The sequence below is a fragment of the Sinohyriopsis cumingii genome, chromosome 7 (assembly GCF_028554795.1).
Source record: "Sinohyriopsis cumingii isolate HCF-2022 chromosome 7, ASM2855479v2, whole genome shotgun sequence".
NCBI lineage: Eukaryota > Metazoa > Mollusca > Bivalvia > Unionida > Unionidae > Sinohyriopsis > Sinohyriopsis cumingii.
The window spans coordinates 11377305-11449393 of record NC_142967.1 but is presented as its reverse complement, the minus strand read 5'-3'; the positions used below and the strand labels follow the sequence as shown (position 1 = coordinate 11449393).

The 72089-nt window shown below is 37.7% G+C and overlaps 2 protein-coding genes across 3 annotated transcripts; both read right to left on the bottom strand.

Moving 5' to 3' along the window:
* Nucleotides 1-10666: 10666 nt before the first annotated feature.
* Nucleotides 10667-18602, bottom strand: LOC149794734 (uncharacterized). The gene is made up of 2 exons (XM_089963966.1): nt 16737-18602; nt 10667-12057 (listed from the first exon to the last, which is right to left on the bottom strand). Exons 1-2 carry the CDS (start codon nt 16819-16821, stop codon nt 10763-10765), a joined length of 1380 nt encoding a protein of 459 aa, XP_089820092.1. The 5' UTR covers nt 16822-18602; the 3' UTR covers nt 10667-10762.
* A 9933-nt stretch (nt 18603-28535) lies between these two features.
* LOC149794733 (serine/arginine-rich splicing factor 10-like) lies at nt 28536-56091 on the bottom strand. 2 transcript variants are annotated; one of them, XM_089964352.1, is made up of 8 exons: nt 55934-56091; nt 48399-48503; nt 43685-43788; nt 37961-38081; nt 35429-35470; nt 34781-34801; nt 33101-33169; nt 28536-29588 (listed from the first exon to the last, which is right to left on the bottom strand). In XM_089964352.1, the coding sequence occupies exons 1-8, from the start codon at nt 55996-55998 to the stop codon at nt 29495-29497; spliced, it is 621 nt and encodes a 206-aa protein (XP_089820478.1). In that variant the 5' UTR covers nt 55999-56091; the 3' UTR covers nt 28536-29494. The 2 variants fall into 2 exon arrangements, with proteins under 2 accessions (XP_089820478.1, XP_089820479.1); XM_089964353.1 differs by lacking the exon at nt 35429-35470.
* Nucleotides 56092-72089: the final 15998 nt, after the last annotated feature.

Below are 72089 nucleotides of genomic sequence, written 5' to 3'. Positions count from 1 at the left end.
AAAATATTCCATTCTCCAAAGAGAAAGTCACGGTGAAACTTTATTTTCGAAAATGATTCTCTAACGAGTTATTAGTCATGTATCCAGTGTATCGATGAGGCGCTCGACAGCGAGGAGATGGTTTTGGAGATATGTTAAATCAGTCTTTCGTTCGGTGGCCCCAGTTTTGAAACCGATGGTGACAAGAGGATTGCACGCCTTGAAAGATACCGCATTGACGCACGGCAAAGAATTTCTCCAAAATGTCTCATCATCGACAAACAAAACCCTAAAGAAGCTTTCTTGAGAGCAGGCAAAAATGTCTTGATTCGAGAAACTCCTATAAATGCCATAGACGGTGCCGAGTCGGTCATTCCTACTTCCCTGACACCAGAGCAAGGACAAGGCAGAAAGAGACGATGAAGACACCCATCCAGAGGATTTCACACACCCAGAGCTAGAAAGACTAAGAAAAGAAGAACTGTCCGAGACTTAGACGTTTTTTTATTATTAAAAAATCACAGAGAGAAAAAAGAAAAGAAAATGATGCACCGAGAGTCTTGCGCCTGTTCCAAGTTGGAACTGGATCTGTTTGCCATGCCGCCCACTATAATGACGAGGCGAGAATCCCAGTGGGTCGACTTTCATCTTATATCCTCTTTGACGGCCTCAGATCCCATCGAGTTTGAAATCAAAGTACATCCCAAAGATAACATCGATCTAAACAGCAGTTACTTTAGTCCGAGTTTCCTCTGACCCTTGGCTTGCCATTTTTGATATTTGGATTCACATGACTATGCAAATATCGACGGGCCCCGAGTGGCCGAGTGGTCTAAAGCGCTCTCCGTTACGGATCACTGCCATCTCACCTCTGTCTGCGCCGGTTCGAGTCTCGGATACAGCCAATGTGGGTATGTGAGAAAGTTTGCCAGTAGCTTCTCGTGGGTCGGTGGTTCTTTCCGGGGTTTTCCCGGGTTCTTCCTCCACCATTAATACTAGCCGCCATGTATAGCTTATCGTGTGCTGAAAAATGGCGTTAAACCCCACAACAACAACAACAACAACAAATCTGGCAACCCAAGCCAACATGTCAGTGACATCAAATGTCACATAGTCACGTGATATCAGCAATAAACAAATTTCCAAAGCTGTTGTACGTAGGATTCATACATATTATATAGAAGTCACTTAATGTTTGTAAATAAATATAATGTACACTTAATTCTTAACATATTTATTCTGAGATCAACGACCAGAAACCTGTCGGGATTGCAGCAGGGTAGCAAAAACCATTTTCAAGAAGTACCGAGTACGTGTTAGCGATGTTTTTGTTGGTGTCACGTGACTACCACATTGACATGTGCTCTCTGCGTAGTGAATATGGTTTTCTTCAATTTGCTGCAACATTTACAGATTTTCCGTCGTTGTTTTTACAATAAATATTTTGATAAGATTATGTTGGTTTTTTTTCTTCATTTTTCTATAAATAATTACGTGACTTTCATTTATATGTTCGATTTGTTTTCCTACAGCAACACTAAAAATTGTTTATTATTGATATCGCGTGACTGTATGACCTCTGATGTCAATGACGTGTGGGTTGTGAGAGTTGTGTAGTCACTGACTAGGAATGCAAATGGCCAGATCCATGTCAAATTTCAGCAACGATGTACTTTTGCTTTCGTCTGTCAAAGGCAGAACGAATGTTATGATCGCAATATATGAGAAAATAAATCATATTCCTATCGATTTCATGCAGGTATATCTCGATGAAAGATCGTTCAAATTTGCTGGTCCGGCTAGCAAGCGGCTATCCCATGCCGACACTAAATGGTGTCAGTGAATTCCAATTTTTCGATAGGGAATGGACTCTGACCCTACACCAGAGCATAAATATCCAAATATCAAAAATGGGGTGACAAGGGTCAGAGGATACTCGTACTACAGTTACTTGTACCTGAAAGTCAAAGTGAACAAAACGGATGGTAGCGATCTAGATGCTTATCAGGCAGTAGCTCCAGTCAACAAGTTCATGCATTCCTTATTCAGTGAGGTGGATTTGTATTTGAATAAGAAACTGGTCAGCAGCAGCATGGATACTTACCCTTATCAAGCGTACCTGGAAAATCTCTTGACCTACGGAAAAGAAGCTAACAACACCCATCTGGATGCTTGCATGATATGGAAACCTGACACAGCAGGCAAGTTCTATGAGGTGGCAGATGAAGATTGCACCAATAAGTGATTCAACCAACGTAAAAGGAAAATTGTTGTAAGCCGAAGTTTAGAACTGATGGACCGTTTGCATTTGGACATGTGGTTACCAGAGAAGTATTTGCTGAACGGCGTGGATGTTCGCCTGAGACTTAATCTCAGCAGTACCATTTTCAATTTCATGGCTGGTGCTGCCGCTTACAAAACCATTATCGTGGATGCCAGACTCTACGTGTGATGCGTGGAAGTGTTACCTTAAGTAGGAAACGACATCAGTCTCACTTTTAGCAGAACGATCACCAAGTATCCGATACGACGCGTGGAAGTGAAAACCTTCAACATTGCCACTGGGCTCCAATCAAAGATCGAAGATCATGTGTTCCAAGGACAATTACCCAAGCAATTAATCATTTGTAGCGTTAACAATGCAGCCTGCAACGGAACCCCCAATCAAAATCCTTTCGAGTTTCAGCACTACGACGTGTCCAAGATGCTAGTCAGTCGCTATGGTAAAACCTTGTGTACCATACTCTTCGAACCTGACTTTAGTGTCACGATGAATTATTTCAGGTCGTACTTTATCCCTGTTCGAAGCCACTGGACAGTTATGAACCAACACTAGTCACGGCATTACGTGCAAAATTTATGCAGGAGGCCAAGTGTTGTGGACTTTTGATTTTACTCCAAACCAAGGCAGCGATGAGGTACATTTCCACAGTATAAAATCCGGCGATATTCGTGTGGAACTTCAGTTCGCTAAAGATCTACCTGAGACGGTGAACGTCATTTTGTATGCCCAATGTGATAATACGATAGAAATCAACATTTTGAGAGAAATCATTATAGACTATTAGAAGAAATGGAAGAGTATAATCCCTCTTTGAATAGTGGAGAATCTTTGAAAATGGAATGGGAGGATACAGTGGAAGCAGAACGCCAAGATAAAGATAAAAAGGACACCGGTGATGAGGTCCAGATGGCCAGAACAAGAGCAACATTTAGTCTCCCGTTTTGTCAAAGACCTGTCGGATAAAATTACAAAATCGATCAAGAAAGCTTGCTATGGATGTCAAAACGATCATCCCAGTCAAATTCAACACGATAAATGTCTGATACTGAGAAAAGAAAAAAATAGACGAGTGTCTGGACGACGCGAAGGGGGGTCTCATCTCAGAAGAAGCAATGTTGCATCAGTGGTAAAAAGACTTGCGTGATCATTCCTCTCCCCCAATGACTTCTCTAGAGATTCATCACATCGAAACTCTCTTGGCTCAGAGTGGGGAGACGAAACGAAGAAACGGTTACTTGTCAGACATTTTTAAGCAAAAAGTTCGGATTGAATTGATGACTTATCGTTACCTGGGGAAAGAAAACAAGAAAAAACAACAACACAAAAATGGATACCTGGGAACTGTATTACCTATTGAATAACAACAGTTCGTATACCTCTTCTTGGAATTCTGTCGTGTGTGCTAAAGATGAACTCCCTCATCGCAAACCTCAAGACCATCAAGCTTATGTCATCAACACGGACGATAGTATTCTCCCAGGAACCCACTAGAGAAGCGTGCATTCAGGTCAGACCCTTGCAACATTGTTACCAATGCCCAGTACCGTGACGTAACCCACCTGTTCCATTCCTTTTCCCACTGAGGCTATATCGTCGCAGTGTGTGCTAAAAAAAAGGATGAGACTATATAGCCCCAGGGTGTGTGTGTCTGTATTGTATTTGCCCATTGAGACTATATCGTTCCCCTTCACTACTCATAACATATCAGCAGAGTATTTTGTATTGGAAATAACATATGACTAGAATATTTTTAACCTTCGAAACTGATAATTATGGAAGTACACGTGATGAAGACAATATTCTTAACGTCAACACTCTGAGTTACCAACATGCTCTGAGTTGACGTGATAATGTAGAATATCACAGGACTTCACCATGTTGTTATATTGTGGCAACAAAAAAATCCGGTGACGTAATTAGCTGCACACCCCAGGATTTTTTTAAAAATCCATTGTGCAGTATTAGCCTGGAACCTTTGATTTTGGCTTTGCCGACCCCACCTCAGCCATCTAAATAATAACTCTATCACCCACCCTTCTCCCTGAAATATTCCCCCGGACGCGCCTAGCGTCATCATGTTTACATAATCATATCAACACATTCCAATCAATAACTAGTTCTGTTGACGCAAAAGACATTGTCTTGATCACGTACTCCATTGAAATATCTCGTAATGTCGACATTAGCTGATTGCTCCCATAGATAGTTGTTGAAATAAATAACGAGATGGCTGGATTGTTCCTGGCTGATGGGGGACTCGACACAATGATACATTCAAAAGAGAGTCATGCTCTTATGAGTTGTATTCAAGTAACATTTACAGGTATTTAGCAGTTTCTCTGTTATTAATAAGATATGTACTGAATCTGAAATAAATGTATGCAGAGACAGCAGGTATCAGCAAGTATATTCTCCCCAACGCCAAGTCTTGATTTACTCTCCAACACATATTTCTTGATTACTATCCGACTCATACATTTGTATAACTATCCAACACAAACTTTTCGATTGATATCCAACACACACACACACACACACACACACACACTCTCTCTCTCTCTCTCTCTCTCTCTCTCTCTCTCTCTCTCTCTCTCTCATTCAGACTTGCTGGCATCTCCACATAGATTCATCTCCGGAGTTGCATCTATAATTCTAGTAATAGCCCAAGATGCCTTCATATATACCAGGAAGTCTGGATTAAACAGAATGCTGGAAATGATCGTTCTAGATATGGACAGGACAGATGTCAGCGGAGCATTCGCTTCCCATGTATTGTCCAGGACCGGATCGAAACGGATTGAAATGTTCCACCAATCAGAATGTGTTTAACATAATTAACTCAGAGCGTGTTGTCTCCCTTCCAATTAGTATATACATTACGGAACAGTTCGGGTACGATACCCATGGCTCATAGCATGAAGATGGTGATTAGGGGTGCTCCTGTTGGGACACGTCGTATGATCGAAGTAGTGGCACGACTACTAGTACTGTTGCAAGTGTTCTGCCAGCAGATGATGACCCCATTGTCCACAATTAGCAGTGCTTGATGATTTCAGAATGAAACAGAATGAGGATCTCTTTGTGCAACTTCACAAAGAAGAACAAGACTTTCTTCATTAACAACAATAAGAGGACAGAGAAAGCGACAAAATAAGAGAAACAGAGGAAAACCTTGAACAGTAAACAAAAGGAAGAGACTGAAAACAAAAGGGTTAGTCTGTTTCAGGACATTTTAATAGAGTTAAACATCTGAGAGAAATGTATTAGATACACTTCGTTCTTTTCCAACTGAGAGAAAGATGCCTTCACGGTCCAACACTTCTAAACTGATATAGCCTATATGACTACTGTTACGTATATTTGTGTAACTCTAGGTGCATGATATATTAGGTGTAATGTTTCTTTATGACTGCAAATTGTAATGATAATCTAAAGTCAAAATAGTAGATAGTTAATTTTTGTACACGGGTATAAAATTATATATTAAGATATTAAGAGTGTAGATTGCCTAGGATCTATAAATCGTTGTTGACGTAGGTGTTGATGAACCTTAATAATACACTCAGTTGACAACTTTGTGGTAATTTCTCATTGGCTAATGGGGGCAGGTGGGTGCTTAGAAGAATTAAGTTATTTCCCATTAGAGGGTTCTTGAAAATGCTATATGGATACATCAGGACTGTTGGCAGACTAGTACATTCTAGGACATAAAATTCATTCTGATCATTGAATTATTTTGGACTTGAATACAACTTATTAAGATTATTTTGATTTAATTCATAATACTGTACGTTCCTCACACATTTTCACTTTATAGCATTCATAATTAAATTATTTGTTAAGTTTTTTTTTTTTTAAGCGTTGGTTTTGCTTCATTCTGTTACTTAGTCGATGACCATAGAGCCGTAATACTACTTCGACGTTCATTATCGCTACTGAGACGCCAGCAGCTGCAGTAGTTACTACTACTACCACTACTATCACATCAGCAAAGGGAGCAAGTCTTGGTGTGCAATAAGATTAAGACAGTTACTGCTGAAATGTTAAGTCCATCATTTTGTTAATTGCAAAATAATCCAGCAGCCCTTTTCAGTACCGTCTAGGTCTCTTAGAAAAGAGATACTATTCATTGATTGCAAATCAATAAAACTAAAATCCCTCTTTGACAAAATGTATGAATTTATGTAATGTTGTCCATACGAAAAGAAAAAGACAACGAGACACTTGCTTTTTCTTTGGTATATAAGAATCGCAATGAAAATTCATAATAGAACACAATATCCCTTTTCTTCTCTCAATCTCTCTTTCAGTCATTGTCTTTTCTCTTTTGATTTTTTTTTCTAGCTTTGGTTTCTCTTCTACTTCATTTCTTTCAAATTGATTATCTTTACTGTCATGGTCACTTCTTCAGGTTTTTTTTTAGTTTTGAAGAACGCGCTTTCTCTTTGTTCTCCTTTCTTCTTGGGAGATTCTAAAGACATATGGCTTTGTTTTTGACATTGATAAAAGGTACATTTAATTGTGACTATTTTTTCCTGTCGTAGTGGTTTCTTTTATTTGACGTTGTGGACACTATATATATCTATATCTAAAGGGAGAAAGTGTGTACCGTATTCAAATCAAATTATAAACCAGTATGAAAAGAACACACCTTGCCAAAGAGAAACAAAGAGAAGCCAAAAGGAAACGATAGCTATAGGTCTCACCTCATAAATTAGTTAAGTATTAGCATACGTTTATTGTAGCGATGTTGAATATGACATGAGTGAGTCCGAGTCAAAACAATCTACCTCCACTACAATACCGAGACAGCCAAGATTAGCCTAGAGGGCAAGTCGTTTAGTAGCTCCCGATGATAATATTTACACTCTAGAGACCAAAAAAAAGTCTCCAAAAAATTGAACGAATGCTTATAAGTACCTGGTGAAATTTGAAGATTTCAAGTCTCAAGGCCCATCACTGGAAGCAGCGGGTTTCATTACAGATTTGTGGGAATCAGTATTACATGCATGTAAACGACAGTGCCAAGTTAAAGACTAACCGTCAGTCACTACAATCTGAATTCTGATATTGTCTGGATCGAGTTTAATGCACTGGCACAATTAACTTCTTAAAAAAGTATACAATTTAATACATTTAACAACTGAAAGATAAAGTTGACATCACCGACGGAAAACCAGAAATATGACCAAGGGTTTACAAGTCGGAAACAACATATTCATTGTGGAGAGAGATTTAGTTGTTTAGCTTTCAAACCATGCATTTCTGAAGAAAAGAAAGAATTATTTGCTCTACTTGCAAAAAAAGCAACATTTGTCAGTCTAGTGTGTTGCGACCAACATCGCATAAGATAGATATGGCTAAGCGCTATTTTCACACTACGACTCCATCAGAATGCACACATAACAACTAGAAGCATTCTGCGCTTGGTACTAAACTCACTCGTCACACACAATTGACTTAAAAGAAGAAATGTTAAAATGTTATCGATCTGATGTAGACATTTTACGACAAGTTGTGGAAATTTTCCAGAATTACTTTCTAATCACGGAGGTATCGATCTTCTGAAGGACGTTTATACCATTGCCAAAGCGCGTGGATTGGTGTATCAAAAAAAGTTCATGCCCGATAACAACTAGACATCGTACCATCTCAATCCTATCTTTCTGTAAGCCGTCGATACTCCGCCAAAGATTTGCGCTTCCCTGTTGTACTAGTGTCATAGTGAAAATAAATGGAGACAACATGCTAGAAACGGAGGAGAAGAGAAAATTGTCACCCTTTCCGTTAAGTGTTGGAATTTAGAAAAGCCACATTTTGTCATTACATTTAGCGATGTTTAATTCAATGATGTCATACTTTTTATCCTCAACGAAAGCTAAAAAATTCTTATTCAGAGTTTACCATCGAAGGTTTGTACGACCGAACATACCAACGACGTCAGAATTTAGAAAGTCAGTGAAAACAAATCATACAAATGCGGGAACACGATTGCATTCGACGTTTCTAAACAGATCCAGAATTTAGAAGCATCGTCGAAGAGTACAACGCGATGGTCAAAGAAGCTTTAAATCCACGCGATAGTTTGTTTGGAGGACAAACAAATGCGACACGACAAAACTAAAGCTTAAAAACACTCTCTTGTGTATGAGAGTATAGAATAGTGTGTTTGTGTGAGTATAGTGCCTATAAACATTCTCATCCTTGTATGCGAGTGTGTTTGTGTGAGTATAGTTTGTCTTATAAACATTCTCATCCTTGTATGCGAGTGTGTTTGTGTGAGTATAGTTTGTCTTATAAACATTCTCATCCTTGTATGCGAGTGTGTTTGTGTGAGTATAGTTTGTCTTATAAACATTCTTATCTTGTATGCGAGTGTGTTTGTGTGAGTATAGTTTGTCTTATAAACATTCTCATCCTTGTATGCGAGTGTGTTTGTGTGAGTATAGTTTGTCTTATAAACACTCCTACCGTTGCAAGCATGTGAAAGTTTTATTGTATGTATACTAGTACAGCGTTTGTGTAAACAGTACTACCCATTGTGTGTTGGATAGTATATCAAAAAAATGTATGTGTTGGGTAGTAATCAAAAGTGTTCATGTGTATGATAGTAATCAAAAGTATATGTTAGATAGTAATCAGAAAGTGGGTATTGGGTATTATATAACAAATACTAAATTGGGGGTCGAAATGGCTAATTACTCTATTTGAGAAATATCATTACAAAACAGATCCCTCACAATAATAATAAAAAAAATCCCGACTCCCTATAATCAAACAAACGGACACTCCATAATCAAATAGACTTCCCATAATAAAACAGTCCCCATAAGACTCCCCATAATCAAACTAACCGACTTTCCATAACGAAACAGACTCCCCATAATCTAACCAATTCCCCATAATCAAGCACACTGATTCCATATAATCAGACTCCCCATAATCAAAGGGGAAAGAATAACTGAAATTTAACAAATATGTAAACGGAGATGTGAGTACATATATCACATAGTTTGGGTTTGTTACAAAATGAATAATCTATTTACAAAACTTTAATACATAAAGTTGCATCATGCATCCGTCCTACAGTCTAGTCAATGAATAAATGAATGAATGGCGAACAATTAAACGAAAAATTTAACATATTTCCGAGTTTATTTGCTACGATTGGTCCATGTTGAAAGATTTCAGTTGATGTAAGTGTCAGCGTGCATTTGACACCATGAGTACGATCATAAAGTCTCAATGGAACACTTCAAATACACTGCGTAGCTGTAACTTTCCTCTGATTAAATCCTCGTTAGAAATTCTCTGAAACCCTCACAAGATTAACGGTATGAAATAAAACATCTATCGTTTTAACCAAGTGTCAAACCGAATAAATCATTAGTATAACGACAAAAAAATACTTTGCAAGAATCCAGTGTGAATAACCTCCAAGTCATTGGATAAATCGGTTATATGACTGACACTCTACAATGTATCAAAACTATAAGCTACATATTACACACTAGGAGGGATGGGGCTCAGCCCCCACCCACCCACCCCCCGCGTGTTTTATCGCTGATATTTCCGATATATTGTTCGCATCATCATTTAACCATTATGTATCATTTCTCAGAACATCTGATTCTAGTGCATGTATGCTGCTTCATGGGTATATGTCTTATAAAGTTTCAAAATCACGATGAATGTTTTTTAGATGTTTGTTTTAATATTTTGTTGGGAAGAAAAGGCAAGGAGTGAAAAGGTCATTCCTGTACTCAATTTTGTATGCCATTATTCCACTTACTAAATAACCCTGGTTTTACAAGGCGGGTATTGGGTGGGTGTGGCTGTTCGTCTGGGATATTCGGTAAATACTGTTGCAGATTAAGGGGAAAATTATACAACAAACAGGCTTTATTTTTCCTATTGTATTCAAAGACTTCACACGTTCTAGAAGGTATTGGTCTCAACCTACTCAATAAGTTTTCTTTGCCAAACGGCCTGTCTCGAAAAGACACTATCTCAAATACTGGTTGCTCCCAAAGCAAAGTCATTATCTCAGAGACTGGTTGATCCCGAAGTAAACGACATGGCTAGTCAGTTGTCAGTATTTAAGAGTCTGTTTCCTCCCAAAGCAAGCATGCTCTGATCTTCAACTTATTTGAAGTGTGCCATCTTGTAATCTCAGACGTATTCTAACAGCACTTTGTAATTCGTCATGTACGAACAACGATCATAAACGGTTATGTACACAAGTTTGACAGAGCATTCAAAAAAGAATTTGAATCTTTAAGTTTAAAACCAGCCATCGAGCTCCAGAAACTTTTCCCCACAAATCAAACCGTGCATGATTAATACATTTGCTAAAAGCATTCATCGTGTTCCGGAAACTTTTTCCACACAGCAAACCGTGCATGAGCAATATATTTTTATTGGAAAAGGAATGTGATAACCAGTGCAATATTTTATACAAGTGTCGGATGTCACATATGATAATTGCAACAAATACCATCAAAAGCAACGTAACATTGGACGTAATATTGTATACAAGTGTGGGATGTCAAAGGCGATAATGACACCAAATACAATCAAAATAATCGCAATTCCAATGGAACCTATTGCCTTTGCAGACTGCCTTCTATCATCGGCACTTACATGTTTACGTATGTAAGCAGAAGTTTCTTTCTTTTCAACGGTCATATCTTTAACCAAACTTAATAACATTATACTTTGATCTATGCCGGTTTGAGCCGTCGAATGTATACCACCAACGGAAGATAGACCTTTGCAATCGCAGAGACAACCACTCGTAGAGGTTCGAAGATCAAAGCTCGATATGGCATACATGAGGAATTGCGAAAGCGGTGTTGAGGCATTTGGCACTAGCGTTTTTGACGGAGCGTACGAAGTGGTCGAAGATTTCTCTGCAACGCTGGCTACTGAAGGAAAACTAGTAAAGGTTTTGGTGGACGTATGCACGGCGGTCTGCAAATATTCCACTGTACGGCTGGTAATTGCAGGAAAATTCGATATCGAACTTTGATGGGAAGTGTACAGAAATTCATTAGAAGATTTCGAAGACATGCTGAACACTTGAGTGAACCTAGATATTGAGGTGTCAGTTGAAGGAAACGATGTGTTTGTAGAAAATAATGTATTAAAACTCGACTTTAAGGTTTGGGTGTAAGCATGCGCAGTGGCAGATGATGTTATGTCCGTCACACTGGATATTGCAAGAAAACTTGGGACTGCGGCAAGGATGGAATAATATAAAACAGTAGATTCCTCCGTCGTACTGGATATTTCAAGAAAACTAGGGATTGATATTTGGGTGGGAGTATATGCAACGGTTGGTAAGGATTCCTCCGTCATGCTCACTTTTGCCATAAAACCTGCATCAGAGGTTTGGATGCAAGTATATGAAGCTGTAGATGAATATTCCACCGCCATGCTCAGTGCTTCAACAAAACTAAAGGCTGATGTTGGGGTGGAAGTGTATGAAGCGATATCTAACGATTCCATAGTCACGCTAGATACTGTAGGTAAATAGGAACCCGACATATGGCTGGAAGGATACGTAGCGGTCGGGAAAACTTCTTCTGATGTGCTAAAAATTACAGGAACTGTAGAGTCCGAAGTTTGGCTGTAATAATATGAGGTTGCAGGTAGAGATTCCTCCAGCACGCCGAATACTGCAGGAGAACTAGAATCTGAGGCTTGGCTGGAAATATACGAAGTTGTCACAAGAAATACCGTACCGGATACTGTAGATTGATGACTAAAGGTTTCATTCTGGCTGACATTTCCTGAGAGAAGAAAATACAAACGTATGATTACCAGTAACATAAAAAGGTCTTAACACAAAGTTAGAACATCAAATTCCATCTTCAACCTTACGGTTACAAATAAAGACTTAACGTTTGATCCATTCCTGTATAGTCCTATATTATATATAAATATTACAACTGTAAAATAAAATGTAGAAATCCGCGCTCAAAAGAATGAGCAAATCGTTGTACCTGTTAACATCCATGTCACTCATATATTTATTTTCTTTCTAACAAACAAGGGGTCAAAAAGCAGCATGTGACCCGAAAGAGTATCGTACTCTAGTTTTCACGTCCACACACCGAGTCCAAACGCTCCCCTTCCCTAAAATAACACCCACAAACCAACAACAAACAAAACAATGTCGCACATTCTGCGTGAGTTTGGACTGGGGTCGATCTGTCCCCGTTACTTCCAGTTAACTGAAGACAGCAGACGCTGTCACTAAATGCTTTTTAAACAAATAATTTGCCTTTAATCAAACACAGAACCAGACATTCACAAGACTAATTTCACACATGAATGGTTGATGTTTTCCTTTTTTTCTTGATTCACATTATTAACATTGTTATGGGGGCCCCTAGTGGCCGAGTGTTCTAAAGCGCTCACCGTTACGGATCGACCAATGTGTGTGTGTGTGTGTGTGTGTGATTAGGATTTTTAACGTAGCTTTAACAATTTTTCAGTCGTATCGCTACGATGTCTGCAGTGTGGCAGTCTATAGTGATGTCTAGCACTGGGGCATCATTCCGCAGACACGTAGCATGATGTCCCACCCAGTCACGTTATCGTAACACCAGGCCGACCAGTCCTAACACTAACCTCTTAATGCTGAGCGCCAAGCACCATTTTTGTAAGTCTTTGGTATGACTCGGCCGGGGATCGAACCCACGAACTCCCGCTTTCGAGGCGGACGCTCTAACCACATAGCCACCCTAGCGGTCTCTCGGCCAATGGGGGTACGTGAGAAAACTTGCCAGTAGCTTCTCGTGGGTTGGTGGTTCTTTCCCGGGTTCTTCCTCCACCATTTATACTGGCCGCCATGTAAAGCCTATCTTGTGCAAAAAATGGCGTTAAACCCTTCAACAACAACAACAATACATTGTTAGGATATATTAACACGTATATCATATGCTTTCGATTGCTATTTCATGCCGTACATTTCAAAACAGGCCCCCAAACGTCTGATACACGGAGTTATTCCTCTCACAAATTACTAAACATTTATAGGTGAGAATATCATTATATTAAGACGTCTGAGCAGAGGTCAATTTAAGAAACCAACCCATGCAACCACAATGTCCCGTGAATGCAGTTCAGTATGACAACATTTCCAACTAATTGGCTAAGTAATCGGTTTGAGACGTATCTTTCCAACATCGATAATCGATAAAATAAATCGGATATATAAACGGTAATATAAATACAACTAATAAATACCCTAGTTTTGGTACATGGTGATGATGATGATTATGATTATTGAATCACATTTTTTATCTTTGATTTTATACGATCTTGTACCATCATGGTGTAGGAAGGCGTTTATAATGCATACCATCCAAACCGACACCGTCGATATAAGTAAATAATAAAGATACATTTTGCTACAACAAAAAAGCGGTTCCACTAAATCCTTACGAAGCTAAATTACTGAGACAATGCATCTTAAAAATATTGGACTATAAATACGTTTCATACCGTCATTTTTTACATATTAGAAATATTCTTCTTCTTGGAAAAAGTAGAGATATTGCCTAAACTGTGATTTTGGCGTAATGTTCGCGAAGGTTATGCCTCATTTTCACGAAAGTTTTCATCCCGAGTACACACGCTAGCTAAATTTGTTGCACTTATCCAATAGATAACAACTTTTATTTCATATATTTTAGATTTTGATTATAAACTATTCCTTTGTTTGTAAATGACAAAGATCACCAATAAACAAAAAAAAAATCTCTTTTTAAATGAAAACGTACCTAAGCCGCACGCACATAGTTAGGTATGTATATATGTAGGTATGTAGCTTTCAAAGGAAACTCAATACAATAGTGGCTTTATGGTTTCACCGAACAGTACAACTCGAAAAATGTTAGCATGAAGAATAGCACAAAAACAGAAGGAAAATAAACCCTTCGTAATTAATGTAAAATGAAGTGCAACAAAACTAAATGTAACAGATAAATATGCTAACATTCTGTAATCGGAATATAAATAAAAGATAAATTTAACACGTTCAAAATCCTAAAATAATGGTCTTTTAAAAAAATATAAACCGCGTTTCACTCAGAAAGTTTAAGATAATATATCGTGTAGTACATCATCATATCAGTATGACTAGGTAGCCAACATTATTATATTAATTTTTGTCTCCGTTAACTTTACCGTGTCAAAATTGTGCAGTATTTTACGATACTGAACACCTTCGTATTGCACGCACCTGCATGACACGTGTGCCTGATGATAATATAGTGTATTATGAACTACTTTATAAACAAACCATGTACTCTCGTGTAGTAGACATTTTAGGTTTTGGTTGACTAAATTTGTTTGTGAATAAGCTCAAGCAGCTGTTTCGTCCATTTGAAAGTATAGATGATAAAGTTAACGATGTGGACGTGTTCAATAAGTTAGAAACGAAACTTTCAAACAAGCAAACGAATGAACGTGATATTCGCAATGGGAACAACAAACGTGAGAGACACAGTAACTGCAAATACCGTTCTGATCATTGAAACAGTTATTTACGAGAATATTCTTATCTTTTCGCAGATAGAATAGTTCAGACTATGACGAGAGCTCCCTAGGGTCTACAAATATAGCATAGAAAAGCGTATTGAAGCCAAAGGCTATCGCATATCTATCAGACACGTTCCATTTTACAAGTCTGTCAAAATACTGTGTTCAAGAAAAAAATGCAACTGAAGGTTTTGGTAAGAAACAAAGAGCCTCAGAGCCAATAATCGAAGAGGACGAAAAAGTATTATTTCCGCCGTATAAATGCGTGTCACACAATAGCTGCTTTTCAGTTTTCCCCGTTTTACTATTTTGATACAATGTTAGGCTAACGATAGAAGACACACTGTATGATACTTGTCATAGCTGGGCGCCTCCAACAGCGAGATGCAAGTGACAGGGCATCAGCATGTCTTCTTTAGCTGGTAATATGAATGGTTTAAATATATGCTTACATTTATGCATCTTGAATTTCCTCAAATTGTACTTTCTTAGTTAGTTCTGCAAATCCAGCCGACATGTCCAGCAAAACCTGATGCACACAGAAGCTATTCTGGAATTTCGAATAGCCTACATTTCCAGCTGAAATTCATTCAACTTACTGTACTGAATTGACCAATAATCCAGTCACTCATAATCATTAAAGCAGAACTGAGTTGGATCAACGTAGAAACAAAATCCATGCCATTCATTCACAGTATGACTCTAAATTTAAATTTTATGTAGACCAAAACGACAATTCTTTTTGAAACTGATGTCGAGCTAAAAGAGTCGCTGGGCTGAGTTATGTTATGTGCTCATGATTACTGTTATTGTGTATTGATGAATCTACGGTTGTGAATTTATTATGGAATAAAGCATACATTCGATTATATTGTTTGTTGTAATGTCTTTTATTATTAAGCCATACGTAGTAAAACAAAATGCGCATATAATAAAAATGTTACTGCATTTGTATCGAAAAATATGAGTTCGTTTATTCAGAAAAACTCATATTTTCACATACAAATGCAGTAACCTTTAAGTACAGTATAATTTACATCAATATCAATAGGCAGCCAACAGTACAGTATACTTTGTATCGATTTGAATTGGCAGCCAAAGTACAGTATGCTTTATATCAATTTGAATTGGCAGCCAAAGTACAGTATGCTTTATATCAATTTGAATTGGCAGCCAAAGTACAGTATGCTTTATATCAATTTGAATTGGCAGCCAAAGTACAGTGTGCTTTATATCAATTTGAATTGGCAGCTAAAGTACAGTATACTTTATATCAATTTGAATTGGCAGCCAAAGTACAGTATGCTTTATATCAAGAAAGAAAAGGAGATGATCTGGGTATGCTATGTAGTGTATATGAGAAAATACACCATGTGTTCTTGCAAATTTCTCAGATGAACCAGAATAGATAGAAGAAGCAGAAAAAGACCAGATGAAAAATGCATACAAACAATTACAGAATTATGTTGCCTTTAAATAGCAAATGTACAAGAACCATTACAGAATTATGCTTGCCTATAAATGGCACAAATATATAAATGTGTTCTTAAAAAATGAAAGCATTTCTTACTAATGCGATTGGAAAATGAATTCAGTTATCATAAAAATCGTTTGATTTTACAAGTCTTTAAAGTGTAATAATACCATGTTTCATAAATATGTTTCATAAATATCATAATTTATGGAATTCTAATTCGCAACGTCATTTTAACTACTCAGTTAACTACGTTATCGTTGCTATTTCTCTTTTACCCAAGTATTATATTATTTCTTAAAAATCCAAAGATTTAGGCTTTTCTTTTCCCTTTAGTATATGAATTTCATATTAAATTAATTTCGGTATGTGGTCTTCTTACAGATATATCAAAATGTGTTGCCCAAGTCTATACACATGAGCATTCTAGCTACCAATGAAACTTACCAATAAGCACAAAGGCAAATGCTAAAATACGGAATGCCCTCCCTATGTTGTCCAGCAATATGTTCTGAACCCACCCTTGAGGCATTTTGTTTCTCTAGGTCATGAATTCTGAAACGTTAAAATTAAAGATATAAGTTAGCACAACACATTTACGGTAAAACTGTAAACGCATTAAAAACGAGCAAAATATTTTTTACAGATAATATTTTTTTAAACAGATACAAAAGACAATTTGTACATAATGTTACCATGGGGCTGCTGAGACATGAGTATATTTTCAGGACAGATTATCATCATGAATACAACAGAAGGTAACTGTTATTTTTTCCTCACTTATTGAGATACATGTGTTATATTTCCATCAGTCATTTCTTGATTTTAAAAGAAATGCACGGATTATTTTATTTTTACTTGTACTGTCTCTATTTCCCATTCGAAATTTTTGGATGCGAAAATGCATGACTTTAAAATGAAAATAGCTGACTCTAATCTTCTGGATAAATTGATGTAGGAGTACAATAAAAGAATTAAAAAATCTCACGCATTGTAAATTCAAACGGGATGCAATTTCCCATAGCCCGAAACTTGTCAATGAAGGACACTCAGAGGACCACACAAATGATCTTTAATGAACATATGTCCTTTGTATAAAGGCGATAAAATGTATGTAAACTAAAAAAATGGTATATAGATATCCTTTAATGAGAAGGTACCCTTACTATCGGGTGTTCATACATTTCAGTGTATACCTTGTACAATACTATGACAGGCTAACTTTTTAGTGTTAAATGTTTTATTTCCTAAAGATAAATTTTCAAGAGGTGACAATAGTTTCAGTGACGGAAATATAGTTTCTATTGACAGAAAGTAATATTCATGGAAAAAGCAAAAGCTATACCGATATATGAAGAACATACATTGGAGATCATCAAAATTAGAATTATGTAAAATAACAAAATTAAAATACGTAATATTGGAAATATGAAAGAAAAAAGAGATTTGTATAATGAGAAAAAGAGGGGTAGCAGAAAAACATTTTATATTTACACCCACAACCGTCAAAATGCCACGGGTTTTGCACGTTTTCAAAAGCAAAACTTCACCCAAAAATGTATTCCAGGCATCCCAACATTTTTGTATGCTATCATAAATACCGTCACAAAAAAAGAACATCAAAGTAGAATACTTTATATAAAAAAAGTCAATGGAAGCGATAGAGAGTGATTAAAAACTGGTTACTTACCGCACCCACCAGTGGATACTGACAAGCTGGACAAAGTGCTGATTGCACGTGTGTTTACGTTCACTTGCCAGGAACGTTTAATACAGAAAAAAAAATCATACCCGCTTTATGCACATCAATGGATATTGTTTGACCATAAATACATTTTCCCGAGTGTATACACAATGTATGTAACTAAAGCCCGCCATTACCAGTGATCAATAGCTTTTAGTCCCACTCTGGAAAATAAACACGTAACCTTAAACATATTTAGAGTGATCCGTTAATGATCCATAGTAGTAAATATGTCACATGCAATAAAACAAAAAATACAAATAACCGGTTGAATGGATTAAAACAATAGGAGCCTTCTCAAGAGACAAATGTTATCCAGTAATGTTGTTTATGGTGGTTTAGTACGAGAGCTAAAGGACACTGTAAGGCTCCAGGCAACAATAAAGGAGAAACCCTCTAAATTTCAGAGTTTGTCAAGATTCAGGTGAAACGCAAAGTCCATAGTCTACAAAATACGTTTGAATCATTGGTATCTGAATGTCATACGAAAACTGATTGCCATGAAAATGTTCAAATGGTCCGACAGAGATCAACCACGAGGACATTATAAGCAAGGGCGCCCGTATAATATTTTTATCGGAGGGGGCGCAAACATGTAGCGGTCAGCAATTATGTTTTATAGATGTAGGCCAAAAGGCCAAAACAAGTTTAGAGGTGACATCCGGGGGCGCCCATGATTATAAGGATTGCCGTGCCACGCCTTCTGTCTTGAGTATTACCACAAATTCCATGGAAGGAAGTCAATGACACTGCTCAAGAGTGGGTTACCATTGAGTATTACCACAAATTCCATGGAAGGAAGTCAATGACACTGCTCAAGAGTGGGTTACCAAATACTTTGAAAAGAACATTTTTCACAAGAAAAGAGTCTCTTAAATTTTGGATGGTGTTTCCTGTGCGTTTTAGTGACTACATTTCCTAGATTTCGTTTTGCTGCAGAGTCTTTATGGCAAATTTAAGAACATTACATACAAAGACATGAAAACTGTTTAAATCTGACTGTGTACGTGTAAACAGTCATTCTAAATTTTCTGAAAGTCACCTTTAGGGTACCTGGAATGTGAAAACAATCTTCAGAAACTTTCTTTCTTGACTGATCTTGACCCTCTCGGTCCAGTGGATGTAGATGATATTGTCTCGGGATCACTCATGTCTATCTCAAAATCGTTAATGTTAACTACTGCTAATACTTCTCTTATCGGAAATGGGTAATGCCAAATAATAAAAAAATGGCAGCCTACTTTTATTTCTTTTTTCACTCCACTAGTAATATTGCAGGGATTATGAGAATAGTAATGGATGTGGTAGTTTTGTTTTGAAAAATTAGAAAATGAGAGGTTAGGAACATCACAGATGGGTAGAGATTTTAATTTATTTTAAATGGGGATGATAGGGTGGCAAGAGGCTAGGGAAGGTAGTTTTATTCACAAGGGTTTAAAAAAGAATTATTTTCTTATACCCCATCTTTTGCATCCTACCCTTCATGAATATGATGGTACTGATGTTTAAAATAGGAGATATGGAGACGGACGGGACATTACAGAGGGGTAGGTGTTTTACTTTATAAGGGGATAACAGGGAAATTATACTCGAGATAGAGAACTTAGTTTCGTTTATTAGGGACTTGTATTCTAATATACATGACTTATTGTACAATCTACCACACAGAATAATCAAATGAGTGTGTGCTGGCCCTCCAAAGAAGAGAGGGAGTTTATAAGGAGATATGAGTTTGACTTTGGGTATAGGAGGAGCATCGAGTGGTAGGGGAGATGTGGAAGTAGTTTTGCTTGTAAGATATGTAAATTCTATCCTATATCCTTTCTTCTAGGTCCAACCCTGTTTGGTCAATAGACGAGTGCTGGTTCCTTCGGACGAAGGCAAGCAATTTAGACGGGGAAGGACATTTTACTTTTTTTTTATAAGAGTATCACAGGGTGGCAGGGGAGATAGGGAATCTAATTTTAAAATGATTGTTTAATAATGGATCTAAGTTCCGTTGCATTTTCATACCCCTTCTTCATATCATATCCCGTGTGAATGGGATGCTATGTTTGTTTATAATAGGAAGAGTGGGGAGAATAAAGATTATCGAGAGACTATAGGTTTGCTTTACTTTACTTTTAATCGGAAACACATGGTGGTTGGAGGATAGTGATTATATTTTTATTATATAGAAATTAAATTATAAATTTATACCCCTTCTTTTACATCCTACCCCGAGTGATCAGCGAATGACAGAATGTTAATAATTCCATTAGCTATTTTAAATAGCAAGTGGAGTTTTATCATTATATTTATTAATATAGACCAAAGAACCTCAAATAATATAACCATTTATTTATTTATGTAAGAGGACCGACAACCAATTACAATTCCCACCAAAATAGAAACAGCATATTACAGTATTACAATTTCTCACCCAAAACAATGGCGGCCTAATGTTAATTTCCCGTTTGGGTTTATAGCCATTTTGCCATACTTAACACAAGATTTCTCTTTGGTCTCAACAGGCACACACACACACACACACACACACACACACAGAGCGATGGTTTGTTTGCCTCAATACAGAGGCTTTCTGAAGAAAAGTTCTAAATGCACCCAGACAAAGTCTAAGTCACAGATATTATGTGTCAGATCAAGCAGCTGGAGGCAGGACCGTAGAGAGCGATCATGGGCCCTGGGGTAAGAAACACCCGGGCCTCTCCTAGTTCTTGTTCAAACAATTGTTTTCTTTTGTAAAATTAAAAAGCGTTGTCTGGTCCAGGCCTCCTTACGGATATATCACCGGTTGCCCCTCCCCCTCCCCATGTAGGCCCTGTCTCGATGTAAGATTTACAGGCTGATCCGTACAAAATCACGTTTAGCTCGTACTAATACTTGTACAACCCGGGGCAAGATCTTCCGATTTGTTTTCCCACCCCACCCCCAATCCGTGTTGGTACCACTCATATTAACTCGAGTTCGTTTGGACAATTGTCCTAAAGCATCTAATATATGAAGTAGAGTTAGATTGCGGTCGAAAAGGAGGGCAACGGCGTGCTGACAGTTTGCTATTTCTTAGTGATAATGCTCTTCCTAAAATATAAATATTGAATTTGACATTCTATATTTAAACCAGAATAAACACGGAAATGAAGCCATGTGTCAAACGTACTTGCATTTCCACTTTATTCACTGAATTAACACGTTACCGTTTTGCTTAGACCAACAAGCTGTTTTCCGCCTTTTTACTGACATTACTGGTGGCAGAGACAAACGGCACTTGCAGCTATTTGTGCTGGAGCGTCCGCTCGCTAGTAATTAATGATTCTATTTCGACTGACCTTTGTATACACGGACGGTAAGTAAAATCCCTCTTCTTTTGAGTTATGCATTAAATCCTCAAGCACACTCACTTTTTAGTATTAATTACTATCAGAGCAGAGCAGTTGTGTATCCATCGGTTATTGACCAGAAATTGAAATTGCTGAAGCATGCGTGGAAGACAGCATGACCAAAAAGTAAGAGTAACACCAGCTACACCGCAAGATAAGATTAGAGTTGAAACATCAATTAAACATTAGCTCTAATTAGCGTTTTACCGACATTACATAAAACAAACAAAAAGCATGATTTGCAAGATATACAATCGCAGCATAATTCACGTACATAGATATCATTGGACAAAAACACTATGCATAACTTGAACTATGAGCAAGCAACGCATTTTAAAAGGCAGTGATTAACCGTTTATTTCGTATCTGGATAAATTAAAACCACAACTTAGAAACACTTGAACACCCACCCCTCCCCAAAAAAAAATTACTGGTAAAGGTTTAAATTTCAATTAAATTACAAAAACACCGAATTAGGGCTAAAGAAGCATGCTGCGATGAACATACGCTTAACCTAAAAAGAAAGGAGCTAACACTTGATAGTAAATAAGACAAGGACAGCTAGGCAAAAAACGCTAACAATAACATTAGCTGTTGTCATCACGGTGGAGGTGGTGTTATTTACAGATATTGCATTTACAGTCTTGTCCATTCCAGGATACCATTAAAGATCTAAATGAGTTAAAATTGTATTGCTCCCGGAACTGGTTTGGTAGCTCATTCCATAAAATGGCAGTTGCATATAAAAAAAAGATGTTTTGCCAAAAGTTGAGGTTTGATTTTGTGTGTGGGGGGGGGGGGGAATCTAAACATTCGAACACCTAAAATTATATTTAAGTTTATTATTAAATCATCCAAACGTTTGGAAGCACACTCATTCGAAAATGTGAAAGCCTCTGAACCATAACCCGAAATATATGCACCTTTAGGATTAGATTATGTATTTAGTGTTCAGGTCACTGCAGAAATGCCATGCTATGGGACAGAAATTAATATTGACATTAATTAGGATAAAAGTATTTAAGATCGTCAGATTGTAGCTTCTGACCAGTACGTTTCAAGACAAGTAATTGCCTTGAAGCTTTCCTACAGAGATTTTTCCACATGTTAATCAAATTGCAGTTGATAGCCAATGTCAATTTCTATTAGTTGATCAGTTTCTTCACAGCTTATGACAGCACTAAATATGTTTAGTATATGCTACATACTGAATGTCTTTTTACCTACAGATAGTGCTTGAAACTTTTCAGGTCTGGCTTGTATTTTGTTCGCACTGAACCAGTCATTGATGACAACATTAAAAGGTAATGGCCCTAGGATCGACCCCTGAGGAACCCCTTTTTGAATTTCAATAAAACTGCTCAAGACACGCTGCAACTTAATTTGCTGCTTTCAATTCATCTGACATACCATTAGCACTTGACTTGCTGATAAGAATTTCACGAGGGACTCAAATCAAAAGCCTTAAATAAATTTATCAGAACGTCAGCTAAATATTTGTTTTAATGAACATCCATCCTCCAGTCCTCAAACAAATGTAACAGAGTGGTCTGGCATCCATGAATTTTAAGAAAAGCACCCAAGCATTAGTCAGTTCCTACTGATACAGTCCTCGCTCTCTAGACTGTTTCCAAGAGTTTATTTGGGGTGATGCTGCCTTCTACGCATGCGTCAGCAATTTAATTGTCCTACGCTCCTGCACAAATTGTGCCTCGTTCAACTGATCTCCGCTACCAGTAATGTTAGAAAGAATGAAAAAGGACGGACAACTTCTTGGTCTACACTTTGCTATTCATTTTTGTCATCAATATATTCTTATGTTGTTTTAAATATAACTTATGAGTCCAGTTCAAGTGATGAACACGCGTAATTTATCGTAAATCTTTTATTACTCGTTACATAATGTACGTCAGCGGTGTTCTCTGCATGTGCGATTGTTTCCGAGATGTTAGCCGACTTCTGACTGACTGCTTGAAATGCGTCTTCGACAGCGACAGGCCCTTGGACTGTCGTTAGGGTTGCAGAAGTGTGTGCATTATTAAAAAATGTTGCAGGAGGCGGGGGGGGGGGCCGTGAAAAGAGCATCGCCAAGAGTTTGTCCTGTATTTACATATTTAGAAATTTAACCTCTCCACCTCGGTAAAATTCAGTGAACTTCAATCATGTCGGAGGCACAGATACACCAAATGCAAGACAGTTCGGTATGCATACGATGTTGATTGAATGTACAATAATCCATTTCCTTCAGCGTCTCTGCCATGGGCACCCGAACATGAAGGAGAGGGGAAGATCACTCCCCGCTCCCCCCCCCCCCATTTCATCTATAAGTATGTTTTGGCCTACATCAGTAAAACTTAATAGTTGATCACTACATTTTCGCCCTCACCCCCACCAATGCCAATCCAAAAAAATGAAATCAATAAATAGTCGCCTCTTACAACATGCAGCAGGGATACATCGAGCCTACTGTACAGCTCAGAGCCCACATGAAGAACACGTCTTCTTTGCCTAGATGGCTGTGACTTATTAATAATGTGGCAAAAGACCTATGTGGGTAGGGTTGCAACATAAACATTCGCCGATCTTTGTTTCTAAATGACACTCAAAATATCTTTACAAATCATACCTTGCATTAAAGAATGAATGCTGATCAAATATCTGTCATTGTAGCACGACTGTAATAAAGTTCCAATGTGGTCCAGACAATATAATTGTAAATCCAACATAACAAAAATCAAGTGTGGACTCAATTACCAAAGGAAATGTGTTTCAAACGGCAAGGACGCATATTTGCCGCAGTAAATATCCGCAAAACAATAATTACAAACCGCATTATCTTTATCTCCCTTTGCTACATATATCATATAAAGAAAGCACTGAAAACACATTGATATGATCAATCATTGTGGAGAAATAGTGATAAGATTTTCAAGAAGGCCACTGTGGCAGGTATATTGAATTTCTGAATGGCACCGATAAGCCCAACTAGACACAAGACGTAATTTAGTAAAAACTCCATGTTGATATGACCATTCGGGAGATGTGTTTTCAGGATGGCCCTACTGAATACCAGACTGACGGAATTTTCATTTTGGATCAATGATACATCATAGAATTATTCTGGTGAAAACCTCATGGTAATATTAGTTTTCATTCTGGAAGATATGCAGTAACAAGATTTTCAAAATGGATACTATAGCTGCCATATTGGACAACAAAATTGGTCACACATCTGAATGGCAACTTTAGGACCAACATGGCATTAGAAGTTCCGTTGTATAAACACCATTCAGGATTTTCAAGACCGTAACTCAGGCGGCTACATTGGATATCAGATTGGTACCATATTCATTTAGCACCTAGTCAACATCATGAGATTTCTGGTGAAAACCCCCAAGTTAATATGATTTTCAGACTTAAGATGGCCAGTCGGCTATACTGGATGTCCAAATGGAACTATTTTCACTTACTTCCAACTAAACTATGGCATAAATGCACGTGTAAAGTTTCATGGCAATTCTCAATGTAGCGGAGTTGTATTGATAATAATCTTGCGCAAACAGATGGACAGCAAACTATTACATAAGCTATTCTGGTGTATAACCAGTGGAGCTATAAAAAAAAAAAACAATTACAAACTGCGACAAGAAGCATTTTAGTGAAAACTCCATATTGATGTGACCAGCCATTTGGTAGCAACCTTAAAAAGATTTTCACGACGGTGGCCATGGTCAGATACGTGCCATTTAAATATACTGCCTCATCATTCTTGTATACCTTGATAAAATTCAAGATCACACTTATAATGCCAAAGCAGGTGTGGAGAAAAGCTGTAAATGTAGGATCCTATTTGCTTGACATTAACAAATTAGGATCAAAGTTTTGGTATATGAAAGCAAAACGGATCTCTCATTTTATCATTGTGAACAGTGTTTAGTAGGCAGAAATCTGGAATCAACAGAAAATGTTAACAAGAAAACACATTCCCCTTAAAATGTTCTCAAGCAAAAATATTTTCTCTATAAATAACTAAATATTTATCAATGAAAATGTTGGCAAATTCCTACTGGTGGTATCACTAAAGATAAATACCAATTAAAGAAGCCTTTGGAAGTAAACTTCATGTTTCAATTTTATTTCGGTTTCAGTGTAATCTAAAAAACTGGAGACCTCTTATACTGAAACCTGCAATAAGCCAACTGACCATTATGGGGATGCCTGTGAGCTATAATGCTTACTCGGCAGCTAAGCCAGATTTGTTTGATGTCTTAATAACTTGATGCTTCTACAGCATGAAGATACTGCTAATTAACAAATTAACTGTCTTGTCCGATTACAATACATGAAAGGTGGTGAAATAATAATAATATCCATTTACAGGGTTACTCTAAATTCTTGCAAAACCTACCACTGTAGACAATGCTAAACCTTTTACCGCCAACTAATCTGTGGATAGTTTAACAAATTTACAATTTATTATTATCTTCACAAGTTTCATCCATGGGATTGACATGCTGCGGTTTACAAGATTGCAAAGAATTCAAGAGATCATTTCTTCTTTTTAACTGGTAATTGTTGAAACCATGTCATATGATCTTGAGCATTGTGATCTTTAAATTAACCACCATAGTAGTCACATTGGATTAGCACCTTTTCATTAAGGACAAACTCGACTATTAAAGACCTTTGGTGAAAACCCAAATGATAATATGATCATCCATTTTGGAGAATAGTGATAAAATGTTCAACATGTTCATTGTGGTTGTCTACAGTGTAACATTTTAATCTCAGACCAAACAGACATCATAAGAAATCTTTTAGTCAAAACCATACGTTGATACTAATTCTCAATGAGTACCGATAACAAGCTTTTCAAGTTGGCCACCATGGTGACCATTTTGGATGTCAGATCATTTTCATTCAGGACCAACCAGACATAATTCTTCTGGTAAAAAACCCGTGTAAATATGACTTTCCATATAGGTTTGTGGTGACAAGATGATTTTAATAATGGCTACCATGTCTGATATCCGAGTATGATCATTTCCATTCAGGATGAAACTCCAGGGTGAGATGACTAGAATACTTAGTATTTTCTTGTGTTGGTTCTAGTCAGATCTTAAAAAGGGAAGCAACTTGAATTGCACTAATACATGAAAGTATGAATACTGCATCTCAGCTTAATTTACAACTGAAACTAAATTTATGGACTTTAACCGATGTCATATCCATATCGTTAAGATGTCTACAGTATGGCAGTTCATTGCAATGTCTAGCACTGGGGCATCATGCCGCTGACATGTAACACCCGACACAAGGCCAACCATTCCTAACACTAACCTCTTTATGATGAGCACCAAGCAAGGCAGCTGTTAGTACCATTTTTAAAAGTCTTCAGTATAACTCAGCCGGGGTAAATATTTGTACAGGATTATGGAGATTATAATTCACATGTCAACAAAAGATGCTTGTACCACACCTCATTTTCCCCGTAATTGTTAACCATAAATTTAAGCCTATCCTAAATACAGTTTCTGGCTGTGTATAACATGCACTTTTTTCACTTTATTTTAAGTGAGTGGTGCATGTTTTATACAAGAACTAAAAAACTCGGTCGATCTGACTGAAGGATTAAGGCACTATAGCAGCCTACATGTGTCTCATTCACCCCTTTGAAATATATTATATTGCACTCTGCACTGCAACAAAACTGTTAACCAGTACTAGCCTTATTCAGAAAATAAATAATGCTTGCAAACCTCGAGTTTAGGCTTTTGATTGCTTAAGTTAATAAACTCATTTCATTTCACATCACTGTGTAGCATTTTGTTGTGGTGCAACCAGAAATTCATGTGCATAATCGCTGGTAACTTGTTCAAAAGCTTTGCAAACAAATGCATTTCAGCAGAATAAATACGATTACCGTACCTGTACTGTAAATGTCATGTATTCCGTAACTGTGGATCGAAAAGGTTTATTTCTTCATTTGTTCTCGGTTGATTTAAAGTTGTTTTGAATTCAAGCTGTGTTAATGCTCTAATCAAAGGCACATTTAGGGGACACATTTCTTGTGACTACAATATTATGTTATAGTAACACTGAAACATTGTGAAGCGTAGTCAATTAATGTATCAAGTCAGAAAGCACTTTTTTCTTGTTTGGAAAAAAAACTTTATTCTTTTTTTTTTTACTTCTCATCTTAAACCATAATATTGATATATCTTAGTAAATATACAGTGATTAAGGTTGCAATGACTCAGTTTGGTCTTTTCACAGTAATCAGCATCAGCGAAACTTTGATCTGTTAAAAATAGTTGCAATGCATTTGTCTTGTATAAATTTGCAATGCATCTGCTTTTCTTCAGAAAATAAGCTGGTTCTTTGATACAATAGAGTGAGCAATATTTAATTGTCAGCATGGTGATTTTAAAGGTGGACACTGCTTTGTTGACTGTGTAGTTGTTCAAAGCAACTGGTTCCAAATAAAGCTTTGATATGTTAATATACTGGGAGTCACTTTGCTTTGTCTAGGTAATGGTAAATTTACAATGTTTAACTTTCTTCAGAAAATAATCTTGATTTGTTTTCTTTCTCATTTTAAACCACAGTATTTGGTGCTTCTTTGTTACAATACAGCAAGAAATGTTTAATTGACTCAGCATGGTGTTTTTGAAGGAGATTTTTTTTAGTGCCTGATACATCTTTGATGTGTCAAACATCATTACAATGCATGGTCTTGGTAAATTCTAGATAGGATATTTTAAAGACATGGTGACGATTCAAGTAAGTATAAATACAGGACATGAACTTTCAAATATAAGGACATATGACTTCGTGAGTTACAACGAATTTAAGGGTTTTGATGCAATAGACTGAACTCCATCAACAAGGTGAACCTTAAAACAAACCGTTTTAGAGCCATCCATATATTTAGAAACTTCAAAGATACACTGTACTTTCAATATTGCAACCCATTTCATTCACTATCCAACTCGCCGACTGTCGTTGCACTATGAAAACAGCAAAATTACAAAGACTTTAAAATGTAGTATATATATCACATGCATACTATATAGGAAACTATATCTATGACCATCAGAGTGAAAGAAAACAAGCCAGTAATTGATTCACCAATTTATTAGTGTATGGAAAAGAATGCATTGTGAAGGATTAAAAACTTCAAGCTAAAATAAAACCTCACGACTTCTTGTGATCAGTGTGTGTGGAGCTCTTTTCGTATCTAATTTGCTTTATGACAATTATAAGATAACTACAGGAAATGGTATATCAGGTCATGGATAATTATTTTTTGAAAATGTTATCTACTCCTAAGTAAATCCCACTTCTCTGGTTTGAATTCGTTAAATTCTAAAGCATAATGCATCTTTGAAGCTTGAATATTCTGTGTAAACTGTTTTACCATCTCAACTGATAATAGAACTGATTTACTACAATACAAATGAATGAATGATACATACTTGCAATAATGAGACATGAATGTTTATACACCATAGATGATAGTGTGCCTTACAAATAAGAATGTAAATTTACATCTTGTTATTCCCTTTACAGAAACAACCACCAGTAATTTGATGTAAGTGGTCGTATTTTAAAACTGGCAATAGATTTGCTCTAGCAGATTTTCTCTACTGCTTTGATAAAAGTATTGAAAATGAGACCATTCCTGCCAATTAATCAAAACCATTTCTTTTCTAGAAGTCACATTTTCACATTGCTATAGGTAGGACTGTATCAATGGCTTATGTATTCTTAAGCTAAAATTAAAAACAAATTTGTCTTTACCAAAGATCAACTTTAACCCGATATATCCCTTTTCTTCGTTTGCATGGATAGGTGCTGAAGTCATAAGAAGTTCTGATCTTTGGAATCTAGTTGTCTAAAAATAATGGCTTTGATCTAATACAGTAAGGATGCTTAAGCTGTTATATGATATTCACCATAAAAATGCTTCAAAATGATGTTCAAAAGCCAACACACTGATCCATATGTTGTTCTTTTTTTCTTTAGTCTCTGATGATGTGCTTTGTTCCTGTACAGAAAAAGTGTGCACATCTGGTGAATCAATCAGCGCCAGAAGGGCTCTTACTCTTGCTGCGCTTGTTGGACTCTCCTCTCTCTGGGGACTTTGATACAGATCTGCTATAGGATCTTGATCTGAAAACAAAGGTCATCTATCATAAAATCATAAAGAACTTCTTAATTCACAATAAATAAGCAGAGTAAATCTGTCAGCAGTTGCACAATGACACCATATTTAGTATGAAAAAGTACTGATTACTGCAATTTTAGGCAAACAAAAATTGTGTAGAGGAAATATGCTTTAAAAATCATGGCCCATCAAACCTTCAACTGCACTTGAAACAAGGGTAAGCTGTGGGTGTGCATTTTGAATTTTAAACGTAGCTCTAACCGTTTTTCAGTCATATCGCTATGATGTCTGCAGTGTGACAGTTTATAGTGATGTTTAGCACTGGGGCATCATGCTGCAGACACATAGCATCATGTCCCACATAATTACATTATCCTGACACCAGGACAACCATTCCTAACACTAACCTTTTAATGCTGAGCACCTAGCGAGGCAGCTGCTAGTACCATTTTTATCATGGTTCCCACACTTTTCTAAGGATAAATTTCCAGGCCATTTCCTGGGTTTTTCCAGGATGAAATTTATTTTTTCAGTACATATGAACATACTGAATGGAATTAAAGAACATTTTAGATTATAAAACATGCATTTTCTAAATCTAAAGATGTTTCTCTTTTAAGACTCTCCAAAGACATCAAAGTCAGAAAAGATGATTGTGTACAAAACCACAAAATGTATCACATGAAACAAGTTTGATTATATTCCTATAAATTGGCATGTAAAGTCATTTCAATGTACAGAATAAAAATTTTAACATTATTTTGCTGACCTGCATTATGTTGCCAAGTGGGAACAACTTAATGAACAAAATTAGTTTTGTTTCCTTTCAAACCTTTAAATATAAGGAAATATATATTTATGCATCTTATAGAAAGTAAACATTTCCTATTACAGTATATATAAAAACAATGAACATAACTAATTAAAACCTTGTCTTGCAACAAAAAGAGTTTAACCCTAAATCTGTACCAATAAAATCCAAAAGTAGATTTTTCAAACATAATCTCCTTACGACGATCTGGTTTAAAATACATTGAAAAAACATTTTCAAACGGGTTGATTTAAATTTTGACTAAAGACCTTCAAAATTATACTGTTCTATAAACAAGAACTGAATATTCTGTAGAATCAACTTGTCTTTTTGTAATTCGTTAAACGAGTCCCCAAGCCTGTATTGATACAAGCACTCGTATCATTTTTTAATATATAATACAAGGGAGGAAAATTTCTCATTTCAGCTCCGAGATTCAACAATCTGGACAACAAATTTGGCTTAAAATGAATTGCAGTCTGTTTTCTAATCTGGGTTTTCCCTGAATATTCCCACCCAATTTTTCATATTTGGACAAGTAGGTTGGGGGGTAATTGCAATTGCATATAAAATATTTGGAATATGCCGCCACCATGCGGTAGCGACATATAGTAGTCATTTACAAGTGGACCTAGCAAATTTAATGTTATATCTTCTTAAACCTATATCAAACTGTTGAAAAATGATTTATTTTCTCAGAAATGTCAAGCATTATAAACATTATGTCTTTAATCCGCTGACAGACTAGATGAAACTACGACATTGATGAAACCTGACCCTGTACTTGCCACTTGCATTACTAGTCACATAACTTCACAAATCTCAAACGACGACATAGGAAGTCCATTAGTCATGTGATATCAACAACAAACTCCTTTTGTTTTACAGAAATTCAATTATATTAAATGAAAGTCAGATACTTTTTATAAAAGTCAGCAACCTGGCCAGTCTAATTTATAAAGCAGAGAGCACATGTCAACATAGTAGTCACGTAATACAACAAAACTCCAGAAGTTGTTCTAGGAATATATAAATATGGAGAATTTGTTCTTTCATTTTTGTATTTTTATTACAAGCAACATACGATTTTCATTTAATAATTTTTTCTTCTCTCTAAAACTTGTGAAAATATGGGTTGTTAGATTTGTGTACTCATGCGACAAGCAATTCAAATCGCGAGTACCAGGTAACAATGCATCAAAGCCGTAGTTGTATCTTGTCTTTCAGCAGATTAAAGATATAACGATTTTAATACTCACAATTTCTGAGAAAAAAAGTAATTTTCATATTGATTTCATGAATGTATCACTCGATCTAACGTTTAAGTTTTCTTGTCCATCCGGTAAGTGGCTATGCTTTGCCACAGCCATGTTGGACTCTTGTGATGCTAGACTGGTTTTCATTCCTTCTATGTAACGAAAGATACGGATATCGAGCCGAGTTTGAAAATAAAAGTCTACTCAACAAATCTAATCCACTGAGCATTTGGATTGGCTCAGCATATATGTTTATTGCAAGCATCTAAATGATCCATTCTGCACCCTCTGAATATTCTGGTTATAACTTGATAAATTTAACTCCCGATCAGTTTAGTTACGACTCAATTACGTCATTGCTTTGGGTGTCAAGTGGTGGCAGAAATTTCCCGGATCTTGACATTCATCAATATTTGCAAAATTCATGGACTTTTTACAGTCTGGAAAAAATTATCATTTCATCTTACTTTTTCCAATTTGTCGGTAGCATGGGAACCTTGTTTTATAAGTCTTTGGTATGACTCAGCCGGGATTCGAACCCGTGACCTCCCCCATTGAAGGTGGATGCTCTCACCACTTATGCAATAGGAGTGGCCTGCTATCCTGCCAATAATAAATTAACTACAGGATATAAAAATGAAAGTAATATTTTCTTGCCAACCATAGACTGAAGTTTAAGAAATTAATAATTTAAAGAAATTAAATCCATTTACAGCTGTTCCAGTAAAACACCTGGGACCCAGGGAAGGCACTTATAATGTTGGGTACTCAACCCATTGATGCAATTTTGAATTTTCTTTTCATTTTTTATATGATTTCTGTGCAATTTATGTACCCTGACATATTTTTTAAAAACTGCCTTCCCTGAGTACTATGCTTGTTTAAATGAAACAGCCCATACTAGCTTACGTGTGCATCTCAAAACATTTAGTAAAGTTTTATTCCCCCAATAGCAGATCTGGTTCTCTTGTGTAAAATAATTAGAAATTAGGCAACTATAATGTACCTTCAATACAGTGTACTATTTATATCATACAAGAGGGCCTAGACTATCATCATATTGCGCCTTCAACAGATCCTACTATTTGTAACATACAAATGGGCCTACTATAGAAACAGGTGCTACTACTTACACACATACCTCAAGAAAGTACCCGAAAACTTTATACATACAAAACCTAACTGCATGGACAGATGGCTGAATGAACAAAAGCACCTCTACCACAACCACTAAGATGGTTTGAGATTATCAGTTTCAATAATACAAGAACTTGCAGTACCAAGACAAAGTGGTTTGGAGAGATATGATTTTTTTTCTTGTACAGATAATCTAGATGATCAAGAATGTACCGTAATTGATTCCAGCATCATAAATCAATGAAACAAATTCTTTGGTGTATTCAACCCATCATGACTGATGCTCCTAAAGTAGGTTTTGTGAAATTATTACCTTCTGGGTGAAGGGCTCCTCTTTCGGTCATCAGACCTAGATCTGCTTCTGGAACGAGTGTAGGATCTTCTGAAAAATCAGTTATAAGTCATTTATAGTAAAGAAAACAGCCATAAAACATGTCTCACCTGCAAACACCTGTATAACTTTCAGAAACTGAAACAAAATCTTGACAAAATGATAGATTCATCACAACCAACTATAATTTGCTTTTCAGGATATTTAAAAAGAGGAACTTGTCTTGGAAAAATCAAGTTATTGGAAAGGTCAAGCCCAGGCAGACCTTCTGTTAACTGAGGATGTGGAATGCTAGAAATCTAACTTCTTTATGGTCTTGTTAATGAAAAGGTGCAAAAAATTTGGCTGAAAAATCCAACATTTCTTTGTAAAGTTATTCTGCACAAATCCGATGATGTGAAATCACAGGGGCTGAACAATTTCTACAAATTAACCTCATCAGGCAGGTACTAAACATTTTTACTCCCTTGAATAAAGTTTACTCCGCCAGCTATTAGAGAATTATAAAACTTGGATGTCAGCAACTTGAATTTAGGTTTGTGATTGTTTTTCATAAGTTATTCTGTGACCCTTCTAGCATCACTTTTAAGTAAATACAAACAGAGCCCAGTCTGCTCTCTTTGGTATGAATTTGTAACTACTGAAGAATCATAGTTAAGTACTTGACCAAGAAAATGGAAAGCAATCTTCTTGAAGAATGTATGAACTTTGGGTTTTATGAAGACCCTGAATGATCCATCTTTACTGGATGGGATCAAGTGAAAGTGTTATTTTCAAAAAGGTTTAAATTTTGAATCTGATATCAACTGTTCATCATTAACAATTCTAAAATGATTAAAATGTCTGTTGAAGATATATATATTAATCAAACTATTGTGACATTTTTTGTTAGACAATGAATGGCAGTAACCTAGCTTGCCCTGAGACCATGAATTGCTGCACTTTGTAGTAAAGGTCATATAGGTCATTTATGCACATTTACTCATCTTAAATATAAATTGTTGTTTAACAATACAAATTTTGCTTAACCAAAGTCTGTTCAAATTTAATTATTGAATGATCTGCACCTTAAGTGTTATCAAGAAACTTCCAGACGAAAATGATCAATTTCTAGACTTTTACAATGGTGACCACATACTAAAATGGGTCAAGAGCACGTTGACTCTAATCATCACAATATAGGGTAAAATGAATTTTTTTATCAACATGCACAACTTTCACTGTGACATCACATCATGTGACACTCAATCAGGATTCTACCTGATCACACCTTTTGGTTGATCCCATCCAAAAATGTAAATATACTTTAACACTGTCATATATACTTCTCGGGATGTGTAAATAGTGACCTCTCAAATGAACATGGATGTATGAGGATCCAAATTAAAAGTGAATAATTGCTATTTAAAGGTATGTATAATCAAATTCCCCCAAACTCACACCCATTGCTCAGAAACTCTACTGCATCTATGACCTACATGACTATTACTATAATACAATATTTACATTGCCCTAGATGCTTAATCTTCTCCGCCAATATTCACAAAACCAAAAAGCATTTACATATTACAAGTGCCACATAATTTCTCTTTTGTTGACATCTTTATAAGAGTTTCCTTTTCAAAAGGTTTTACTTTGTATCTGATATCAATAAAAACTCACCTTCCTTTACTGCGAGACCTCCTAAAAATAGAAAACAAAAATCAACATAAGGAAGTCTTCAGAACACCCTTTCTCCTACATTTAAGATATATCACTGATCCCACTAGTTACTCTGCATTTTTGTACTGGCATTTCACATTATGCTCTTAATGAAGTATCAAATATTTTTAAAATGCAGACACTGTCTATTTTGTTTTAGATCTGAGATAATTCATAAGATATTTGACAACTGGGTCTGCCATCATCCAAGGTTCCCAGCAAGTACTGGTGACCCTATGTACGTAATACATGCTTTTACAATTTAATTAAAAGTTGGGCACTCTGTGAATGTCCTAATACAAAATGTCATTAGAAGAAAAATTTTACTGCACACCTTTGCCTCATTATGTTTTGAGATCCAGATGAGAAAGTGATTCCTCCTTCCCTGCTGTGGCTTCAGGAACAGTAGTGATACCACTCTTAGACAATATACATTCGTATATATTGGGGACTTGCACATATAGCACAGCACTTATTAACCTCTTCATACTTTTACTATATGAGACCCAATTACAAAGGAAAAACATTTGAGGTACAAGTGTCCTTTACAGATTTCACCATTTATTTTCATCATTAGTAGGAGCTGCACACAAAATTGCCTGAACTTACCGACTACTTCTCCTATGATATGGACTAGGGGATCTGGAATACCTGAAAATATTATGGACCATTTAATCCCAACATTTAAATTAGTTCCTCTCAAATGTATCCTTAGAGCCACTATATCAATATGACCACACATGGCATGTTCCAAATATTGATGGTAACGTCGTCTTGTCTAGAGCTGCTATAAATTCTGGAACAAATATTTATGTTTTATATCAAGCACCTGCTACTGATGTCTCCTTACTTTTTCAATATGTACACATTTTAAATTACACACTGAAAAAAAGAACTACACATACAGCTCAGGAAAAATTTCAACTATTCTGACACAAGATGCTATTCTGAATAACTTGAGGATAATCTCCATTGAGATAATAAAGGAGATTTCTATCTCTAGTCTACTAAACATTTTCACTGTACCAATAATAATAATAATAATAAGCACAAGTATACATTTCTGTAATTAATTGCTAACTCAAAAGTAATGAAATGTGCAGAAAAAAAGTTAGCTTAGCAAGTAAATAAAATAATGGTTTTAAAACCAATACAAACAAAATTGCTTTAATTAAAAATATCTTCAGCAAAAAAAAAATAAAAACATGGAAAGTCTCTAATGCTTGCTATTGGCAATGTTTCTGGCTGACCCATTTTGAAGGCAGAGCATCAACTCACCTACTACTACTTGCATCTTGAATACCTGTATATATCAAGGCCTAATGCACATCTTGGATCCATGTTCTCAGGCATAGATTTTCAACTTTCATTAAAAGCATTGCATAAAAATTAGACCTGTCCACAAGTTGGATAAATTCAGCATATGGGAAGTTAAATAAAAAGCATCAAGTCTTGATCACATCATCATCAATCCAAACATAAATTATTAACTGAACTGTGATATAATCTGTAAGATTGAAAGATTTTACAAGTGGCTTATGCATAAACTCTAGATTCAAGATTATCTTAATCCACATATGAAATTCTGCACTTTTCACAATAACTGCTGGATAAACAGCAAAACTGGAAAAATAACTAACTCAAGCTATTGCAATCGCTTGCCCTTGTGAATTTCACTGCATTTTACTGCTTATTCCAAAAGCTCTGCATACTCTTCCCATCCCATCAGGGCCTGAAAATAACAGCGCTCAGAGGTCCAAGACCTGCAAATTTCCCAGTCGGACTAAAAAAATAAAATTGGCAGATGTCATTTGGACCTTCCACTTTTCCAAGAAATGGACATTAAAACTATTCTTCTGCAGTCTCATAATCGTTTTTCCAGAAAAAATTGTAAAATGTCCACTAATATATATGTAAAATTACGTACAAGCAATGTTGCTTGTTGCCTAGTAACACTTTTGCTGTCTACATGACAGACTGAATATGTAAAGAAAAGCGTGTCAGCTAGTGCTATTATACCTCTAAATTCATACCCTTTCAAATAAGTATCCAAGCCCCAATACCTAATGTCAAATCTCATTCAAAGAGGCTTATTAACATGGATAGGAAAAATTCCAAAGTCATCTGCTTGAGCCTCATACAATGTTACTTGATATTTCTTATGTAATGGTTGGCTAAAAAATGTGTTCATGTATATTGCATGACTTTGTTCTTTACTGCAAGGTTGGATCAGCCATTGACTACAGCACTAAAATGTGAACCTGACAGGCAACACTTGGTTTTGCACCAATGAATATAACAGACATTGTGGTGGCCAAAATGAAGGTCTGAGTGGCACTATTTTCACTCAGAATGATCTGGACATAAGATGACTTCTCGTGAAAACCTCACTAAATGTTATGTCAGTTTGAGATTTCATTCATCAGGAGTGGCCATACTATGTGTCTGAGTGGTACCTTTTTCATTCAGAATGTACAAAGTCTTGGAATCATTCTGCCTGTAAAATTTCATTACAATCCTCTAAATAGTTTAGGGAGTGGAGAAATAGTCAAGGGATGATGCACTACTGGCATTCTATAAGCTCTTTTATTCTTTGACTAGCAGAGATAAAATCAGGTTTCTGACAAATGTTGGCTGTACTTATTCTGACAATCAATCTGGTTTTAACTGAATTGAACATTTGTGAGTAAGAGTTGTGGTAACAGAAATTCCAAACTTTGATGGTTCTTGGTAAACAAGAGTCCATTGAAGGGACTGATAATCGCTGACCAAAAAACGTCATGTGAAAATTGGATATAACTGACCCAGTTTTGGTATGGTCAAGTTACCTATAACAAAATGTATCCACATAACCAGTATCATATGTAAGTTAAATTTTGGTCCAATATAGTGAGGGTTCAACAGCTAAAAAGACATAAGTATGAAAATTGGGTGATAATAACCTAGTAACACCGAGTTGCTTCTGTTGAAATAACAAGAGTTAATGAGGATAATGACTCACTCAAGCAAATAAGCCAAACATACAATCCTCTCCCAACATAACTGTGTGGAGATTTAAAAAAATGCTTGCAAATATAAAAGCTGACAATCACTTTTAACATGTTATACTGCCTTAAGTACAATTTATCAAGTACATTTTACCTTGGGCTTCGACTTCTGGATTTCCTGTATCTTCTGTCATAATAATCATCATCGTAGCGGCTACTTCTATAGGGAGACATTCGTCGGGAGGATCTTTCTTTGGACCTCATCTGGTTAGGTGCTGTGACAATAAAATTAAAAAAATGGTGTTTTTCTTCTTTAACATATCAATGGTACATTAACTTCTAAGAAGTGATTCCATGAACTCTTGAATGCTCTCATGCTGGTTGGTGTTATTTGGCACAACACGCACAAGTTATTCAGTGCCATGTCAAATGGACCAATGAACCTTGCCCAGCAGCACACCACAGTATCCTACTCAAACTGATCTAACGGCAGAAATCAAATCACACCCTTTTGGACACTAAGTTTTACATGCTAACCACCGAGGCATTGTTGATCTTTTCAAGTGGAGGCAACCAGACTTGGAATTGTAAAACTCTAGAGCTTAAATTTGAACATGAGATTCTGTAATGCCTAATCAAAAACAAGTTCAATCTTCAAGATGGTTTTGATTAGCGTGGAGCAAAACTTTTTTTTCAGATACTGCCACCCCACCATTTTTTAATCTCGAGAACAGGGTAAAACTATCAGTTCAATTTCCTTGTACACAAGGCAAGTAGGAAATTAGTTTTTCAACTATGTCAACTATAAGATTAAATTAAAAAATCAACAGTTTATTGTTTTAACATTTTTATTTTTGCTCCAATATATTCAGGGAGTATTCAAACAAATTCAATGGATTTCATGATGAACTTTATTAAAAATTCAAGGAGCAATCATATTAAAGGATTTTTCAAGGTTGTATCAATCATGTGCAGAATTGTTTGGAAGGCCGTGTTTATTTTATGAATAACATTTATCCTTCTTAAAAAGTGTTACCTGAGAAGAAACTGATTCCATGGTCATCCAAAATGCAAGTAACCTAAACATTTCTAAAATGTTATTTTGGTGTAATATTAGTTTAATGTGTTTCAAAAATTGTACCCTATTTTCAAACTCCCCCACAGTAAAACAAACTCTCCCAGTAAAACAGGAACCCTGGAGCCACTGTCCCCTAAAAAAAAACACAAATTGCTTCAGAATTCTTTGTTCACAAAAACAGGTCAATGGCATGTGGTTTTTGAAGGATCACTTGTATGTTCATTATGGCAAGTAGCCCCCTTAATAAAATTCAGCAAGTAGTGTCAGCGAGTCTCGGGGATACAGGTACTGATAATGATTGGCTCTGGGGTTAAGGAGTAAAAAGTGGGGAGAGAATGTGGGGAACTGGAATAACAACATGGGTGTCTTTGAGAGGGAATAGTTCCTGAAACTTAATTCAGTAACTTACATTTAAAAGGACCCACTCATCATCTGTGACCTACACAAGAACCTGTAGGGACGTTTGGGATAGGTATGCATGACAGGAGAGTGTAAATCCCTAGGGCTATCACACACACAAACCCGATGAAAGGAAGGTGGGTTAGTGAACATCTTCCAAGCAGGTTGTCAGCAACCATGTCTTGCTATGTTCCCAGCCTTTCTGGTGTATGCTACTGGATGATGGAAAACGCAGGCCATGGCATTACCTCTACACTGGGTCCAGTAGCCTATGGAGCATAAAAGACCCTGAGGTAGAAGGCTCCACCTCCAGTAACTATTCATTGGGATAATAGGAAAGGAGGGGTATACTGATCCAATCCCCTTCCTTGGTCCGAACCCAGTGGACAGACTGCATCAGGGCATGATGATAGAGTGGGGAAAGGTAAAATCAATGCAAACCTATCCTTGTACCACATGGTCTTTGATTAATTACCGGTGAAAGACTGGCAACCATATATTGACCAGTCAACAAGGCAAACTGACCACTGACTAATAACTGATGACTGGACTAGTCTTCAGCTAATGACCAGCAATAGGAGTGGTCACTGCCTGGTTCATCCAATTCATCATCTGCTTTAGAAGGTGCAACATGCTATCCAGGCTGTGAGATGAAAGGTATGCCCCTCTCTCTTGAGGCAGTAAATGTCACACAACTCTGAACGTGAGAAGTGAGATTTCCCTCTTTCAGTGAGAGGCAATCTACTCCTCAAAAGTTCATTCCCTCCTACTGAGAGGACTTATCCACCAAGAAAGAGAATGACTGGGCATCACCATATCCTTCAATGGAGAAGATGACATAAAGCACATAGCACTAATGCCCACAACTTATCATGGTCTTTCCTGGATATGTTATGTCTCCAGCCTTTCTGGAGGATGCAACCTTATTAGGAGGTGATAGTAAACGAGCCATGGCATCACCACTGCTCTGGGTCAAGTGTCCTGTGGCCCATGGAGATATAATGAGCATATTACCTTGAGATGGAGGGCCCCACATCGTAAGAAATTCTGGTGAAAACCTCATGTCAATAGAACTTCTTTTCAACAGGAGCAGCGGTAACAAAAGGTTCAAGATGGCTGATGTGGCAGGCATACTGAATGTCCGAATGACTCCATTAATACCAATTAGATGCAAAAAATGGCTAGGTAAAAACCCTATATTTGTACAATTTTCCATTCAGGAGGAGTAGTGATGACAATATTTTCAGACAGGCACCATTTTCATTTAATACCAACTAAACATCTTAAGAAGTTCTTAAGAAGTTGTCATGTGAAAACCCCATGGCAATATTACTTTTCATTCAGAAGGAGTAGCATTACAAAGAATTTCAAGATAGCCATTTTGGCAGACATATCAGATGCCAGATCAGTACAATTTTCATTCAGAACCAAGTAGACAGTACAGTAAGTCTTTGGGTGAAAACCCCATGTTGATATGACCATTCAGTAAGAGTAGAAATAACGATTTTCCAGATGGTTGCTCTGGTGGCCATATCAGCCAACAGATCAGTATTATTTTCATTAACACTAACTAGACACTTTCATGAAAACCCCACATCAATATGACTTTTTCTGTTCAGGAGTTGCAAAAACAAAATATTTAAGATGTCTAAGCGGCATCATTTTCATTATGGACCAACTAGACCATGTGATGAATGTGTCTGTAAAGTTTCTTGGCAATCCACAAAACAGCTTAGGAAGAGATGAGATAACAGACTTTGCTAACAAATGGACTGAAGACAGACTATACCACATGCTCTTCTGGTCTATGACCAGTAGAGCTCAGAAACACCAAACAGGTTTAATCGATTATTTAAAAGGAATACTAATTAGGGTTGAGCTGGTCACATTTTTTCTCAACATGCAATACTTATCTATAACCAGTTGTGTGTTGATAAGAAGAGATGTACGCCAACCACATAAAGGCTTCTAATTTCTACAAGAGGGCAGGGGTTATTGGCATATCAACAGAATATGTAATGGATAAATGTAACACTGAGACATAATACTATTGACAGGAAGACTGCAATGCAGTTGAGGACTTGCAACAAGCAATTTTTCTCTGGTCATGATCTATAACACATGTATCAACATGGCCTACTTGAAAAAGATTACTGTTCTGCACATGGACATAACGAGGTGTGGGTTTGGACAGTGTCTTGTTGACAATTTTCTACTTGGTGGTAGACAGTATTAACACCGAAAAAAACAAAGTTTCACAGCATAAAAAGGAAAAGCTACACGTCAGATAATGCTGCTATTAAAATCCACGCTGTTGTGACCATCCATTTGAAGGACTAGTGGTACTAGTTGTATGAAAGAATGGGAACCTGTCAGGAAATGGGTAAGATAGATAAAATATTGTATGAACAGGGTTGGAAGATGATGATTGGTTAATACAGAAATGCAAAATTTTTATAAAATGAATCCATTGAGAATTAATCCCATTTGTAATTGGAGAAAAAAAAGAGAATGTTATTTATGGAATTTTAATCCTTTTAGAGACTTGATACGGAGACAACTAAAATTGGCACCGTATTCTTAAGCAGACCTGCCAACCCTAACTAGATCGTCTCAGTAAGATAGTTTCTTTTTTTTCCCCCTTAAGTTTGACCAGTTTTCATTAAGGTGTAATAAAATGGCATGTAACGCTATTGTCAAGTTTTAAAACATGAATTTAAAAAGTTTGGTATTCCAAACTGATGTATCAACAGTAAACATTATATTCATCTGAAAAGTTTGGAAAGTGTGCATACACTTTATTTATCTCTAGTACAGTTGCACCAACTGAAGTTCCAAACCCAAATGAAGCTCAATGGGTCGTTGCTATTTCTCAACTTTATGTAATACTTTGAATTTTTTTCTTCTTTTCACAAGACAGCAGTAACCATATCTCTTGCTATCTGATATACTCAGATCGACATGTCCAATAAACATAATTTTGTCCCTTCAAATCTGAATATTCCTTTTTATTCTTCTGTACTGATAATTAACACTTTTTAAGAGGCTTATCTTTTACTTTCATCTTTAACACATATCAGTAGATGAATGCCGTTTTCAAAAAAAGATCTGTAATCAACTGTTTGATCCTTCAGATGCTTAGCATGGAAAAATATGTACAGTACAAAGTATCTGAGGTACTATTGTAAAGTCTAGGATACTAATTCAACTAAAGCCAATATGAAACACAGATCCAAATCAAATACAGACAAGCCAATTATCAGGATTTTACCACAAGAATCATATTTCCCTAGTAATTCCTTTTATTCCTCAAGTCTATAATTTAAGGGTCATTTTCTTAAGACTTATGGCAAAACTGTAAGGATTGGCAGGTTAACTCAAAATGCAAAAATGAAAACATGTTTCACGCACATTTGTGGCTTTGTGGGTTTCATACCATTTTCCAACACATGATTGTCTGGCTATACATGGTGGAGGAAGAACATGGAAAAATTCCAGGAAGAACCACTGACCCATATGAAGCTACTGGTAAGCTTTTTCCACATTAGAGCCAGTTATATTAATATGTTACCTGAATTTTTCTTATTTTTAAGACTACTGCGATGTGACTGCACGACAATAATGCTTGTAACCTCTCAATTAAGAAATATGGAATATAGAGAGATAAGATTTATTTCTGGATGACCCTGATCTTTGCTGTATACAGGATTAAGATAAATAAGGGAATATGTACAGTCTAAACATGTCAACCAGTAAACTAAAAATGACTGCTTAATAGATGCTGTTTAATTTTACAAAAATAGTAACCGAGCAATTCAGACATGATTAGATGATACATCTGTATCCGATCAAAATTATTTAAAAACTGCTCCATGTTTAATCAAATTTTTGCGCATACCACTTGGTATCTATTAAGATCACATCCCACAAGAGCATGTCCTGGCTGAAGGACAATGGCACTTGATCATTTTAAAAAGAGGATTGATTCATTTATGGGTGATTTGCACAATGGTGTGGTGAAGAAAACATTGCATGATACAAAATCTGTTTCACCTTGAGGCCAGGCAGTATTGTACTATACCTTTTAAAACAACTATGGTATAAAGTAACATGAATACCTTACCATGAACAGTGTTACTATTATGAAACCCAGAAAGTGTCACCTACATTGTCAGAGACTTCTGTAGCGTGAATCATGTTTCCAGGAGTCACATTTTGACCAGCACTTTGTTTTAAAAATTTGGTCCATTTTCAACATACTGGATTTTCACTTTTTTGGAAAGTGTAGCCCATGACTCGCATTATGAACATCCCCCAATCAGTTCTCATCGAGATTGTGCTATTGGCTGTTACCAGCAAGACAAAATAAATGACAGATTATTTGGTTTATATAAAACTTACTTTTTCGGTCTCCTCTGGCAAATTCAATCTCCAGCTCTCGTCCCATGAATCTGGTTCTGTCCAAATGGTACAAAGCATCATCTGCATCTCGTGGGTCTTCAAACGTAGGCTAGTTAAGGGCTTTTATGTTTTGAGTCAGCAACCGGTTGGATTTTAAATCAACGTGCAATGTTCTTGAGGTGAAATGTCCATGTTGTAAACCATTTTTATGTATTTTCTCAAGAATGTGTCATCAATACTTATTAACTCTATAAAACTAGAAATATGTACATGGAACATAGATGCCCAAACATAGTGCCTGAAAACTGAACAAAAAAAACGCAACAGAATCATGTTGTCAAAGTTGTGAATGGGTTGTTCTTGGTTTTAATGGGAATTTTAACATATTAATTATTGCCTAAAATATGCATAGGAAATAGGAGCACCTGACACTTGGATTATGAGTCCATGACCCTAACATGTGATCTACCATGGCTCACCACATATGTATAGATGTACAAGGGTAACACTACATGTACTCCATCTATTCTGGTGGGGCATGATACCGTTATTCCTTAATTTTAATTGTTTTTTTATAATTAAAATTTGTTTTGTAAAAATCGGTAATTTTCCGGACCTCAAATTCATTCTCTAAGTTATCATACAAATTTACCCTACATGATTATACACCGTTCTTTAAGTAACTGTTGTTATATAACAAGGGAATCCAGCTATAACGTCATTCAGCATATAACAAATTAACAGTAAAAGTCACACCATGGCTCCTAAATTTTTGTCTTCTGTCCCTTATTCCTTGACTATTCGAAACATCAGTCAGGCTGACAAATAAAATTAGCTCTTGTTCCTACAAAGCAATTAATAACTTTCATCTTGCATGGGACTATCTATAAATTAGCTTCTAGTAAAATGACTACACAACTGACTAGCTTTGTTTATTCCCATCTTGCCCAGTACACATTCATCTAATTTTCAATCATTCTTACTTTAATATGGTTAGATACTCAACACATTTGTACAATTTGCATTAATTCTTGTTATAACGCAGTTCAATACATAATGCGAAAGGCAGTTAAGTCATGGTCCCCAACTGCAATGTTATAGCAGGATTCCCCTGTATGTGTATATATCATTGCATTTATAACCGTTATTGATAAATTCAAAATTCAATTTATGTTGCAAATATATTACTATGTAATCAACACTAAGGACTGCACTAGCAGGCTTTAAATGGATATAAAGTCTTACTTGAGACTGAAAATGAAACTTGGGCTCCTTATATTTACTACCAACCTACATGCTTTTTCCCATGAGCAGTATGTAGCCTTTCACCCTGTAGCTCTGTAGACCTTGCTCTTTGCCTTGAACCATTTCTCTATAACCATTCTGTAGACCCATTCTTTTTTCATTTCTGATTCCCTGTGACTCGATGTTCAAATAACTTTGCCTTGACTTGTAAAAGATATTTTTACAACCTCTGCTCGACCTTTAGCTGGCCTTGCTTGAAGTTGTGATGCCTTGACTTAAAGCCTTGCTTGGCCTTTAGGTGTCTTGACTTTAAGCCTTGCTTGGCCTTTAGGTGTCTTGACTTTAAGCCTTGCTTGGCCTTTAGATGCCTTGACTTTAAGCCTTGCTTGGCCTTTAGGTGTCTTGACTTTAAGCCTTGCTTGGCCTTTAGATGCCTTGACTTTAACCTTGCTTCAACTTTAAAAGACTTGACTTTAAGCCTTGCTGAACCTTAGCAGAGTCGACTTTAAAGCTCACTTTTGGATTTTAGCTGACTTGGCTTTGATACTTGTGTTGACTTAGAAGACTTGACTTTAGAGCTTGCATGGACTTAGAAGACTTGACTTTAATCTTTACTCTATGCCAACATGTGGCTTGCTTATTCTACCCTTGGCATTACTCTGTGGAATTAGCCAGTTCCCAACTTGTTTGGGGTGCTTTGCTTTATGCTTGGGTGTTCGAAGACTTGTTAGTAACTTTGAATATGCTTTGACTTGACTTTTATATCTGATAAAGAAAATGAAATGTAAACCATCAGTAACTGACAAAACTGCATGAGATTTTCATAAGCAACATTATCCAGCACTTGAAAGTAGACAATATCTTTGGAGGACACAAGTTTCCAATTCTTCATTATCATCTTGTGAGAACAAAAGCTTTTAAGTTATGTAAGTTCAATTGTTTCCCAACTATAAAGTACAAAGTTAATGAAGTCACAATGTCATGTTTCCCCAAACCCTGTCAAAATAACTATTCTGTCTTTTCTACCATTACTGTACATGTACATAAATTAAGGCTTAATCAAAAAGTTAAAAGGTCAATTTATGATGGGTTTTTTAAAAGTTGTTTTTAATATTCAAATTGCTAAAACATTATAATCAATTCTCACAAGAATATCTTGTCTAATTAGCAAGTTATTGCATGTGAAAATGTCACAATAAGCCGAGGCATGCATTACCTCCCTGTGACAAAAAAGCAGAAGTGATGTAATAGATAAACACAGAGCCAACTTAATATGATTTAGACATTTGAAAGACAATGTCAAAACCACAAATGAATATGAGCAAACTATGATCTTTAGGAAACAGAGGTGATTGAATGAACCCAGGAAGTTTTTTAAGAGATGCATGAACGAGCCTAGGAGCAAACTACAGTAGATTAGTCTAGAAGGGATAGAGTTTTACTTATTACACTATAAACGTGTCTTAAAACTAATCTGCACCAAAAGAGCACAGTAACAACAAGAACAACAACTACTATAATCTCACAATTATAGTTACAATGATAGTATGGATAACTAAATTAAGGTCATTTCAAGGATGATAAAAGTTAAGTACCTACCAGCACTGTCTGTTGAATCAAAAAGATCTTACAAACTTCTTGTCAGACAATATTTTAAACATTCAATCCAGTTTCTGTCCTCCAGAAATGAGAACAAAAGCCAACTTTGTTAGTTCCCAGACACAAATAGCAACCTCCAGCACATAAAACCAGTTTTTTCAACAAATAAAATTCAGCATGTACTGATTGCATTCCACATTATCAATTAGGATGTCACACCTAAGGGAGGTAATGCAGGTAAAGGAGGTGCAAGCTTACTTTATTGTTGAATTATGGGAAACAGATGGTGGTAAATCATAGATTTTTTTAAAAAAATTTATGCAAAGATGCATCAAATACATGAAAACATTTACTTTGTGAAGATGTTCTTCAGATATGATCTTTAATACATCTGTAGGCCAATTCACACAAAATAAAATCTTAAATACACTAAGAACGTATCTTAAAAATTTGCATATAGAATTTATTTCAGCATGTAGGCATATGTTGCGTACTGAAATTCATATATGGGATTTGAATGAAACAATATGAGCCATTTCAAACTGAAACGTGAAGTGACTTTGAACAAGATCTAAATAAAGGATTTAAAAGTTTTTCTCAAAACGTTCACTTAAATCAGGGTTTACAATCTCTTAATACAAAGCAAATTACCTTGAATTATGGATCTAGTCACTGAAATTAAGCAATGAATTTGCCAAGCAAAAAAGGACTAACACTTCCTTTGAGTTGAATGAATATCAGCTCCTGCTGTTACATGTATGCATTTCAATCTTTGGTAACATTGAAAACTTTGATCACATCTTTGTGAATGCTGGATACATTCTAAAATGAAAATCTCAACTACTTGGGTGTAGGAAAAACTATCTCTGAGTAGTCTGAAAATGAAATATACAAGCTTAATACAAAACATACCTTTTCTGGCAAATTCTGAAATGCATTAAATAACTTCCATGCACAAGGGTACACAAGTCAAGTTTTAACCAACTAGCCCATTAAATCTGATATGTGGAAACTGGCCTTGAAAATCACGATTTTCTCGTTTTAAAAAATGCGGCACTTACACAGCAGTTGAAACTTCACTTGGTGGTCTGACCATGGTTTCACTTAATTGAAAAGATGCTCTGTGAGTCAGTACAGAATACTGACTTTTATTCATGGAAAATCCACACTATCTAATGAAGTTTCACTTGCACAACCAAGTTTCAGTTGTCTCAGCTAGTTGGGCTAGGAATTGTGGTTCCCTGTTGTACATTCAAAGCTAAAGAACAATCTTACCAAAACAATATGGCATCTTTTCACAAGACTTTAGATGTCGCAATGAACATAAGATATAAACTATCAAGTTTTAAATAAAATGTAAAAGAAACTAAGGTCAGAAAAATGTGTTTCTTACTGCACTGGTTTTAGAATTAAGGTAGGTAGATACTATTTTTTAACTCTCTATATATCTTATAATGATTACAGTGTATAATGTACTAAGTGCTTCATGGACTGGACTAAACCAGCTCAGTTATATGCACAAATCAATTTCAGGATTATTTTTTAAATTTATTTTTAAATAAACATTATGATTAGTATATATAATGTACTTAGCATTTTAAGTACTGGGGAAAACTGGCTGATTTAAATGCACAAATCAATTTCAGAAGTTTAGAAGGAAAAAAATGGGGGGGGGGCATATGTTCGGCACAGAAAAATAGAGCTGATTGGCCAAATAGAAACACATTTTTTTGTCTAATCAACTAAAAAAAAAAAATGGTTATCTAACACTGAACTCCTGGTTCAGTATTAAAAAAAAGTGTTTATGCCTCAAACCTTTTGAGGCATAGATATTCATACCACCAAAATCTTTCTTACATGGAAAGGATATTGTATATATGCAAACCCTCTGGACCTTCGTGTGAAATAATCCAATGGGATGTAGACATCTGTCAGTGGACCATATTTCCCAAAAAGAGATCTCAGTTCTTCAGCTCTAAGGAAGGAAACATCTTCACATAAATCAAAGTTCAAGAAGCATAAGATTACATGCTAGAAATGGTTCAATCGACTCTGGTCAGGACAAGCAGTGAATAATTTCATGCGTGTAAAAAGTAACAACTGGTATGTTTTTACCCAGAAAGTCACAGTGGGTATAATACTACTATGTACAATTTTTTTTAAAAAAAATAGAAGATCAAATCAATGATCTAGAAAAGTCATTGTGCCAACCAAATTCTTTCTTGGAAACTTAAAACAAGAGTCTTGTCGAAATCCTGAGATGATCTTTTATTTTTCAGACATCTGACATGTATTTTAAAGACATATTCTAATTCTAGAAAAACAGAACAAATATTAAAACAAAAATAAGTGATTATTTATTTTAAAAAAGAGATAGTAGCACAGTGAAAACTTAAGAACGACCTCTGCTATGAGCGGCCACCTTTCATTTCCGACCACAATCACAATGCATGGATCAATTTTATTACATAAACGCTGTCATGAGCAACCACCTGCTGAACAAGAGCAGTGACTACAATGTCTTGACAAAATATGCATTTCGACACTGCTACCAACAAACACATTGCAATACCAGGGATAAACTCTACCGACCTTTATTTAATGCAATGACCTCTTATACTGCATTTTAAAAAAATGGCTGGCTATCAGTATCGAAAATTTTGTAGGTATGCTTATAGTATTTTAATTTAAACCAGACTAAAGTACCTGTAGAACACATGTAGCCTGGTTCCCAGCTTTATCGTAACTACAGGTAATACCCAGTATCCATCTAAATTAATGACAGTATCCTGAGAACAGAGACAGACACCAGTGCCGTTTATGTAACAATGATCGCTTGAATAGTAAAGATTGTTCTGATCAAAATCATGCATGAAAAGAACAAAGAAAAAAAGGGTTCTGATTACCGGTTTGTATACAGTGACAGATGGTACAGTCCATAAACCAGGGTAATGTACATTGCCATTTTAACACTGAAAATAAGGTAGTGGTTGTGTATATTGTTTGTCTTTAGAGTTAATCCATATCATCTGGGGAAGAATACGATCTTTGTCTATTAAACCAGCAAGTGAGAATCATTTGTGGGATTCAGTTGAAAGAGTTGCGGCTTTTTTTTCTTCCTGATATTACTGTGATTACATTTCAGCCACCAACCCATCATCTATTCAACTTGGTGTGACTGGGTTACACAGTTTGTTTATAGAGTTAATCCCTGCGTGTCTTCTCTGAATAAAGCTGCTGACCGTTGTCTTTGAGTAAATGATTCTGTTTCTGGATGAGATAATTGTTTATTTTTGTTTCAATAACTATTAGATATGCAATGCAAATGAAAAGATTTTCCATATTTTCCCCAAAGCCTAGTCAAAACTGTCTTTTCAGTTGATTTTACAACTGAGCACTAATGTCAACTCCTAGTACCTTAGTAACAATGGAAGAACATCCAAAATGAGAAATTTTAACACTGGAGAAAATAATTATCGCAACTGAAAAAAGTGAAAAAGAGCAGAACACTTGCAAAATAGTAGTATAAACATCGGTAAAACAAATTTAGGATGTTATAAAGGAGGATTAAATCAGAAACAATTTCATATACTAATGTATGCGCATGTGATCTTCAAATGTAAATGTGATTTCAGATTTAACGATTAAAGTACATCTTTATTGCTGCTATATAAATGCATACAATATTTTAGCGAAGAACGTGTGATTGTGGTTATTTTTCTTTAACTTGTTCTGAAACTGGACCATCGAAACTGGTCATTTTGTACAAACCTGTTATGAGAGAACACCTGTCTTGAGAAAACTTTTTTTTTGTTGGCAGAAGGTGTGGTCTCTCATAACAAGCGTTACTGTACAAATATGATAACAGTATTTGTTCTTTTTTGTGTGGAAAACCCACAAATTTAATTTCATCATGTGTAGTAATCGCAATACAATTAATGTGGGAATATACAATAAACCTAATATGACAATGCGTCGCTTCAATGATTTGTTGAATGCCAACAAATGATGCCAGACAGGTTAATTTGAAGATTTGTGTATAACAAATTACAAAGTTAAGCTAGAGCTTTGATATGGCTATGTTACTCTTTCTGTGATGAACTTTCATGGCAATTATCATGTGTAGGTGAAATAGGGTCCAAGGCATCAAAGATGTAGCAGATACTGGAAAATACCTGGTTCAGTGAATCATTCAAATAAGGACACAATGACCTAGACTTTACATGGCCAAGTTACCCTTACTGCGATGCATATATATAATAATTTTCATGAGTATATGTGAAACCAGTTCCAAGATACTGAAGATATAATGAATGAATGACTTAAAATACAATTGTGAAAATTCGATCAAAGTGATCCGTCTTCGTATGGCAGAGTTACACTCCCCAGGGTGAAGCAGGGTACAAGCCATAATGATTGAGTTTAACTCATGCAAAATTGTTCTTCTCTATGCAATCCCCTCCACATCCAGTTTTAGAGCAATCACTAAATCAGTGGCGGAGCAAGCATGTATCAACTGACCAATGCACCTTAATTGTACTTGTGCATATCAATCACTGATGGAGTTTGGAGACATTAGTGACCATCATTCAGACTGCCAATGCATGAACATTACTCAAGGAAAGAATAAAACGACAGTGATTCGAAATTGGTTACTAAATAAAGAACCATCATTGAATGTATCATATTATTTAGCCAATAAAAACATTTCAAGGAGTTTTGTATATTCAACACATTTAAAAATGCAGTCTACTCTACACGATATTAATTAATATTTATTGCCAAATGTCAAAAGTTTAATTAAAGCATAGTGACAAATCAGATTTAAATGATTGGAAAGTACTCCAACCAGAATAGGTCAAGTTGGCTAATATTAGAAAAAGTGGGTGAGAAAAGTTCATAGCAGTCACTTTACAATATGTTTGCATATTTTCATGTCAGATTATGGAAATGATGAAATAATTTGCTTCAAACACAGTTGTTGTACAACAGTACAGCATCCTCAAAAATATGTTACAGGAGAATACTGGGAGCATTTTCCACAGCTAAGTCCACTTTTCCAAATATTTTTATCACAAAATATTGGCTACAATTATTGATTAGTAACTGATCTGGATATGTCCACCAAGTCACAATTTGCTACAAATTGGACAACACAAATTTTCAGCTTCTTTTTCAAAGGTTCCCATGTGAATGCTTGGATGAAATTGTGTAGACAAGAAAGTTACTTCAAGTATTTTTGAATTGCACAAATTTGACAATGACATCAAACAATACTTCAAAGAAATCTTGTTCTATTAAGTGTGTATGTAAGCATCTATCATTGATTGGTAAATAAATGACACCCTATTTTGTTCCAATGGTGTTTAAATTAAACTGATGCAAATATAAATCATTAGTATCAATATATATAATCATCATCTTTGTCTGTCATAATACTGTCAAATCACTGAAATACAATAAGTTATTTAAATGTGATTTTTACAGAACACTACAATACCAACACACCTTTTTAAAGGAGTACAGAAATGTACTTTTATAATTAAATATGAGTCAGCAAAATCGGTTTTCATTAATCAGGAAATGATCTTGTGATGAAAATAAAGAAAAACAAAAAGGCAACAGTTCCATTTGATAGGTGATAATTTTTTTAAAATTTGTCTTAACAGTTCAAATATGCAGTCTCAGTCTACATTCATTTAGGTACCGTACATGTTCAGGAATAATTCATTTTTGTATAGACCCCATGTTATATCCCACCTTTATTTCTTAGGGCCACCTCTGAAGGCACTGAACACTGTTTAATTATTTAAAAATGAACACATTTATTCTGAATCAGTTTATTTTGAGTATCTGCTGCTTGGTATATTTCTTCATTCCTTAATTTAGTGATGGTAATTCAGGATTATATATATGATACAGTGTAATGCCATGTATGGAGATGCTATTATACTTGTACTCAAAACTACACAGCATTTTCAGACATCATTCCTTGGATTTAAACCAATTACATACATGCAAACCACTAGCAAGGATAAAGTGAAAATCCCATTGGACAAAGAGAGTAATCCATGTTTAACATGATATATATTCAATGAGCATGTGTACAAAATATTATTTTTACCCCTATTGTCTTTTAACATCAATTACTACTTCAAGTTTTCTTATATAGCACTTTTAGATTTAAAAAGCAACAGACTCTCATGTTGCATTTCAAAACACTTTGTTTTGCACACCAGCAGAGCACTAAGTACTAGATTACTCAGCCTGGATCTGAATTCAGTTTTATTTTTGTTAACGGTACTGAACAATCTCTCGCTGCCAGCATTCCAATGGTCAAGAACCAAAATTCTTTTCATAGCCTGACAAAGAGGAGGAAATTTATATCTTCCAGTAATTGGGTCGTTTAACTGGGAAATAAGATGAAAAAAAAGCAACTCTGTCCACATGAAGTACATTTTCAGGTAGAAAGCTAACTTGATAATTCAGGCCCTTCTAATTAATTGGCTGATATTCGCACAGCAATGTGCATAAAATGATCGAGACAACCTGCGATGTACAGTGATGAGACATTTTTCTAAATATAGAATGCAACTCCTTTATGAATTCCAATTATCACTGATGTGTTATAAGCTGAAAACCCCATACAGCTCTGCCAATTTATGTTTATTCAAAACATTATCACACAAATCAAAAATGATTTCTACAGTGGAATGTACTGTTAATTCTGGTAATAAGAGTACACTGACTTTGCCCATTTCATTATCAAAGTCTCTTACACAAAATGAGTACAACTTTTTGTCATCATAATTACAAATCTCATCTGTGGTGACTAAATGACCAAATTTCATGGCTTCTGCAATTTTAAGTTAAGTATCTTCAGCTAAACTCTGAACAATATTGGATAATTTTGCTCTTGCACATGCATGTATTCTGCAATTTTGGAATCAGGAAACATCCATTTGATTGAAGGACCAAAACAGTCTTTTACCGCTAGGGTTAGTCCGTGTTCTATTAAGAACTCAGTTAATAACACCTCTGCATTTAGAACATTTGTGTCCACAATTTAATTTGCTGTAAAAAAAAAAAAATGAAGTTAACTTAGTACTGGAGTCAGTATAATTCAAGATTTCTTTAGTTTTCAAGTGTTGCTCCACATCAAATTTACCACCATGAATAATATCAAAATCCTTTACAAAAAAGGCAATAGGTGTGAATCTGCCCCAGAATGGAATGCTGTGTTCTGTAATTCATGTATTCATCACCGAATTAGTTTTTCGTCTTTATTTAATCCATCTGTGAAATTATTTGAAAAACATTTCACTCTAGCACACTTATCAATCAACTTGAATAAATCTAGAGATTTAGCGCCAAATATCCTACAGACTGGTTCTGTACCAAATATGAATTTGAACAAAGAATCTGCAAGATTAAAACTTAGAAAACCAGTCTGTTCCCTGCTAACTGAGCCATACAGCTGCTATAAATAGAATCTAGGGTCAAAATTTTTAAAGTAGAAACCAGCATGTTTCTTGGAAATAGGACAGCTGCTATAAATTGAACATAATGTTAAGAAAGTGCATGCAAATCTACGGACAAGAGTACTCTTATACTGTAGTTATGTAGATGATGTCTCTTCTAGAATATGCTCCATGGGATTAATGGGATGCAATAAAAAACAAGTTACTGATTTTTTGGCAAGGGGGATATACCTAAATTACATAATGGTTGGCATGTGTGCAATTATTGACCAATTTTATTGCTGTGGTTAATTTTTGCTTTTAATATTGATGTAGGGGCTGAAAAATGTATCACTGTAAATGTATCATGTTTAGACTTGCAATTCTACTTACTTAAAGGTACTTCTTTGTAGTGTGATATTATAAATGGCTCAGAACTCGATCCTGATATTAAAATAATGAGAACATGCTTTTTATTTTCTTCTAACCTAGTGAAGGGTGAGGGAGCTCCCATGTGTATGCCAATGACAGGCTGGGAACTCCCAAGTTCAGTTGTGAAGAATCCATGAATCCTTATCCTGAAATTCCATTGACAGTTGAGTTTAATGCCATTTTCAGCACAAGATAGGCTATACATGGCAGCCAGTATAACTGGTGGACGAAAAACCCTCGAAAACCCTGGGAAGAACCACCGACCAATGAGAAGCTACTGGCAGGCTTTCTCACATACCCACGTAGACAGAGGTGAGAGGAGTGATCCGGAACGGTGAGCGCTTTAGACCACTTGGCCCTGCTGACAGACCTGAACAAATACATGTAATATAACAAAAATCATCAATCTCCCTATTGCATCTGAAGTAACTGCATAGCAGGAAATAAATCATTGAGCGTATTTAACCCATAAAACAACACTAAAATAAAAGTGTCAACTGAAAACTGAAGTCCAATATAAAGCATTCCAATGGCACCCACCCTGCTAATAGTGTCCTCCATTCTCTGATTTTTTTTCTTTATACTAGTCCTACAATGCAAGACACTGAACCTGATATTTTTGTTTCGGGGTAAAGATTTTACTGCTGAAATAACAGTATGTGTACTATGAAGCGTATTCCAATGTCAAAATCGGAACTATAAGTCAAATTTTCATGACTATCTCACACTTTTCAGTCCGTATTGGTCAAAAGGATAAGAATTTTGAACGATATGATGCTATCAAAACACTTTCTTCACTATTAATATATTTTTTTGTTTCTTTAAAGAAACATACTTCAACTTAATCCGATTTTGGCATTTCCAGCTTCCTTTGCATTCCAGGCGACTAAAACGTAAATGGAACTTGAAAACAGGTTCATATGCTTGTGTGAGAATTTGAATTTATATGAAAAAAGACATCAGAGTAAGTCAAGTCTGAAAAACATTATGACATGACCTTAATTCGTAGAAAAGCGTCGATATGGGCTGCCAAGTGTACGACATATTCCTGAAAATTTGACGTTTCGTTATGTTACTCGACATCAAAAGACGCTACACTGCACCTCAACCCCCAAAACATACATATCATGGTCGATGTCTTACACTGCAGGTCTATTTTTATACAGGATAATCATAAAAGGACAAATCAACTGTTGAGACGGCCATGTTTGGTCGTCCAGTGTCGGGCATACACAAGTTCTCTCCTTCTGTTCCCCAGTCTTCAAAGATTACGTTCTGCGAATTTGAGTAAGTGTCTGAAAATCCACTTTTCCTCAATGATTGTCCATTTTTGTCGTCAAACTTATTATATGAACCCTGGACTGAAGACGCAGCTTTCCCGCTGCCATTTTGTTTTTGTTCTCCGAATAACACAAGGATTCCATGAACATTTTCTACTCGTTGAAAAAATAAAAAAAGATACAACTGCAAGCGAAAAGTAAATATACCTGCCCTTTCGATTTTCGATACTTGCCTGCAATTATCAGGGACATTTCTAACGTAGAGAGAGGAATTGGGTGGTCTCGAGTAGCGTGACATGCTTCTGAACGTTCTCTGGCACACAAATATTTGTATAGACTGTGCTTACGGTAATATATTTTTTTTTTAAGAGTTGTACTTCATAAAGAGAGATTGTACACCCGACAAGATGATTAAGCCCATGTTCTATAGTCTGTATCAACAAATCTATTTCTGACTACAGTATAGCATAAGTCACATAGGTCAAGCAGCAGGGAGGGTGAACCATACAAACTTTAGAAGGTTCCAAATGTTAAAATAAGCCCTCCACAAAAAAAAAAAGGACTAATGACGAAAAAAAAAACAGCTAACTTTTTTTAGGGCCCGAAAAAGAGTATCTCTGAGAGCCCTCTCCGAGTTAGTTGTTTGTTTTTCCGATGGAAATAGATCAAGTGTGCGAATACGATTTATGAAAAATGAACCAACTCGTTGTCGCGCCCTCCCTGCTCCTATTATCCAAAAATCGTATCAAGACCGACTCGATATCGTGCTCGAGGATCGTGTAAGTTTATCGTGATAAATCCGTGCGGGGTTGATTGGGCATGACTAAATAAATTTCTAAACTTATTTATATCCATATCGCCGCTACACCAAGTTTAGTGAATATTTCTTAATGTGTGTGTATCAACTCGGTTAAACACAGCAAGAATATTACAATTATCTCTGATCACTTTAGGAATTTGTGTATACCGCTGGGTTACATAAATCACATCAGTGTTTTTGTGTCTGCCCTTGGAAAATATCCTAGCAGGATTGGACTGTTTGTCCAGCATGTCATCATCGTACACCACTAAATTGTTTAATTGTTTAAAAAAAAAAAAAAAAAAAAAAAAAAAGCATCAAGATCATCAACACTCGGCGCATCATCGATGTCGGTTATAAATTCAATGATCTCGTCGCCGTTTTCATTTAACGATCTTGCATTTTATTAAAATCTTTTAACACTTCGTAACACCGCTAGTAGTTAAGTGGGCCACTTTACCGTCAATGGGAATTAGCATTATAAGACCCCTTGGGCAACTCTAGCGTCAAGGGAAATTTAACATGGAGAAAAATCGTGGGCAACTCTAGGGACAATGGGAATTTAACATAGAGTTTGGGTCTGTCTAGGGACAAGGGAAATTAACATGGGGAATAGAGTTTGGGCTTTTGGGATTTTTTTTTTTTTTAAATTTTTTAAAATTTAAATTTAAATTTAAATTTAAAAAAAGGGGTAGGCAATGGAAAGGCTATCTCCTTTCGAGAAATATGGCTGGCCCTGAAAAGGGCCTTTGGGTTTATGTTAATGTATTCATTAACATAAATGGTACCGCATTGGTCTTCTTCTTGTCCTTAGGCTACGTCTCACTGTTGGTCCGTAAATCAGCACTCTTTTCAGGCATCCTTGTCTTTCTACGTAGATCCTACGTATCCACAGGCTGGTGTTTGTCCTGTGGACAACGGCCCACTTGGATCGGACATACATGGGTATGTCCGTCCGGAACATCATGGAAGACACAAGCGTAGAAGATTGCACATCGGTCCACATCTTGAAGCGACGAGAACAGGTGAATCAATGCACTGAACTGCGCTTATTTATAGGTAGAGGCAGGATTGAAACGGATTGAGTTCATTCACCAATCCAAACACGCGTTACAAAATTCGGTCAGCCCACATCCAATCGGAAGAGAGTAGTCTGTGACGTCAGTTGGTCTATATAGATTCGCTAGCGCTTGTGTGCAGTCAATCTATGCGACAGTGATTCAACATGACGGAAACTCAGAAAACGATCCATTGGGGTGCACCAGCAGGGGAGACTGCCCAAGGGAACCCGGACTTACTTTCAGAAGAGGTACATTGGGATTTTGTGGATTTTCTTACCTCGCAAGAATTTGTTCCGGAACCTTCGTTACCTTCTTCATTACCGCAAGTGGAGAATTTTAGACAGAGACAGAAAGAAGAATTGGAGAAATTTATGCAACGACAAAAGGAAGCGGAACAAGCTTTTCTCCTACAGCAACAGCAACAGCAACAAGAAGAGGTAAGAAAAAAACAACAGCAACAACAGCAAGAAGAAGTAGCAGCAAAGAAACAAGAGGGTGAAAATCAAACGGCTACGGTACTGTTGGACATTTTAGCGGAGTTAAGAAGTCTGAAACAAATGTATCAGACTTCTTTATCACGACCGAAGAGAATACGACCTTCCCGAGCTAAACATGCCAACCCTGTGACTAAGCCTGTCGTACCACCCTTAGTGATTTCAACCCAATCATCAGAAGTAGGCCTTGGCCGTGGCAAAGGCTTAAGGCAATTAAAGTTGATTGGTTAAACGCACTCCTACACCATAAAGAAAAAGGCCCTTTTCAGGGCCAGCCATATTTCTCGAAAAGAAATACAATTTCAATTTGCCAATGACTCAAAAATAAACCCACCCATTTTACCCTTATAGTACGTGTCTGTGTATGAGTGCGTGAGTGTAGCTTCTTATTTTAAAATCAAAACTCAAAGACACTTACCTTATATCATTCATGTATTCTTTTATCCATTTTTTTTACAATCCAATTCACAATTCACCACAGAACACTTTAAAAAGTTCGTACACTTCTTCTTTTTCATTATTTAGTCTCTCTGTTTTTTGAATTTCTTCACCGTTTTTTCCTCATTTTCTTCCCTTCTTCTTTTCTTCTCCTGTTTCTTTGCCTCTTTTAAATAGAATTGTCTTCTTTCTTCCTCTTCTTCCTCTGAAGAATCCCTCTCTTCTTCCGAAGAATCCCTCTCTTCTTTTGAAGAATCCTTCTTTTCTTCTGACTCCTCTTGTTTCTTTTTTGGGCAATCTGGAGACCAATGTCCTTTTTCTTTACAATAATAACAGGTATCTTGACTTTTGTCTTTTTTAGCCCCTGTTTTTGTTCTTTTTTGACGGTCTGGACACTCCGAAGACTAATGCCCTTTCTTCTGACAGATATAGCAAGTATCTTGACTTTTATCTCGAAAGGAAGGACAGTAGTCTGTCGGCTGGTCTGAAGAGAATTTTCTAATGACCCCTCGCAAAGCTCTGACGAAACGTTCCATCTGGGTAGTCTCTTCCATCGTTGTGCTCAGCTTGAGAGTGAAATGAATAGTGAAGGACAAGACACACACCCTTTTTATATACGCTGGCTTGCCAAGACTATAAATTAGTCTATGGTGTTTAAACTTGAGTCATTTGACGTTTTGCACTCAAGATGAAACGATTCCATTCATTCGAGAAGAAAGAAGAAGAAGAAAGTAAGAGGCAGAAACGTGATCTATCGCCTCGTACCAGGGCTGAAATCTTGGCACAAATTCATGCCAGTGATTTTGAAGAGGACATGAGTGAACCAGAATCCGAACCCTCTAAACCAAGTTCACCACCCTTAGTCAACCCTGAAAAGTACTATTCCATTCGAGAGACGGAAAAGCGCTCCTCTAGAAAATTTAGAACCACGGCTTACACCTACACGGTGAAGTTTAAAGATTTCAAGTCCGACGTACCCTTGGAGAAAGCAGAAGGGTTTATCACCGAGATGTGGGATTCTTTGCTCACCGCACTCAAGCGACAATGTCAAGCCAAAGAAGACGATCGCTTGACACTATCCATAGATCACGACGGTTTGAAATTCCCTGTTTGGATCGAGTTTAGCAGACCCGCAGAACTGACCCCTTCCAAAGTCATGGACAAGATACAACACGTACAACAATCTAATGACCAGTTTGACATCACCGATGGTAAAGCCACACTGAAAATGGCCCACGTCTCTCCTCCTCAAGGGACAGGACGCAAAAAGATGTTATTGGTGGACGACCTTCGCAACACCAAAAAGAATCTCGTCCGAATTAACAACCCTCAAGACCAGATGTGTTTAGCCAGGGCCATCGTTGTGGGACGAACCTATGCCAACAAGAACGACACGGTAGAATGGAAAAGAACCTGGAACACTATTCAACAATCCGACCGAGCCAAACAACGAAATGAAGCAGAACTCCTGTTGCAACAAGCCGGACTGTCCAAAGACACACCCTGTGGCATTCCTGAGATGCAAAAATTGCAAGATGCCCTAGCTCCACGCTACACCTTGAAAGTGCACCCTCAAGAAATGCGAGGGTCTCTGTTGTTTCGAGGCCAAGACTTTAAGGACGGAAAATACATTCACCTTTATCATCACGATGACCATTTCGATACCATTACCAGTATCACCGGATTCCTGGGATACAGATATTACTGTGAGAAATGTGACTATGGTTATAATAATCGAGAGCAACACAAGCATTGTGGATGGAAATGCCCAGGATGTTTGGCCTCTCCACCCTGTCTGAGCGAAGAACCAGTGCCTTGTTCGACTTGTCTGCGCACGTTTCTCAGCCCTACCTGTTACCAACAACATTTGAAAACACAAGGTTCACAGAAGAAATGTGCTTGTCAACTCCTGAGATTGTGCCCTACGTGTAGACAAGGCATACGTACCAACAATGCCAAGGCACACGTATGTCGAGGAAAGAAAAAATGTAACATTTGTCACCACATCGTGGACTTGGAACACCAATGCTACGTGCAAAAATACCAACCCCCACCAGAGAAAGAGGACGGTCACAAGAAGAAAGGCAATTTCATCTTTTTCGATTTCGAATGCATGCAAGAGACTGGCATTCACATTCCTAATTTCTGCGTGGCTCATCGAGCGTGCGAGAAGTGCATTCAAGAACCTATCTTCAGTCATTGCCCTCACTGCAGCAAGATTCCTGGAGGACGTGAAAAAATCTTTCGGGGACCAAACACGTTAGCCGATTTTGCCCAGTGGGTCTTAGACCCCATCGAGAAGACGTGGAGCCAAGAGGACATCGAACGTTACGGAGATTGTCATCGTCATGCCACGGTGATGGCTCACAATTTCTCCGGATACGATGGACAGTTTCTTTTGAGGTGCTATACGGAACATGGCACCGAACGTCCTAAAGTGATTTTGAACGGAGCCAAAATCATTTTCATGCAAGTGGGACAAGTACAGTTTAAAGATTCGATGAGTTACTTGGCCATGCCTTTGAGCCGAATGCCTAAAACGTTTGGAATGACAGAAATGGCTGAAGGGTACTTTCCACACTTTTTCAATACGGAAGCCAATCAAAACGCCGTTCTACCCCATTTACCTGAGGCTCACTATTACGACCCCGACAACATGCGTACCGAACAACGAGAAGCTTTCTACGCTTGGTACCAGGCTCATGCCTCTTACCCCTTCGACTTTCAGGAAGAAATGTTAAAGTATTGTCGTTCCGACGTGGACATTTTACGACGTTGCTGTGGAAAATTTCGAGAACTGTTCATGGAACACGGAGGGGTCGATCCTTTGAAAGAAGCTTGCACCATTGCCAAAGCGTGTTCCTTAGTGTACCGCCAACGATTCATGCCTGAAAACACCGTGGCTGTCATCAGTCCTCAAACGACCCACTATGTCAAGCGTCAATACTCGGTAAAAGCCCTACGTTGGTTGCATTACTGGTGCGACAAGGAAGACAAATGGATTCAGCATGCCCGCAACGGAGGAGGCGAAAAGACCATCGGAACGTATTCGGTCGATGGCTGGGACTTAGAAAACCCCAAGATCGTGTACGAGTTTAACGGTTGCTTATTTCATGGATGTCCCGTCTGTTACCCTGACCGTGACACTAAAAATCAGTTTTTGCAACGAACCATGGAAGACTTGTACCAGGACACTTGTCAGCGACGCCTAAAGTTAGAACAGCAAGGATACCAAGTGGTGGAAATGTGGGAACACGAGTACGATCACCGTTTGAAAACCGATCCCGAGTTTAAACGCCTCGTGGAAAGTTACCAGTTCATGGACCCGCTGAACCCGAGGGATAGTTTGTACGGAGGAAGGACCAATGCCACCTGTTTGCTGTACCAAGCCGACGAAGAGAAAGGAGAAGAAATCAAATACTTGGACGTGTGTTCGCTGTATCCCTACGTGTGCAAATATTGTCGCTTTCCTGTAGGGCACCCGCAATTGTTCACGGAACACATCGACCTAAAAAAACATTCGACAATACGAAGGCTTGATCAAGTGTAAAGTTTTGCCTCCCACGAACCTATACCATCCCGTCTTACCTCACCATTGTCAAGGCAAACTGATGTTTCCCTTGTGCCGTACTTGTGCCGAAACGTGCAACCAGGACCAACCTTGCCGTCACAGCCAGGAAGAACGGGCCTTGACGGGAACCTGGGTCAGCGTGGAATTGTTCAAAGCTCTGGACATGGGATACCAGCTGTTAGAAGTGTACGAAATTTGCCACTTTCCCAAGACACAACAGTACCACAAGGGTGACCCTACTCAGAAAGGCATTTTCGCCGACTACGTGGATGCCTTTTTGAAACTGAAACAAGAAGCCAGCGGCTATCCTTCCTGGTGTCACACTCCCGAAGACCAAATACAATTCAAAGAGAAATACTACGAACAAGAAGGCATCACTTTAGACCACATCGAAAAAAACGAAGGCAGGCGATCGTTTGCCAAAGTGATGTTAAATTGCTTGTGGGGTAAAATGGCACAACGACCGTGTTTACCCAAGACGGAATATTTGACAGAACCTTCCCGCTACTTCCAGATGATTCACGACAAAACCAAATACATGAAACATGTGGACGTCGTTCGAGAGGATTTGATCTTGGTCAATTACGAAGAAGATCTGGACTTTGTACAAGACGACCCTTTTGGAAATGTCATCATTGCGGCTTACGTGACAGCTCATGCTCGCTTAAAATTGTACGAAGCTTTAGAACTGTTAGAAGAACGCGTCCTGTACTTTGACACGGACAGTTGCATTTACATCCATCACCCGATTCAACAGCACCCTGACATCGAAGGAGACGGTTTAGGAGCCTGGACAGACGAGCATCCCGACGACAAGATTCTAAGTTTCGTCAGTGGTGGTCCCAAAAATTACGGCTACGAATACCGGGACAAACAAGGAGAAGTGCACACGACGTGCAAAGTGAAAGGACTGACTCTGAATCATCGTACCAGTCGAGTGGTCAACTTTGGGGTATTGAAAGAAGCCTTGCAATCGGGAGAGGATGCAAACTTTAAAGTGACCACTTATCAACCGAACAAGATTGTACGTTTACCCACTCACCACATCGTCAGTCGGCCCTTGGAAAAAATCTATCAAATCGTGTACCAGAAGCGAGTGAGACTTCCCAATCACTTTACGTTGCCGTACGGTCACATCGATATTGGTCAGCATATAAAAAGGGACAACGTCCAAGACCAATAGTTCATTGTTCATTGAAGTAACTTACCATGTCGTTGACGAAGAAGAAACCAGATTGGTTTGGCTTGGACCCAAGAGGTGGCCCAGTATGCACGAGAGTTATTCAAGGAAAAAAGTTACTTTTCAACCCGTGTTAGTGACGGTGCCAGAAGAACCCGTCACCCAGGACGGGACTGTCGTAGACAGGCCTGAAAGACCCTTTCGGGAGGACACTTGTGTGACCTTACCCCCTACTATAGAACTGGTTAGAACTTTACCCAAAACATGTGGTTGTTGTACAGACACTTGTTTTTTATTCCACGTTCATGTGCCTTTTATTCTTGCACTTAAGCCTTTGGCTTTTATGTATTTTTGTCTTTCGTATTCATATTTGAAAAAAACATTCAATAAACGTGTTCTGAAAAAGTATATAAACTCTTGTCTTGTTTGTTTTTTCGTGTCACAAGTGACATTCCTCACACCATGGCTACCTTTACTGTCTCTGCTCCCTCTTCCTCTACTGTCAAAGTCATCGACGAACACTTAGATCGTGCCAGTTGGGAGGCTTTGTATCTTCGCCATCCCTTTAACATGCTCATTGCTGGACCTAGCGGTTCTGGCAAAACTGAATTCGTCAAACGTTTGATCGAACATAAACATCATTTGATCGATCGACCCCCTCAACGGATCGTGTGGTGTTACAAAGAGTGGCAATCGGCGTACAGCCTCTTGCGAGAAAGTCAAGGCGATTCCATCGTGTTTGTGGAAGGCATTCCTAAAGAAGACGACGGCATCGTCTCTGACTCCCGTCAAACCCATTTGGTCATTTTCGACGACATGTTAGGAGAAGACGAAGAAGAAATTAAACTGTGGTTCACGCGCAAAGGGCATCACCGTAATGCCAGTGTCGTTAACATCACCCAAAATTTGTTTCAACAAAGTAAAGCCCATCGCACCATCAGTCTCAATGCGCATTACGTGGTCTTGTTTAAAAGCCCTCGAGATAAATCGCAAGTGCAAGTCTTAGCCAAACAGTTAGGAACGCCTTGGCTGACTCAGGCGTACGACGATGCCACTCAAACTCCACACGCCTATTTACTCGTCGATTTGAAACCTACGACTCCTGAGGATTTGCGATTTCGTACCCACTTGTTTCACCACTGGTGCCAAGACGGAGGGCCTGTCCTGTACACGTCTCCGTCCTCGACTTCATTTCACTCCCCATAAATAAATCTATAAAAACCTCAGACCCTTTTTCGTCTGTCTCACACAGTGCGAACATGACGTCCCTTCAGTCGCATCTTCCCGTCAAATTGATTCGTGCCTTGTATGGCATCAGTCGAGAAAAAAATCCACAAACACGAGCTCGTGTCTTAGAAGCTAGTTTCAAAGAAGTCTTACGATGGTTCACGGTGACGGCACGTCAATTACTCCAAGGAATCATTCAGATTCCTCATCAAACCAAACGCTTTTTTGATCGAAACAAAGTCGCTTTGGTCCAACTGGCCGATCCCCGCATCGACACTCAAACCAAAAAACAAATCATTTTGAAACCTGGAGGGAGCGGTACTCTAGGAGGGGTCATCATTCGCTCTCTCTTAAGATGGGATCCTAATGCCCCCAAAGTTATACCCAAGACAAAAGTCCAACGAAGCCCCAAGAAGAAAAAGACCAGGTCCCCAAGGAGAACTTCTCCAGTGGCAGGACCCTCCTCTGACCAGACACCACCACCACCCCGGAAAAAGAAAAGAAGCCCCCAGAAAAAGAAAAGTCCACAGAAAACTAGTCGCAAGAGAGGCACTTCGGCCAGGACGCAACCTTACACTCGCAAACCACGACCTGCCACGGCGGTGACTGCGTCTCCGGCATCTTCACGTTTGTCCACTTCTCCGTTAATGACACCCAGAACTGAAGAGTACTTGGAGACGTTGATCACACCAAGAACTTCTCCGTTGATGACCCCCAAAAGAACTTCCCCAGTGGCAGGACCTTCCAATTTAGTGGCAGTGGCTGCTGCTCACAAAGTACCTTCTCCCAAAATCAAAGTTCAAGAAAGATCGGGCATGTTACAAAGTTTACTGGATTTGTCCAAGCAAGAACTGGCTCGATTTAGTCCGTTACGTACCTGTGCACGACGTGTCATGCCTGTCCTCAAACTGATACGACGTCAAGACAATCAGTGGAGACGCGTTCCAGTATAAAAAAGGCCTGTGACCAAGTCGGGTATCAGTGTTTTTTGGTGCTGCTGAAGACTCAAAGATGTCACCCTCCAGAAAACCCCAAGGAAAGAAAAGGAAAGGACTGCCACCACGTTTAGCCAAACATGGGGACATGTTATCTGTCCTGTCCAAAGCTTCTCCACCCCTACGAAAAAAACTCATTCAAACAGCCTCCAAAGAGGTCATCGATACCGTGTGCGAATTGTTGTTTCAACGTTTTGAAAGGCACGATCCCTTTGTCCAAACACCAGAAACAATGCTTAGGCAAACATCGTCACGTTCTTCGCCAAATGGTTCAAAAGAAAATTACCATTCGTCAAAAAAAGAAGATGTTAGTGCAACGTGGAGGTATTTTACCTCTCTTGTTAGGCCCCATACTGAAAGGAGTCTTGGGAACCATGTTGGGAGGACTGGTGGGAGCAAGATAAAAAGGCCTCGGAAGTTCCAAGATCTCAGAATCGACCCCTGACAACCCCATGGAAGGACGAAAACTAGCTTTAGTGCCTTACAAACGATGGATGGAATACCATCGGTGGCAAGAACAACACACCCCGCATTTACCTCCCAATCCCCATTTGAGCGAGATGTCCCAGTTACAACACGAATTGCAGTCCTTGATGGATCGCCAAGATTTGTCCGAAACAGAAAAATCGCAAAAGTACGGTCAACTCTTGCAACGACTGCAACTCTTTCACCAGAAAGCTTTAGACGAAACAGCTCTACCCACTCTGAAAGATTTTAAGACCTTGATGAAAAGTTCAGCACCATCACCAGTACCAGTACCAGTACCAGTACCACCAGTACCCGTGACCAAGACAGAAAAAGGAGAAGAAGAGGAAGGGTTTCAAACTCTACCAGAAAAAGTACGCAAGTTAACAACACCACCTACCTCCAGAACTGGATGGATTAAAAAGATGATGGCCACTCCTTCTTTCTCACAAGAGAAAAAGAAAGTGAAGACAGAAGTGAAGACAGAAGTGAAACAAGAACCGATATCCCCCGCTCAGACATCCTTCTCCTCTTCGACACCTATTGCTGGCCGCACACGCAAAGCATTGCAATCCAAGAAAATACCCCAAGAGAAAAAGAGTAGCATCCTCCAAGAGTGGGTGTCTTATTAACACACCAACCAACACAAAAAAAAATGGAAAAAGTCTTAGCCAGTATTTACTACGATCCCTCCCATCCTGCAGGTTACGCAGGAGTTCAAAAATTGTATCGTGCTGACAAAACGCGACTGAAAAGTCTCCGTTTACCTCAAGTGCAACGATGGTTACAAGAACAAGCTACCTACACTTTACACAAACCCATTCGACGCAAGTTTGCCAGAAGTCGCACCCGAGTGCAAGGCATCGATCATCAATGGCAAGCCGATTTAGCCGATGTCTCTCATTTGGCCAGCTACAATCGTGGCTACAAATATTTGTTTTGTGTCATCGACGTCTTTTCCAAATTTGCCTGGGTCGTGCCCTTGACTTCCAAATCGAGCAGCGAGTTAGTGCGAGCCTTGCAACGGGTGTTGAAACAAAGCGGTCGTCACCCTCTTCGATGGCAAACGGACAAAGGCACCGAATTTCTGAACCAAGCTTTCCAAAAAGAATTAAAGAAACGTGACATTCATTTTTTTACCACCGAGAATCCCGAAACCAAAGCCAGCATCGTGGAACGTTTTCAACGCACTTTGAAAGAACGCATGTGGAAATATTTTACGCATCACCACACTCTGAAGTACATCGACATCTTACCGCACCTGGTGCAAGCGTACAACCAATCTTACCATCGAAGCATCGGACGTGTCCCGCAAGACGTGATTCCCGACAACGAAGTGTTGGTGTTTGAGCGCCTGTTTGGTACGTCCCCGACGAGGGCTGTCCCCAAGAGAAGTGGAGAGTTGGCCGTAGGAGATTGGGTGCGCATTGGCAAAACCAAACGCACTTTCGACAAAGGTTACTTACCTAACTGGACGACCGAATTGTTTCGCGTCACTGGACGAGTGCATGGCCGTCATCCTGCCGTCTATAAATTGGAAGACATGAACGGAGAAGTGCTCAAAGGAACGTTTTATTTGCCCGAGTTACAACATGTCACCAAAAAAGAAGACGACGTGTACGACATCGAAAGCATTCTCGAACGCAGAACCCGTAAAGTGGGCAAACGACGTGTCAAAGAAGTCAAAGTACGTTGGAAAGGATATCCACCCAGTTTTGATTCTTGGATCGACGCTTCGCAAGTCATCGACTATAAAAAGAAGTGACCATCATGCCCTTTCACACAGCAGACGCAGCTACGTCGACCACTCCTCCTTCAACCAGTTCTTCTGTGCAAGATTTACAAAAACAACCCTTGTGGGTGTGGTGTGGAGAACGTGTGCCTAAAACGCAAATCGTCTTTTTCTGCCAAATCTTCGTGGTGTATTGTGTCATCGGGGCAGCCATCGCCAATTTGAGTTTGCAACAAGGAGACAAACAATTGTGGACCATTTTATTGAGCAGTTGCATCGGTTACCTGCTTCCTAATCCCTCCCTGAAATTCACCTCGAACGGGAACCACGGGAACCTTGTGTCCAGTGCCAGTGCCAGTCACCACTTCAATCACAACCAGAACCCCATTTTAGACGGAGACACGCCTCTGACGTCCAGTAACCCCTCGGACAGCCACAGAACTCTGGAATTATGAGTCACCAAAACCAATTTTACTTAACTTTACCCAGTGACAGTTCCATGGAGGTGTTTCCCAAGAACACGTTGTGCTGTTACACGGCCAAATTACCTCAGGCCATCCCCTTAGATCACGAAGCCCATTGGGAAGTGGCTTTAGTAGAAATGATTCACCCGACCCAAGTCCTCAATGTCCTTCCCAATCAAAATTTTTTTGATGTGGAAGTTCATGACGAGCAAATGCAACAGTGGATGGATAGCAATGTCAAGTATGACAAGAAAACCCGTACACAAAAGTACACCACCTATCACTTGTTCATTCCCCCAGGCTATTATTTTAGTGGTCAACATTTGGTCAGCACCATAGCCTCCAGGTTTAATGCCGTGTTTCTGAAAGCTTTGGAGCATGTCAACAAAAATGTCACCATGGAGTACCACAAAGCAGCTCGTCGCTTCTTGATGAAATTTGAACGGAGTAAAATCCTGTCCATTTTATTTTGTCCTGAATTGTATGACATGTTGGGCGGAGACATGAACCTGAGAATGAGCATGATGAAGAAAAGCGAATAACCCATCGTTTATGACAACGAGTCTTTTAGCAAGTTATTTCGTGCCCCGGTAGAACTGAACCAAGGACTGAATTTGATGTTTGTGTGCTCCGATGTGGTAGAGTATAACGTGGTGGGACACACCTCCGTACCGTTACTGCGTGTCATTCCTTTCAAAGTGGATTCTGCCACGAACACTGACAAGGAAGGTGGAAACACTTACCACGTCCACCGCGAATTTGTACATCCTCACTATTTGCCTGTCAGTAGTCGTATTTGGACACGGTCAACATTACTATAAAAGGAGATTTGGGACAAAATATTCCATTCACCAAAGGAAAAGTCACGGTGAAACTCCATTTTCGAAAACGGTTTTCTCACGATTCGTAAGTCATGTATCCAGTGTACCGAGGGGTTGCTCGACAGCGAGGACACGGTTTAGGAGATATGTTAAAATCGGCCTTTCGTTCGGTGGCCCCGGTGTTGAAACCGATGGTGACACGCGGATTGCACGCCTTGAAAGATGCGGCACTGACGCAAGGCAAAGAATTTCTCCAAAATGTCATCATCGACAAACAAAACTCTAAAGAAGCCTTCATGAGAGCAGGCAAAAATGTCTTGCTGCAAACGGGCAAAGACATTTTGGGTCACCGAGAAACACCTATAAATGCCCTGCACGCTACCGAGTCAGGCATTCAGCAAGGACAAGGCAGAAAGAGACGACAAAGAAAACACCCTTTCTCCACACTTCAAGCTAGAAAGGCCAAGAAAAGAAGAACCGTTCGAGACTTAGACGTTTTCGATTATTGAGAAAAGAGACAAAAAATTGATGCACCGAGAATCTCGCCCTTGTTCCAAGACGGAACTGGATCTGTTTGCCATGCCCCCCCACGATGATGACGATGCAAGAATCCCAGTGGGTGGAATTTCACTCCGTCTCCTCACTGACCGATTCCGCTCCCATCGAGTTTGAAATCAAAGGACAGCCCGAAGATTACATCGATCTGAATAGCAGTTACTTGTACCTGAAAGTCAAAATTCTAGATAAGACTGGAGGTGCTATAGACGATGAAGCAGTAGCTCCCGTCAACAATTTCATGCATTCCTTGTTCAATGGAGTGGACTTGTACTTGAATAACAAACTGGTCAGTAGCAGCATGGATACTTACCCTTATCGTGCCTACCTGGAAAATCTCTTGACGTACGGAATAGATGCCAAGAACACTCATCTCAATGCCTGTGTGGTATGGGAAGCTGACGAACCTACCAAGTTTGAAATATTGGAAACTGATGAAAAGAAAGACAACAATGATGGATTTGTAGAACGAAGAAAGAGAATCACGGGAGCCGACACAAGTTTAGAACTGATGGATCGTTTGCATTTGGACATGTGGTTGCAAGAAAAGTATTTGCTGAACGGGGTGGATGTCCGCCTGAGACTGAATCGTAGCAGTGCCGCTTTCCATTTGATGGCTGATAGTGACGGTTACAAAACCAAAATCCTAGAAGCCAGACTCTACGTACGCCGTGTGGAAGTGTTACCTAAAGTGGGAAACGACATCAGTCAGACGTTGAGCAGAACGACTGCCAAGTATCCCATACGACGCGTGGAAGTGAAAACCTTCACCATTCCCAAGGGACAGCGATCCATGATCGAAGATCATCTGTTCCAAGGACAGTTACCCAAACGTTTGATCGTTGGTATCGTCGAGAATACAGCCTTCAACGGAGCTGCCGAAAAAAATCCTTTCTACTTTCAACACTTTGGCGTGTCCAAAATCGAAGTCAGTCGCGATGGCAAGACCTTGTGTACCCGACCTTTCGAACCTGACTTTACCAAGAAGAATTACTTGAGATCGTACTTGTCTCTGTACGAAGCCACCGGACAGTTAGGAACCAATACCAGTCACGGTATTACGTACGAGGATTATGCAGGAGGCTACGCTTTGTGGGCTTTCGATTTCACTCCAGACCAAGGCAGCGACGAGGGACATTTCCACCCTATACAATCCGGCCAGATTCGTGTGGAAATTCAGTTTAAAGACCGAGACCCTGATGAAACGGTGAACGTCATCCTGTATGCAGAATTCGATAATACCATAGAAATCAACAGTTTGAGAGAAGTCATCCTAGATTACTAGAAACCATGGAAGACTGTTATCCCTCTTTACCTAGTGGAGAAACTTTTAGTGTTGCATTGTTGTTAAAAAATGTTAGAGTTGTTGTTTAGTGTTAAGTGATTTTTGAATAAAAAATGTTGTGTTTTGAAAACATTGTTTGATGTTATATTGTTGGATTATTGTTAAAAATGTTAGAGTTGTTGTTTAGTGTTAAGTGATTTTTGAATAAAAAATGTTGTGTTTTGAAAAAAAATGACTTTGTCTTTTGTTTAGCTATAAGAATGTTGGATTGATTCTCTTTCATTTCTTACTATCCCTCTCATGACACTCACTAAACGTTGCGACTCAAAAACCGTGTGGGGATGTTTTCCTTCACGTCCGCGCTTTGACTTTAAGAACCGGGTTGTTTCCAGTCTAACCATCCATTGTCGACTCATCCTCCTAAGAAGATGTGCTCCAACTAGCTAAACTCAACGAAGCCTACGTGAATTTGCATAGGGTCAGACACAGTCTGATACCGAAGCCAGAAGAAATAGAGAATGTGAGAATGTTAAAAATCACTGAAGACCTGATAGAAGAGCTCTTCAGAGAAGAAATGAACAGGGAAAAAGAAGAATGGACAGAGAAGTACAGACTTCAGAGACAGCAGCAACAGCAGCAACAACAACAACAGCAGCAGCAACCTGAAGCTGACAGAGGCTTTGTCGATTGTCGTATCGACACCAAAGAGTTCTTCTTCTCTTTCCGAAGAAGCAGACCTATCGCCAGAAAGTCTATCCTCAGAGGACATCGCATTCTTAGAAACTAAAAAAGAATGCCATAGCAAACAAAAAAACAGCCCTTTTCAGGGCTGCCCAATACTCTAGAAAAGAAATAACAATCCATTTGCCAATGTGTGTAGGTAGAGTAGTGTGAAAATAAACACTAACTCTTTTTTAAAAAAATGTGAGGGTATGTGTTTGTGTGTTTGTGTTTGTAAGTGGTTAAGTAAGTTGGTATGGATAGTAGATTAAAATGATGTCTTTTTTTTTTGGTGTTTGAGGTGTAAATTTGGAGTTAGATTGGATTGCTTTGCGTATGTGGATAGTCTATTGAAGTGATTTATAAAAAATTTTAAAATAGTGATGGGTAGCATAAAAAAGTGAGTGAGTGTTTCTTTTAGGTCCGCGCGTTGTTGTTTTTGGTCATGATGTAGGTAACATCAATTTTATGTTTTTTAGGGGATGTTTTCCTTCACGTCCGCGCTTTCACTATAAATTGAAACTCGCTGGGCAGTCTAGCTACCCTTGTTGATTGATCAACACCAAAAATGAACACGAGACT

Bases quoted from the DNA above. Each gene is read 5' to 3' on its own strand.
- LOC149794733 (XM_089964352.1), bottom strand. From the start codon at position 55,998: ATGTCACGCTACTCGAGACCACCCAATTCCTCTCTCTACGTTAGAAAT. The intron at 43,789-48,398 runs ATATCCTTTCCA...TAACTAGCCTAC, and splicing joins AGAGGGTTTGCATATATACA to GTTTGAAGACCCACGAGATG. The intron at 29,589-33,100 runs GTAATAATTTCA...CTTTGTTTTCAG, and splicing joins AGGAGCCCTTCACCCAGAAG to ATCAAGATCCTATAGCAGAT.
- LOC149794734 (XM_089963966.1), bottom strand. From the start codon at position 16,821: ATGCCTCAAGGGTGGGTTCAGAACATATTGCTGGACAACATAGGGAGG. The intron at 12,058-16,736 runs GTAAGTTTCATT...TTCTTCTCTCAG, and splicing joins ATTTGCCTTTGTGCTTATTG to GAAATGTCAGCCAGAATGAA.